This window comes from Nelumbo lutea, chromosome 2 (assembly GCF_056320005.1).
Source record: "Nelumbo lutea isolate HS-2025 chromosome 2, American lotus-T2T, whole genome shotgun sequence".
In the NCBI taxonomy this organism is placed as follows: Eukaryota; Viridiplantae; Streptophyta; class Magnoliopsida; order Proteales; family Nelumbonaceae; genus Nelumbo; species Nelumbo lutea.
In genome coordinates, this window is record NC_142685.1 from 34,821,490 (window position 1) to 34,873,580 (window position 52,091).

Genomic DNA, 52,091 nt, shown 5'->3' on the forward strand with positions numbered 1-52,091 from the left:
GTTTCCTCCATGTATTTTTTTTTTTTATGGGCAGTTTCTACAAACTTTTCTAATGAAGGCAATCCAACAACCATTCATCTAGAAAACCATATTGGAGAGCTTCAGAAACTGGTAGCTGATCTGGCACTGTAGAAAAAATCGGCGTTAGCAACGGACAAAACCGTTGCAAAATAGATACCAAAAACCGTTGCTAAAAGATATATCAACAGTTTAGCCACGATTTTTTGCCAGTGGCGGATATTGGCATGGCTAAAACCTATAGCCACAGATATTGTATATCGTGGCTACAAATATACATATAGCCATGGTTTTAACCGTTGTTCATAAAAAAAAAATTATTGCAACAGATTTATTTTGTACCATTGTTGCTACAAATTGTTATAGCAATGGTTTTGTTTGTGGCTATAGAATATGGGCTATTGATGAATATTGTTTAGTGTTAAGTCAAGAAATTCTTGAATATGGCTCCAAGGGATGACTTCAAGAAGGCACTAGGGCATCTTCGAGATGAAATGAACCGGTGGTGGGTTTAGGACTTTGTTCACTATTGTTTTGGTTTAGTATCGAGGAAGAAGACATGAACAATGGCTTCTTTTGAAAGATAATTTTGAGATTTTGAAAGCTTTAAATTACATGTTACATCACGAGCATTAAATAACTCACGGAATGCTAACGGCAGGTCCTAAAGTGATACTTTTCATCAATTTAGGTATTATAATGACAATTTAAATTTCGGATACTAAAGTGAGACTACTCCCAAAGTATAATCTACAATTTGCCTATGTGGTGCGGCTGATATTCTCTAACAGAGGATTGCTCACAAAGAATATCTAGTGGCAATAAGCTAGACCTCTAATTACATTAGTTATTACAGAGATGCATAGATTTTAGGTTTCGAAAGCACGATATATGCCAATTAATGGTGGCTCAAGTGATGTTAAGGGTAAGAAGGATAGTTTAAGCTTTTTACTTTAAATCTCAATATTTCCCTTATTATCTGATTATCTCATTAACAAAATGGTTTCTTCAAAATTTCTAATAGAACAATTTGCCTATGCATAAACGAGCTCGCTCATGTCATTCTCTCTCTCTCCCTCTTCCTGCATGTTTACAAAATGCTAATGGAGTAACAAAAGAGTGTTGAAATTTCTCTCGGAGGTGTCACAAACAAAAATGGTGGCTGGATTCGAGAGTAGCTGGCCTAACTGGAAGCAAAAAAACGTGACACTTCGTCAAAGCCAAACTTGCAGAAATAGTTAATAATATCAATTTTCTCTGGTTCCCAAACCATACAAACTCTCCCTTCCCAAGAAACCTAGTAGAAGATTCACTACCTCTCCTGAAAAGCCATCAAATAAATCCAAAAGTTTTCAGATGATGTAAACATTTCATAAATGCCCTAATTAAACAGAAAGCAAAAAAAAAAAAATAATAATAATAATAATAATAATAATAAGTGTAAGTACAACAACTTAAATTTAGAACTTCCAATAATCCACTTCCTTAAAACTCCAAAAGACGCATTTTTACAATTTGGAGAGTTTTATTGCTACACACAATCAAACCCAAGAATACTCGTTCTTAGATTCACCATCCTTTATTTTCACTAGAAAAAGAAAATGATTCAAAATAAGTGATCCCTAATTAGAAAGAAGTACAACTCAAGAGTCGAATGGTGCTAAATAGTGTATTTCCTCAGCTCCTAAGAGACTAAATGTATTCTAACATTTATTAGTGAATAAAATCAGTGTTATTATTTCATGTGTGCTTTGGTATGTTTTTGTGTGCTATCCCTTAAATTAGACATTTATGAGATTTATATTAGATTAGAATGCCCTCAATCATTAGATATATTTGAAGAGTTTATTCTATCAAGGTAGACACTATTGTACTATCAAATTAGTGAAACAATCTACCTCAAATGCTAGGATTAAACCCAAGGTATAGTTAGTGGGTGTTTGCTAAAAATAGTAAATAGAGACGATTTCCAATTATGATCTGGACCTTTGGGAAAAGATGGACAAAACTAAAAACAAAAAATTGCATTTAACCTAGACTTGCAAATGATACTATACTAATTATTGGACTAGGTTTCTTTTGATGTACCAACCAATGAATTCAGGGTCAAATACATGGGTATGTTGGAGTAGTCTGGAGAAAGATGGGCAAAACTAAAAACAAAAAATTGTATTTAACCCTAGACTTGCGAATGGTACTATACTAATTGTTGGACTAGGTTTCTTTTGATGTACCAACCAATGAGATCAGGGTCAAATACATGGGTATGTTGGAGTAATTTGAAATATCACTTGAGTGGACAATCATTGTGATAGGATTAACTATTTTGTTAGACAAAGAAAATATCCTAATTAGCACTTTCCCTAATAGAAACTTAAACTGCTACTAATGAATTTCAACATGTTTAGGAATTAACCTGTGCCTAGTGTACAAATATTATGGGTTAAGAGGTTATGAGTAAAAACCTCTTTAGGTAAAACCTGATGGGCTTATTTCTCACAATATACCATTGTTCTAGGTTTTATAAGGTGGTTGAAACCCAAAGCCCATGTATGTTTAAGTGTTGGGTCGATTCCAAGCCCAATTGGATTGGGTAGTAGGCCTACTAAGCAAGCCTAGTGAATTTTGTCTATGTGGTTCTCTACCTAGGTTGGACCCATATAACTTAATGTGAGGACTTAGTGGGTCCCATCCATACAATATTCAGGTCTAATAAAATTATGAATTAAATAACTTGAGTATAATGGTCCAATTCCAACTAAACACTAGTTTGACTAGTCACATGATTAGTTTGACTAGATAATTGGATAAGTTGGGTTGATATTGGAATGAGATAGGATATTTTCTTAATCCTAATATGATTAGTATGGTTTCCTAATTTTTAATTAAGTTATAAATTTAATTTGGAAACTCCTAGCGGGATTGCAACATTCCAGCTCTATATATGATAGAGAATGAGAGAGTCTTGCTAGAGGTTAGCATCTATTCTCCTACTTCCAAACCCTAGTTCGACCCAGGCTGAAAGGAGAGTTTTTTTTTCTCTTTTCTCTTTAAGTTTTACTAACAAAAACACAATTTACTTAAGTCATTAACAACCGTATTCAAAGAAGGTCATTGGAATGCACATTGGTTCACAAAAGCATACTAGACCAAGTTCTTGTTTTTGGGTTGTGCCATCTTCAGCTTTAGGACTTGATTTGGACCTGAAGTTTGGGTGTGAATCACTACTTTGGGAGTTGTAATTGTGGCATCCGCATCAAGTACGATTCCAACGTTCATCTGAACATCATATTTGATTGTTTGATCCTAGGAGAAAATAATTTCTCCATGGAAACTAGTAAGCATAAAATGACAACAACTCGAGAAAAGCTAGTAAGCACACAATGACAACTACTCTGAATGCGACAATAGTTGAGGAGCAATGCCATAGTGCATTAGTGTGTAGGTTTGAGTGCATTTCTGTGCTGTGTGTGAGATAGAATTTTAGTGCCAGACTCAAGAAGATTACCATTGTTGAGAATTTAAGAAGCATTGACATTTCTCACTATACTTTTACTTCTCCCTTATTTACAATTGAAATTTGTGATTCTATGTGTTATATTCATTTTGTTTCTCTCTCCCTTCCTTATTCTCCCTTTTTCATTTTCTTCTTCTTCTCTCCCCTGATTTTGCAACACAAGCATAGAACCAAGCTATGAAGCATTGTTGCAAAACCAAACATAAAAATCCAAAGAAAGAATCTAAGGTTAATCCAAGATGCATTTGTATGACATTACCAGAACCTTGTTAGTAGCAACTAGTTGCAGTGGTGATGTGAAAGACGGTCAAGTCTTCCCTATTCTAGGGTTAAAGATGATGGGTATTTTTCTAAAGTAACTAGTCGGGACCTCTGCAATGCATAAGCTTTGTTAAAAGAATTTGTGGCATAAGAAGAAAGTTGCACTATCTTTTATTAATTAATTTTAAAATTTTATTAATGTAATTTAAATGAACAATGAAATGATTAAAATTAATAATTTTTTATTTTATTAATTTTTCTTAATTTATATTATTTTTAAATGAAACTTACATGGTATTGTAATTTTATTAATTTTAGTAAATATAGATTTATTAATGTTACTAATTAATTAATTATTATTTATGTCATTTAAATTTATATTAATCTTTATTATACTTAAATTGATTTTATTTTTTTACTAATTATCAATTTATAATTTTATTTCTATTGGATCGGATTCAGATATACCGCCAATTTCAAATCTAATATGATCCATTTGCATATCCTCGGATATGATGCATAAACTCCTGTCCTCACACCTCACTATTAATGATTTATTACAAAAATTATATAGCACCCACATTTCGATACAACAATTAAAAACAAAATGACTATTCACCATTCAGTCCCTCCTCTTCCCATGTGCTCCATCTGTAACCAAACAAAAACAATGCTCATAAAAAAGGGGAAAAAAGAAACAGAAAAATAACCTACAAACCACTGCCAAACATATCAAATAACACATACCGTTGTGCTGATCCATATATTTAGCAAAGCTTACCAAGTGACTTCAAATCCCCATCTTTACATGTCAGAACTTGACTGAATGGATTTAAACCCAATAAAAAAAAGAGTTAGTGAAAAAGAAAATCATAAAACCTTAGACTAATACTTGTAGAAGCAAAGTAATTGAAGGTGTCAAGATATCATCTTCAAGTTGTTTTGGATAACAAAGGACATGATTTCAAGAGATGAAATCCCAACAAAGTTTTTGCAATTGTTTCAAACCTAGTTCAAACTTTGGGACTCCAAAGAGTGGGATATTCAACTCTTTATTGTTAATTTATTCAGTTTCAACAGTCCAAGGCTTTAACTTTGGAAAATAACCCTTGTTAATGGGGAAGAGTTATTGCCTTGGAAAACAAACCCTCGTTTAATATATTGAAGCAAATAGATTAGAAGGTATTAACCTACAAAGGCGGGTTGACAAAGTCATTTTTAGTCATCTTCTTTGCCAGATCTCTAACATTTTTAAATGTATAGAAGCTGTTTTTTTACTTTTCAAGTTATTAACATTTTGGACCATTTCATTTTACTAAATAGAGAGATTTGAAGTTGTTTTTTTAAGGGAAAATTCCCGATTAGTACCTTGTACTTTGGGCTTAGTGTCATTTTGGTCTCCAAACTTTAAAACGCGACAATTTAGTACCCGAACTTTCAAATCCAGTATCTGTCATTAATTGGCCGTTAAGTGGCATTTGAAAAGACACAAATGCCATTCAAGTGTCATATAATTTTCTTGATCAATCATCCAAATGTTAACAAAAAATTAAGTCCCTAATGTATCGGTCATGTGAAGATTGATTGAAAGTTGAGAAGAATAGGTTGAATTGAGCTCACAAGGAAGGAAACGAGTTTTGCTTTCCTCCTATTGTTATATTTCCAAGGCAAAAAATCTAAAATTCAAAAAACAAAAAATTTCCATAATGCTGATTTGAGTTTTTCTTTTCTCATAAGTGCAAAATTCAATGGTGCTGCCCAGGTTCGAACTGGGGACCTTCAGTGTGTAAGACTGACGTGATAACCGACTACACCACAGCACCATCGACGTTTAATTACAGTACAGCAATATTTATATAGTAGTACATTATCGGCTTCCAACATTATGCGGCTATAGATGATGTTGGAAGCATCTTGCGAGTAGCAAATTTATTTTCACTTGATCATTGCTAAAATCAAAACTTCTCATCTACGAGGATATCGTTGTCTTAGAAAACATTATCAAATGCCGCCTAGGCATCCCTATTCTTATTAGTTTCTTACAGAATCGGGACATCTAACTTATGTAGTTAGTAACAGTCTAACCAGTTCGGATCTGCTCCTCCAAGGGCGCGCCTCACAACACGTATCAGCCATGCATCAGTAACATCTCCCCATGAATTAAAAATTTACAAATAAGAGATGTTTAAGGTGCACGGCTGATATATCCTGTGAGGAGCAGATCCTATCGTATTTACTAAGGCCAAGCCCGTTGGTCAATCAAATTTAAGGGGTTGCCATCTAAGTCCTAATCACGGGTATAGCGTAGGCCAGATTAGTCCAAACCTAACCCGGACCTGACATGTCTTCATATTTGCATACTGTTCAACTATGGATCTAATTAACTATGCATATTTATGAACAATTTTAAGTTTAATGGCAAAAAGTTGCACAAGTTTATGATTTTTTTGGTGTCTTTCATTGCAATGCAAATAAATTTGCATTGATGCAAAATCATGGCAGTCCAAATGATTTGAGTGTAAATTCCGATCTATTTTTGTTTTAAATTTTAGTTTATTTTGTTTGAATGTTGTATAAATGAAGCAAATTAAGACATGAAGAAGAATAAAGTAAAATCCAAAACAAAATTAAATAAGAAATTGCATTTTCTACATTTGCACTCCTATGCATTTGTACTAGTGCAAATAAATTTGTACTGCAACCAAATACAGCCTAAAGTACCACTTGTTCTTGTGCATATAGTGCCCTTCTGGAAGGGCTTTCATGCAATGGATTCTCATGTTGCAATGTAAATCTCCCATGGAAAGTCGTGAAACTATGTTTGGTGAAAAGCCTAGAAAACTGAAAATACATTCGGATGAACCAAAAAAAGGGACTTTTCTGTTAGAGATGTACTCGTATTGAATCAAATCAAACTTTGGCAGGCTTTGACTCAATTTGATTAAATATTTGATGAGTTCAAGTTCGACTCAATAGTTTAAAAAACCAAATCATCAATTTAACTCATTGACTTTGGGTTGGGTTGTCATCGAGTTGACCCGATTTCTTCACTTCCATGGTTTTTAAAGTCGGACTGGACCGGATGGTCAGACTGGAAAAACCAAGAACCAGTCAGGTGATCGGTTCCGTTTTTCACCAAAACTGGATTTTCTCCAAAAACCGTTGATTTTGATCAGCAAACCATTGACCCAGGCGATTAACCGTTCAAACGGTTTTGACCATTTTTTATTTTTTTTAATTTTTTTTCAGAACGAACTGACCATTCGATTTGAATGATTGGACTACTTGACTCGATAACCGGACCCCTGACCGGTTTACTCTCCAAGTCGGTTTTAAAAACAATGTTCACTTCTTTTTAACTAAATTATTCTTACTTCTTAACCCCATTGCAAGCTAGCATATTAAGCTAGGTCACCTAATATGCTACTTGTAAGTTGTAAGAACAAGCTAGCAAAAAGAAGTGAACAAATGGACTCAACCCCATTGTAACCTGAACTCAAAATTATTTGGTTAGGTTAAGGTTATGGTTGGAGTTCAACATTTGATTGGGCTAGAGTTGACTTGACTTGCACCCCTAGTACTAACTCAGAGTGAAAGGCATTTGAACAACAGAATATGTGGAAACCCATTACAGAATTACATTGTTCATTTAACTTGAGGTATAGTGATCATCAAATAGAGGTGTAAACAGAGCTCACCATATATAAAAGGGTAAATTGCTAAAACCTCCCCTAAAGTTTCTAGAGTTGCTGAAACCTTTTTTGAAATTTGGTAATGGCAATCACTTTCCCCTCTATTAAAATCCTCTAACAAAACTAAAATACCCATGTGGTTACTGACCAAAATATTTATTTCCAAATTTTCTCATCATATCAATTGCCACCCTAAACCCTTCCAATCTATTTTTTGAGACTGAGTTATTTTCCATCAATCGCTCAAAAATAAAGCTACAACTTTAAACTCTTTTTTTTTTTGTTCATAAAGTTTGTATTGTTTTTACTTTCAAAACCAGCCTCAATTGTAACTACGTTGGTATTTTGGACATTTTGTGCCTCTTTTTAAGGGTGTTGTATTTTTGGATTTTGAGAGGCGAGAAAGTTGGTCAATAGGATTTTGGTTCCCATTGACTAAGAAACCCATGCTCCTTTTCCAGATTTATGTGTGGACCAAGGAAACTTTAAGAAACCTAGGTAAGTGATACACATCTCCTAAGTGGGTAAATAACTTTCCCACCTGAGAGAAAGTTGCCAACACTTGAATGGGACAAAAATGCCCCTTTTAATAATGGATTTTTGTGGCTAAAATGGTCATTGCCTCATTTCTAGGGATATAAAAGAACATGCGAAAATGCATTTACCTGAGTAAGTAACTTACTGAAAAGCAAATGGGGCCTTAGAGGATTTTAACAAAGGGTGTCTACTTGCAACTATGTTTTCGATTCGGTCTTTTCGGTTTTTGGTTAAATCAGTTCAGTTAATTTGGTTTTTGACTAACTTGGTTTTTGGTTTCATTTTTAGAATTAGAAATTCGGTTAACCGAATTAACCAAACTTTCTATTATTATATGTAATATATAAGATATAATATGTAGCATATAGTATACAATATGTAACATATAATATATTATTTTTATATTTATATAATATAATAAAATTTGATTTCATAATATATTCTATGATATATAATATATATTATATGCTATAATATATAATAAAGTATATATTATTAAAATTCAGTTTTAACCAAAAATCGAACCAAAAATTCGGTTTCGGTTTTTAAAATTTTGATTTATTCGGTTCAGTTTTTAACCAAATGCTCACCCATACATGTGAGTGGCACAACAAAAGTGGGCCATGATGGCCAAGGATTAAAATATTGTATCAGGTTGATACACACCAACATTATATCGCATCTAGTTTCTTTCTATTAGAGAATTTTCCCAGAATTTTCAAACTCCACTACCTTTACACAAATCTTAAATGTGCTTTTAAACCACTATGACACCTTACTATTTTGTGATAATAAATGAAATATAGTAACGTTTAGTAACTTTTGTATTTACATGCAATTCAAACAAATATTATTTGTTTATATTAAAAAACTCCAATTAAAAATAAAAATAATAATATTAAAAATTGGTGTTTTATAAACTAATGGAATAAATGATCTATGAAATCCAAATTTATATCAAAAAATGATTTTTAATCTCAAGAAATTTATGGACAAAATATTAATAATAGAATAATTATTTTAGTACTTAAAATTTATAAATTTTCAATTAATAAGTATCTTAAAATTTTTATATATCTTTATAAATTATTAAATATTATTTTAATTTAAATTAAACAGCAATATATTTATTATTTGTAAAAATAAAAATATTGTTTACAAAATATTCAAAAATATAATATTAAATTAAACCTATCAAATCCACCACTCTACACTTATAACAAAAGATGATTTTTATTTCAAAAAAATATAAAAATAAAGTATTAATAATAGAATAATTATTTTAGTAATTACAAATTATGAATTTGCATATGCTATATATTTTAGAAATTTTAACTAATTTGATAACACATTTAGTGTTTATAAAAATAAAAATATTATTTACTAAACATTTTAAAATTTAATAGTTAGTTGAATTTTTTTGTTAATGTTAAAAAGTAAAATAGCAAAAATATAATTGATATAATAATTAAAATATAATGGTTGCAAATGCTTTGTGCCTTGGGCTTAAATAGAAAAAAAAATGTCTTGGACTTTTGACTAATGCATTATGATAAAATTGTATGATATTTATGCATCTCACTATATTTATTATAATATATTTCTTCATATATACCATTAAAATATATATTTTCTAAGCATTTATACACTAGGTGTGGCTCTTTTAACCTTAAATTTAGTGTTATTAATATATTTATCAGATTTGTATATATTTTCCTAGTGTATTCATATTTTTTATCCGTAACCATGTATTTACAAAGTGTATCCATATCCGAGTTGGCCAATAACTCACATTACACCTTTATCATGGAATTTAGAGAAAAAAAATAAGAGTTTCATTACAGGGGAGATTTACAAATTACAACTTCACAATCAAAATTATCATTCAGGGAAAAATGTTCTAATCAAACATCCAGATAAAATGAGAGATGGGAATACAGGATTCTTGCCATATTTATGTATAAATAAATGAGGACCATGGGGCACAAAGAGTTTGTAAACAACCCACAATATCCTCCTAATAAACATGAACACTTTGAGCTAGAGTACGCACTCTGTTAGAAGAATTTCAATTTTCCTTTGGCTACAGAAGATTTTGCCGCTTCCAACTGGCAGAGTGCTTTCTTTGTTCCAGACAACGCTGAACATGGTTCGGTGGCCGTGGCCCCTAGGGTGAGAGCAAAATAGAGATAAACTGTGCACAAGATAGCAAGGAGTGCAAGCACTGTAAGCAGGTAGCGATGGCGCTGGAGAAGAGTGCAGTTACCCGATTCTTCACGGGCCTGAAACTGCTTCTTTAATGGTGATGATGGTGAGAATGAGTTTTGGGATCTCCTATGTGGAGAAGATAAGCTGTCTAGAAGCATGGTTTAACCTGAGCCTTCTGCCTAGACACACCTCGAGTCCTGCACCAAGTCCCACATAAATAACAAAGTTTTAAGCTTGATATTATCAGATTTCAAAGGCAAAAGAACAACACTGGACCAGAAAACAAGGTGGGGTGAGCAGGGGCAGCAAAGTGCATATTGTTCTTCTTCCTTTTCTGTCCTGGACTTTAATAAAATTTCCATCACTCATCCTAAAAACAAGCTTTAATTTTTCAATTTCTTGAAATTTATCTTTAACACATTAAGGGGTTATGGAAGTGTCACCAGCAAGAGTAATTTAGAAACAAAGAATTGTCATCCCTGAACTTCCATTACTAAGGCTGTCAATGGACATGATATTGATCCAATCCGACCTGGTCCAATATGAGCCCATTACAGATTGACCAGGTCCAATCCAATCTGATAAGTACTTCGGACCATTAAGTTTGGACTGGTCCTGTTATGGGCCCGGGCGTAGGATATTGTTACGGGTCGGTCCACGGAGAGAACCTCTTGCTTTCCCTTGCGCCTTCCCTTGCGTGCAAACCATATTGTGGAAAATCGAATGGGTGATTTGTCCAAGAAACCACCCAAACTCTCCACACTCTTCTCTTTACTAGAAAACTGAATGCTTTATTCCCAAATCACGGCTCCTTAAATAGGAGATTACAAGAGGAGACTCCTTATTCCATTCGACTAAGCTAGGACAATCCAACTTTAAATCAAACTCCTACTTCTAACAAACTTCTAACAGAACTCAGTTCTTATTTCTAATAGATAAGTAAGAACAGAATTCCTACTTCTAACAGACTTCTGATAGAACTCATTTCCTATCTCTAATAGATAAGTAAGAACAAAACTAAATAAGTAAGAACAGAACTGGAATAAATAAACCATTGGCGAGCTGGCAAGAAGAGATGACGTGGCAAGATAAGCTGTTGTGTAGGCCCCCCTCACTGCTGCTGCCGGCGGTGGTAATTCTTCCCACGAATGCATCCACAACAGGTCCAAAGTCAAATTCAATATATCTTATTGAAGCATCCACACCTGTCAAATTCATTTCAGATTGGGTCCAACCAACCCAAACCTGGTCCATTGACATCCCTAACCCAGTCTAATACAAATCCATTACAGATGAACCAGGTCGAATCTAATCTAATAAATACTTTGGACTATTAAGTCTTGACTGGTCCAATTCAACATGCTTATTGAACTGTCTAACCCATTCAAAGTGATTTTGATTGGACGGGTCCAACCCAAACCTGATCCATTAACACGTCTACCTAATAAGAAGGGTAGCATTTTATCTTACACTCTATCTCCCAAAAATAGTTTCATGTCTTTATAAAATACAGTCGAGGAATGAATATATACAGCAATAAGTATTATCCTAGAGTCTCACAAAGATAAGAAACTGATCTTCAACTGACAAGGTAAAGGATTTCGCAGCGAGCACAGACAATTCTTCTATGAGCAGACCAAGGTTGTCTTTATTTAACTGTAAGAAATGGCGAATAATTCCCTCCTTCTCTGCACAAACCTCCCTTTCATCATTTGTGTCCTGAGTATCCTAATTGCAAACAACTCCTAAGATGAAAATAAAATGAAGCTGTGTTTGTTTTGTTGGGGCATGGGGCATACTCCCTACTCAAGATAAAAAAAAAAAAAAGCAGATCAGGGAAATTGTGTTTGTTGAACTAGAGGGGAGGAGATAAGGAAAAAGGATAAACTAGGAAAATTTAAGCGACTCTGGATGGGCACAGTGCACGGTGCACATGAGGTCTAGTGGCCATACCGCAGGGAGAGCAGAGACTTGCATTACTGCAAGATTGATCCTGCACCTCTGCTTTGGGAGTGATGCCAAGTGTCTACCACATAGGAGAGACTTGAGTGCTTTTCACACCAATCCCACAGTACATTGCAGCTGCACATTGGAAGCATTTCCAATGTTGTCATTCATGGGAGAAGTTCATAATGCATGGCTGCAATGATCTGTGGGGTTGGTGCAGGGAGAGATCTCTATGGGGCCAATCTGAACTCTAGAGGAGATAAGATTGGCTGCATGCAATAGCTGTTCAACATGCTTTGAAACCAATAATGATGCTACACAACAGTCATAAAATACACAGGGCCTACAACCATCCAACTTCTCTCACTGTGGGCCCCATGTGTTTTATCATTGACTTGAGGCATTATCATTGATTCCACAACCCGCTACACAATGTAATGTGTTCAGCTAATGAAAGTCTACGGTTAGTATTGAGAAAATACAAAGATGAGCAGCCGGTGATTAACCTGTCCATAAATTAAACCCTATTTGTTCGACCAACTTAAAAGAGACCCATCTGCCCTAGGCCCATCCCTGTGCATCCAAATTTTACAGGGTTCATGCAAGGAAGCAGATCGATCCAAAACTGATAGGATTTCAAAATAGTGAACTAAGGCCAGATAAAAAAAAAAAAGGAGTGTGCATTGAATACACAAGACCAAGAAGACAACTCATAGATGAAGTGAAAAGCTCAATGGAGAAACTATTTTAACTGTTCAAAGACGTATAAGCTGTGAATCTCATCAAAAGCCACCCGATGAAAAGAAATCACATCTTAATATTTACTCTAAATTGAAGATTATTCTGCAGGAATCCCACCAATATGTTATTCCAATACACTAAAGTGCCCTCAAATTTCAAGAAAAAGCCCTGCCACAGTGACTAAGAAGTTGAAGGCTTATGCCAGTGCTTAATATAAAGAATTTTATTTCTCTTTGCATAATTGATGACCAATAGTGTCATTAAAAGTTAAAATTCCAACACAGAAATTATGTTAGAATTGAAAAGATACTAATAAATAATTTCAACAGCTGAAATTGTACATGGAAGATGTATCAGGCTAAGGGTCTAACCCTTCACTTGAGAAAAATTACACATTATCAATTAGAGACTGGTTTGCTGCAATTATGGCACTCAATTAACATGAATTTTCAGATAAGGAAACTTAAGCTCTCTTCATGCACTAGTCCTGAGCATTTAATTGAAGAAAAGAATAGGCAGCGTTGTATACATGACTTCTGTTGTCTATGCATCAGCACGTTGGAACAGCACTCTTGTAACCTAGCACATCAATGTGTATTTTCATACACATCCTTCTACCACCTCATTGTTATAGAAACAGATATATTCTCTTGGCATCTACTTTCAAGTTTATCTCTTCTTTTGTGTGAACATTATCCTCAAAACCATTTAAATTGCAAACAAGAATGCCATATAGATTGTTCCAAGGACAAAGTAAGATAAAGAAGGTAGTTTTCTGTTTTTCCATGTGGCTACACAATAGGGAGTAGCCCATCCCCCTCCCCTTAACTAGGGGTGGCCACAAGCTGAGCTTCTCATTAGCTATTCGAGTTCGGCTTGATTCAATTTAAACCGAGCTTAAGCCCAACATATTGACTCTTTTCGCTAATTGAGCCAAGCTCGAGCCCAGTGAAGCTCGACTCATGAGCCTAATCGAGCCTAGTATAATAAATAATATTTTTTTATATAAAATAATATATTTCATATATAATATTTTTATTTTTTTATGTATAATAGTAAATAATTTTTATAATTCTTGTTTTTTTGTATGTAAAATAAAAAAAATATTTTTATATGTAGAATTTTTATTTTGTAGAAAAAGCTTGGCTTGTAGTCAAGTTCAAGCCAAGCTGAGCTCAAACTTGCGAGATTTTGAACCAAGCTGATCTCAAGCTCAAGTCTCTAGCCTGAATTGAACTCGAGCCTAACACTATTGCTGTGAGCCGAGCTCGAATAGCCAAGTATTTGGCTTGGCTCGGCTTGAATCCATCCCTACCCTTAACCCCCATCCCTGGTGGTAGCAGGCTTTGATCCCAGCTCTTTGGCTACAAGTCAAAGATCCTACCAACTAAACCACCATCTATTGGTAACAAGGAGGTATTCATTGATGGTATCACCATCAAGTAGCATATTGGGTAAAAACAGTTGACGCAAGGAGTTCACAAAAGGCAACATTATCGGGAGATGGGGTGTAATAGTGACATCTTCAACACTAAGGTCTTCCATTCAATAGAATTGAGCCCCACCAACTCTTCAAGAATCAAGCTAAACTTTGATGGAAGCTATCAAGTGGTAATCCAAGACCTCCTGGAATTGCCATGTGTTTGTGGGGTGGGGTGTTAGAGATTGTGATGGAAGAGTTTTGGTTTTATACTAGTGGCCAATAAGTGAGAGTGAGTCTTTGAGGGCAGAAATTTTAGCCCTTCAACAAGGTTTAATGCTAGCAAAGCAACTGGGATTAGAAGAGAGATTGGAGCTAGTTTCAAATGGATTGGGAGAGAAGATTAGAAAATGGTTTGGTAGATACCAAGCACAACTTTGGATCATATATAGGGGTGGCCACGAGCCGAACTACTCATGAGTTGTTCGAGCTCGACTCATGAAAAGCTTGGCTCAGCTTGGTCTAAACCAAGCTTTGAGCCAAACTCGAGCCTAATATATAGGCTCGTTTGTTAATCGAGCCGAGTTTGGTCTTAATAAAGCTCGGCTCATGAGGCTTGCAAGCCTAATCGAGTGTGTACATAGGGTGTCACCTTGGCTCGGCACCGCAGCCACTGAGGGAGACCTCGGCTTAGCACCTCGACAACTGAGGGAGACCTCAGCTTGACACCTCGTCAACTAAGGGTGACCTTAGCTCGACACCTCACCTGCTAGGGAAGCCTTAACTCGGCACTTCAACAGTTGAGGGAGACCTTGGCTTGGCACCTTGGCAACTGAGGGAGACTTCAACTCGGCACCTCGATTGCTTGGGAGACGTCAGCTTGGCACTTCAGCAGTTGAGGGAGACCTACAATCAAAGGTAGCCGAGCACGAACTTTCGAGCTTTTATCTTAAATCGAACTCAAACTCGAGCTCGAGCCTGATATTTTATGAGCGAGTTGAGCTCGAATAGCCAGATATTTGGTTAGGCTCGGCTCGAAACCACCCCTAATCATGTATAGGTTATTTATTTATTTTTTCTCTTTACCTTTTTTGGGTGTTATGAGGAAAAATTAACATTAGCTTCCATACACACATCCAAAGCATTCATTATGTTTATCAACTTCTCCCTAATCCATACAATCATAATAGGATTATCATTTTCAAATTGATATAACGTCATATAGAATACGAAGTTGTTAGCTTCATATGGAATAGGATGTTGTCAAATTGTATTTATATACCTATCTATCTACCTATTAGTAGTCCCTCTTCACCTTCCTAGACCCCTCTAAGATTCAGGAATTCAATTGTCATTAATTGAAATTTTTATTAATTATCTCTTAATTTAGCTTAGTATTAATTCAATACTCTATTTACTACATGAGAAGTTTTATTTAATATAAAAACTAAACACAAATATTAATATTAACATTAGATGTAATATTAAAATAAATATGCCAATTAATTTGGCTAGCTCATCCCAAGTCCTAACCAAAATATTATATATTATTATTTAATCTATTCAACTTTAATTTTATATTAATCTAATTCTTTATGAAAGAATTCATCAATATGTCTATAAAAAGTATAAACTATTGAAGTAATCAATATTTTTTAAATTCTAATACAACATACACTAAAACAAGTAATTCAATAAAATGATTAACATAGCATTAATCTATATTGCATATAAAAAAGGATTGGGCCCTTGTCAGCAATTCAACCATCTTGGTGTGCCATTAGTTCAATTGTCTGATCCCATGGCATCATAAACCATAATAATAAAACTATAAGAACAGATAAACATGCAAAAAGTACAAAAGAAAAACCAAAATATTGGCAATGTCTTTAGGGTTGTAATCAAGTAAGAATCAGAGTCAGTTACAACCGCATTTGAATCCAATCTGATTATTAAAACGCCATATTCGAATCTGATCCAAAATCCAATATATCGGACTTGGATCAGATTCAAATTTAATCTAAATATTCTTTATTGTGCTTGAAATAAAGAAAATGTTAAAAGTTTTAAATTAAATATGCTTTATTTTATTATTAATGACGGAAATTAGTAAAAACAAAAACAAAAAAGGGCTTTAATGTCTAACCTATAACCCATTGACCAGGTGAAAATGTTCAATGGTTCAACCAAATGGATAACTAAGTTACTGACTGAGGGATTAATACCTCTATAAGTGCTTTCTCTGTCATCAATGGAAGGGGAAAATACATGATTATTCATGTCTTATGAAAATCTTTGAAACATAATAAGACACCATCAATTTCATTTTACAAAGCCCGTGCTCCTCATGGTCCCAACTAGTAATATCTTATTTCTTCTCCTGTAATTAACTTTTAACAATTACCTAGTCCATTATTGTGGGACAGATAATTAGTCATCTTATGATAATCCAATAGGCAATTACTAACGTACTGCAAAAGCTTCAACCAATCAGATACCCAAGTGAACTTGAATGCATACCAGTTGATTGGCTACCACCTACCAGTTTTTCAATTTACTAAGGTTGCATTTGGCATTCCTTATTTTAAGGACTAAAAATGGCCCTATGAATACTGAGATTTTAACTGCAAAAAGGAGAATGCCAAATGCAGCTTAAACCTTTTTGCTGCCATTGCGGGACTCTAATTCATTCATGCAAATCTTTGAACTTCATTACACAGTTGATGGAATACCGAATACCCAAACAAAACATCAAAATATGGCCTAGAAAGCTGCATTTTGATGATGTTTATGTATATGTCAGTATGCAGTGACAACATAGGTTACTTCTCAGATCAAACCTTCTATCCCAAAAGTTCAAACATTAAAAGTCAACTTCTTTCTTGATCACGAAAAGCAAGGTCATCTTCATAAGAAATAATTTTAACCTTTTTCTTAAATTCACCACAGTTTTTCAAAATGTCTAAAACTTACCATGTCACTATGTTTTTATTTTTCAAAATTCACCTTCCAATAGTGCACTGTTAATGCTTCTTAACAAAGGTATCCATGTCAGCATAAATAACAATTTTCATGACCAAATTACCCTTGAATGGCAAGTTAGAGGAAAATTGGTCTTTTTCAATTTTCAAATTTCTTGTTTTCTTTTTTTCATTTTTAGTGTTTCGTTATAATTTCCAATGTTTTTTTAATTTCTATTTTTTTACATTTTCTATTTTCTACAATCTATAAATTTTCCTGTATTTTTTGTCATTTATTTGTAATTTCTGTGTTTTTCTATATATTTTTTTTTGTGTTTTTTCTACAGTTTTTATTTTTTGATTTTGTTTTCAATTTCTATAGTTTCTATAATCTGAAAATAATTTTTTTATTTTGTTTACAATTAATATAATTTTTTTATATTTTTTTTGTAATTTCTATATTTTTATGTATTTTATATTTGAAAATATTTTTTGAACTTCTTTCTTTTTTTCATGTCTAAATATTAAAATGGTAATATATTAACACCTCTTAATTTATTTTGTATCTATTTTATATTTTTCTATGAATGTTAAAATGATAATATATTAACACACGTTAGTCTGTTTAACGTTAAATTAGTGACATGGTGAATTTTAGACATTTTGAAAAGTTGTGGTGAGTTTAAAAGAAATGCTGAAAATTCATGGTGAGTTTTAGACAATTTCCCCCAAAAAATTATCTAATTGATTACCTAAAAGTGGTAACAGATTAGGTCGGTATCATGTATTTCCAGCACCATAATTTTTTCATAAAATCATAAAATTGAAAAGGGTTCGACTATGATAACAGAACAAAAGAATTTATAACTCAAATGGGTCAACGAGTCTCCATCATTGCAAACATTCAAAGTTTGTATCCACAGTCATCGATTGAAGATAGCATCCATTTAGAAAAAGAAATTCAACATTAGACACCATATAACGAAATCTCATCAGACCAAAAGGAAAAGAAAGGGATACACTTGATAGGTCAGACCTGCAGTAAAACATCAATGAAACAGCAAAAAAGAAACAAAATTGAAAAAAAAAAAAAAAAAAACTTACAGAGGAAGAAAATGAGGAGACGAAGGTGAATGAAGAGGTCGTCGCACTCGCACCGAAGACAGGGGAAGAAAGAGAGACTAGTTGGTTTCTGCGTCTCTTCTCTTCTTCCACTCTGACCGTCTCCGTGTGTCTCGGCCTGATGGATGGTCCGGATGGAGATCCGGGCTCGGACCGCTCGGCTCGTCCACAAACCACGTCTGAATGCGTGCTTAGCATGAGAAAATCCGAAAAAAAAGGGGGAGAGAGAGATTATAGGTTGTGTGTAGGATCACAACCGATTTCTCCTGTTCCCAATACACGGTTAGGATGTGGGGATGTGCTGTGGGGCGCGCCTTATGAGACGCCGATCGGCCGATGTGAACTCTTTCCTGCGCTTGATTTTGGTTCGTTTAAAGGTCAATGCCACGTTTTCATTGTACACGTAGGACAATGTATCAGTATGATGTGGCCTTTTATGAATGTGTCTTTATCCTTATTCACCTCTATACGTCTCCTTCGATTGGAGGAGAGGCACTTGTCTCGCTACACGAATCGTCGAGCACGTCACAAACAAAATAATTGGGGTAAATTAGAGACTGCGCCCTAGGACTTTCTTTTGTTACAAAGGCCGATCCTTAACTTTGAGATTTCAACATTTTGCCCCTCTCTGGGCTGTCAACGGGTCGGGTTACTCGGGTATGGGTCAAAATAGAGTGGTAGATTGTCAGTATTATTAATCGGGACGAAATCACATACCCAAAATCGTTTCAGTTAATGGTTGGAACCCGATTATACTAAAAATTATGTTTATTTATTTAAATAATAATTTAAATTTTAAAATTTGATAATATAATCCTAATAAAAATGATAGCAAAATACTAAAATATTTATATATTTATAAATTAAACATTTTCAACTAATATTATCTGTACTATATAAATCAGATTTATCATTTCAAACATAAAATATGATAAAATTTATAAGAAATTTGGGAAAACCTTATAAGCTTAATGAAATAATCGGTTTACAACTTTTAGTATTTTCTATATTTTTTATTTTTTTCTTGCATCTTTTTTCTTTGTTTTGCAATTTTCTGTCTTTTCTGTATTATGTATTTTTGTTTTTCCTCTTCTTTTTTGTTTTGTTGTATTTCTTGTATATGTATGCAAAATTTGTCTCATAAAATGATGACATAAGGCAACTTGGGGTTTTAGAAGTATTTACACACACGCATGACAATCACGTGAGACTCTTTTTGTTAATTGGGGGGAGGGGAGTATTGGAATATGAAAGTTTAGAGTGGCATACAAAGGTGGCAGTCTGTAATTTATCCAAATAATATTAATAAAAATATATAATCTCCTTAAAATTTTAATTTAAAGAAATAACAATACATCACTCCTAATCAAACAAAAAAGAAAAAGAAAAACTCAATCTGAATTTGTCATGGGAATTGTGGATCCAAACAAAACAAATAGGTTAATATATACTATATATACTACTATTAAAAGTGTGAATGAGAGTGTGAAATATTTCTTTGACTAAAATATCTCAATTTTTTATTTGGTTGCTCTCTAATTGTAAGGACAAAAATTTAATTTGAACAACCACCTTTCTCCTCATTCAAATCCCTCATTTAGTCTTATATTTAAGGAATTAACTCTTGTTGGCATTCAATGAGTTTTATTCTTAACTAGAATGCCCCTATTTGTGAATTTGGTCCATCTTTAATTGTGAGGGCACAAAATGTAATTTGAACATTTCTTCTCATTTAATTTCCTCTCATTAAGTCTTATATTTAGAATATTAACTCTCATTCTTTCATTGAATCCTATATTAATTAACCATATTAAAGAAAAAAAAGTGTGACAAAGAATAATTATTTTTATTAATGATAAAAATAAAATACAATTTTAAAACTAACAGAAAAAATGAAGTTGTTTTCATATTTGGTGGCGATTGGAAAATCAACAATTCAATTTTTTTTCGGGTCAGATGTGTAAATCCTTGATGTTATAATTAAATAATTATAAAATTAAAAAAAGATGAAAACACATAGAAGTGTAAAACATACAACAAAAAAATTGTAGAAAATCTTTGGGCACCTCTTTAATATCGTATATTCATCATGCTAAACAAAAATAAGTATCATAAATAAAAATAATTTTTTTGGGCACACAAATATAAAAAATATTGTAGAAAATTTATGAAGCATATTTACTAACACAATCATCACCATCATCATCATCAAGTACCACATGTAAAGCATGTGCACACTTATTAATAAGAAAAAAAAAAACAATCAAAACACATAGGTGCAGTTGCCCTCAATGCTTAGTATAGGGTGATCATTAATTAATAAATACAATTAAATTGGCATTAGGTGTCTTACTATTCTATTTACCTTGGAAAATGAAGTAAAATTAGGTATGGCAAGTTCCCTTATAAAATTGGGGCCTGTATCATCCTAAATAGAACAGGTTTTCCCCAATATTAAATAGGGGTAGGGCGAAGATGGGAAACCTACTTTTGCTCTGAATCGGGAATAGGGAAGGGATAGGATTTTCATATAATTCCCTAAGCCCACCTTGAACCTGGTGGTAAATTATGAAACTTAATATTGATTTCTAAAATACTCTTGAATTTCCCCCAATTTCCTAAAATCCTAGGATCCCATAATCCCATTTTCAAAATATCTCCAAATTCCCAGTCCTATTTTTAAAATAGCTTTGAAATTTGTTGTATTTTAAAGTGGTTGCTCAGGGTGGGGAGAATTTAAGGACCCTGTCCCTAGTGGGGGAGGGACTGCTCGGCCCCAACCCTGCCATAAAAACTAATACATTGCCATTTGTATGTACGATATTTCCATTAGGTTCAGTTTGGAAGGAATACGAATACAAATATGTATAGTGCAAATACATATAAAATAGTACAAACTACAAGGTTTTGCATTCTACAAATACTCCTTCCAAAGTCTTATGTTTTTTTTTTTTTTGGTTTTGATAGAAAGAAAAGTAGGATATGTTCAAAATTTTGTTTTGAACTCCTCAATCTCACCCTCTCCTTAAATCTCTCATTCTTCTGTTTGAGAAACTATTCCATTCACTCTAACATTTCGAACATTTTTAATTGGGGCATTGAACTCAAGATCCAACCCTATTATGGTATGTATCCATATTTGATTGGCTTGGGTTGATAAGATACTCAAAAGAAAATAGGTTGGATTTGGTTTATATGGATTTTATATATACCTAGGATGGATATGAGTTTGGTTGTATAGATTGTTCGGGTCCTAGTACCTCTATAAATATAAAAACTTATAATATATTTATATTTTGTATATCAAATTTACCCACATATTTAGTTACATTTAAAAGTCAATTTCAGTGAAAAGTGGGATTTGTTGATATTTGAATTCCATCTAGTTAGATGCATTTGCTTGTTAAAAGGGTGGATTTAGGTTAGTATTGTTGGAGTCATCATTTTTCAAACATTATTTTGTTTTGTATTAGGGTGCAACTTGGGTTGGACCGAGTTTAGGGATGAACATGGGCTGGGCTTAGCATCTATGATAACGCCTAAAATATAAGCCCAGGCTGTGGTCACTCAGGCCAGACGGAGCCTAATTCCAGGCCTAAACATCTTATTATAAAAAATTGATTATTTAAAAAACTTAGATATATTACAAGCCCAAGTTACGCTGGGTTTTGCTAGGCTCTGGGCTTATGGCACAAAAAAATAAGGCATGACCCTCATTTAATTCTTAAACTTGCTTTGACTTGTCCATCATGGTAAAACCTGCATTTCCTTTCTAAAGTAATGGAGGCTTTGCCTATGAATCAATGAGGACAACTCTCTTTGTCTCGTGTATTGACTTGTGTGTTGATATATGTTGGCACAAGTATATATAATATTAAGTATATTTAATTTATTATATAATGCATAATATAATATATTATCATAACAAATATTATTATATAATGCATAATATAATATCATGGATATTAAATATTACGGGCGATGCTTGAAATGTTGGGCCCAAGCCCAAACTGGAATTTTGTAGGCTTGATATAGGCATGGGTGAGGCAGGGCCTGCACACAAAATCCTAGGTCTAGACCTGAAAATCGGGATAAAAAGATTGCAATCCACCTCAGAAATCTTTCAAACCAAACATAGTCTTAAAGCAAAACAAGAATACAAAGATGACTTAGTGGATTCTATGACTGGATGCAGTTCTGATTCCGACCGATCTTATGGCAGTTTGGAGTGAGAAGACAAAAATTTGTCAGACTTACTGATTGGTGTGGTAATAAAGTCTCAAGGTCGAGATAAAGGCTCAGTTTACAAATACAAATATGTATAGTAAAAAGCTTGTATTTTATATTATTTTCTTGTACTCTTTTCAAACTGAGCCAAAGATTCAAACAATGTTCGTGGAAGGGGTATAAATGTTTTGGTTTAGACTCTGTTTAGGGTTGGTTTCCTTGTTTGGGTGTGGGCTCAGGTGAAGGTTTGTTTGGATCCAAGATTTTGTAAGTGTTATTGCTGGTCTTTCCGCCTCAGGTAGAGTGGATCTTTTCCCTTTTGTGGGTGTTCTTTGGTCCCGGCCGGCCTGTGGGAGGGTTCCTTTTGCTCTCCCCGTTTTGATTTGTTGGTAGAAAGTCCATTGAGATGAGTGGGGAAACCTAAAAAGGATTGGGCTAGAAGTGAAGTTATTGTTGGAAGGAACCTAGGGTATCTCCAGAAGGTGATAAAATCAAAGTAGATTAGGATGATTTGGTCATGTGGTGCATATAGAATAACATTGACAGCACCTATAAGAAAGTTGAGAACTCAAATCAGCCCCCCACCAGATTGCTCCCACAATGTCCCACAGCACATCCCTGTTGTGTATTGTAAACATCTCCCGGTGATAACATAAAATACATGGGGCCCATAATGAGAGGTTGAACGGCTGTGTGCCCCATTTATTTTATGACTAGTGTAGGGCTTTATCATTGGTTCCACAGACTGCTGATGAACAGCTATCGTATTCAATTAATCCTAACTCAAAAAAAGACATGGGTTTGAAGAAGATCATAATTTAATAATGGATATGACATTATAAATATAATTGAATGGAGAATGTAACTGACCCCATATTGTTGGTATTTAAGGCCTTGGATGATGACAATGATGAACTAAAGATGTGTTTGGTATTCTATATCATGATTTAAATGAACTGAAAATGACGTCAAGAGTAGATTGAATTGAGATGATTTTACAACATAAATTTTAGCCCCAATAAATAAGAAAATGAGGGAAAGTAGATTAAATTGAGATGATTTGATCACATGCATATGCATATAAGATTATTTATAGCATCTCTTAGAAAAAGTTATTTGTTACAAGTTATAAGGACTAAAAGATCTAGGAATAGACTTAAAAAGATTTGGATGAAAGTAATAACAATTATTTAAGTGCCCATAATTTAATAATGAATACGATACTCAAGGAATAATGAAATAGGATTCATTTACTCGACCCAATATGGTTGATAAAGGGCTTAGATGATGATGATATAACGGATTTGAGGAAAACTACTTAAAACTCCATTGGCTTTCCTGGTATTTTAACCTATTTTGTATTTGATGTCTATAAAAACCTTCGGCCCTCACATGAAGTTTATATACAGAGGAAAAACATTGACATGATGCTTTAAATTCATGAAAACCCCATTCTTGCCCATGAAAACTTTTCCTAGGACAAAGATTTATCAAATTATCCAAAATTTGGTTCATACTACTAGAGAATAAAATCCTATTTAGGAGTCTCACTTAACACCTTGAACTTTTAGGTTGAATGGTTTGTATAGCATTCAATCCTCACTGCCATAATCTATTATCCCAGCATTGCAATTATAGAGAGGATGCATTATTCGAGTTCCGATCACCTGCCAACAAAACACATTCCTACCCTCTACCAACATAGTCTAACACCTCACATCTCATGCATGGTAGATCCCACTTTTATGATGGGCCCCAGTTTCATGATAAGACGTGTGATGAGGGGTGGAAAATTTTCACTCAACCTCTCCAATCCACTCATTTACTTGGCAGGTTGTGTGATCAATCTATCACCCAATACGCACATTTAAATGGGTTGGGTTGGGTTAGGTTGTGGATAACCATTGGGTTAACCATTATAAGTACAAGTATTAATTCCTTACCTTTTTTTTTAATTTTCTTCATTTGAATTAAATAACTTATAATTAATGCATTAATTTTCTATTAATTATTGATAAATTTAGTTTTGTCTTGAATCAACACACTTCACCCAACATAAATCCAAATCAATTTGACTTGAGTCCGAACCAGTTCAACGTGGTTTGACTCGATCTAGCATATACCAATCCGGGTCGACCCAAATCTGAAATAAACCTCAAGTAGGATGGTTCGATACTACTTGCTCTGCTTGATTTGGGTCGTCTAGTCCAACCAGTATTCACACAGCCGAACCTGACCTGATGCAAGCCGATACGAGTTGACCCAAATTCGAAACGGTTTCGGGCGAGATGCTTTGGTGTCCGCATGCTTTGCTTGATTTGGACTGTCCGCCTAACCAATATCCACACAACCCGACCCAAATTTGGGCCGACTTTATTTATTTACGTTGACCCACTTTGAGTCAACCGGTTTGGTCCCAAACCTGTGTACAAACCTAATATGGTCCAGTCTAAGTCAATCCACCATTGATTGAACCGATCTAGTTCGGTCTGGCTGGACTGATCTAGATCTAAACGGTTCAACCACCCTTGATGTGATTAGCTCGAAGATAATCCGATTAGATAGTTCAAGTTAGTCTAACCGGTTTGAACCTAAGTGGTTCGGTCAAACCCAAAATCCGAATATAGTCAAATGGCTTCGCCGCTTGTGTAAAAATAACATGCATTTAATATGACTTAAACCTTCACCACTTGTGTAAATAGTAACTACAATTACCACTAAGCTATGACCAACTTATTTGTTAAGAGAGAGTTAGTTTATTTTTTAAGTCCATAAATATAAGATTAATGGGTTTGGACGGGTTGGATTGAGTTAAAGCAGGTTTGAATTGAGTTAAAGTTAAGTAATTAATAAATAATTTATTTGATTAGCTAATTAAAGTATTACCTAATTAATTGAGTAACATAACTATCCTAATTAGTTCATTCAATTAAGTTAAATGAACTTAAATTAAGTAATGTAATTAATCAATGTTAAATTAAGTTACCCTACTTAACCTAATTAATGAAGTTAACCTTAACCCATTGGAACCATTTATGCCTTTGGGTTCTAGGTTAGTGGTTCAACCATTGGTTTGAAATTGATTCACTTTATGACATTCATCAATGTTTTAAAAATTGACCTAGAACCAGAACCGCTTTGGCCATCAGTTTCTAGGTTAGCAGTTTAACTGTTTGGTTCGAATGAATGGCCCATTCCAATTAAAAAAATCAAAAACAAAAAATAATTAAAATTAAAAAATGGCAATAAACCGTTATAAAGGTCGAACATGTCAATGGTTTGACCATCTAAGTCAATGGTTTTTGGCCAAGATATGGGTTAAGGGTGAAATGGAACCAATTGCCTTGATGGTTTTTGGGCCGAGCGGTCCGACCATCCAGGTCAATAATGGTTTGAAACCATGATATTCATCATAATAAATATAACAAAATATTTACATTATAAAAAATAGTTATCAGTGTGTGAATGGTTATCGACTTCAAACAATTCAATGATTATACGGTTTGCATCAAAAGTCTATTAACCAAAAGCAACTATATTTTACAAAATAATTGGCTCAAAACAATGTGATCAATTTTCGATTGAAAGAGGCAAGCTCAATAATCTTTGATAGGGGAGGAGCCAATTTTTTTTTATGGGGGCCAAAACCTAATTAAATGAATGGGGATGGCAGAATAAACATGGATGGGGCTTTTAGGTAGAGGTGGCAACGAATCAAGCTTTTCACGAACTATTCAAGCTCGACTCGTGTAAAGCTCGAGCTCAAGCCCAATTCTCTAACTCGATTATTAAACTAGCCGAGCTTAAGCATACCAGAGCTTGCGAACCGGCTCGAATATATATATATAATAAAAATATTATAATTCTTAATTTTTTAAATATCAAATAAAAAAATATTTATATATATAATTTTTTTATAAAATATTTTTTCTCAAAATCGAGCTCGAGCTTATGAATTTTTTACTCGAACCAAGCTCGAGCTCAAGGTTCTAGCTTGAACCGAGCTAGAGCACGGGCTCAATCCTTATAAAATAGTCTTGGGCCGAACTTGAGCATGGTATTATTCAACTCGGCTCGAATCCACCCCTATTTTTGGAGGGCTAATCATTGGGTGGGGGTGGGGGGAAAGGGCTAAAATTGTCATTTGTGTCATTTGTATCAATATAAACACTTATAGGGAAAATAGCTTATCAAACATCCTCATCCCAATAAATGTTTACAAACATAATAAGTGATTTGACAAGTGAATCATCAAACAAGTTAAGTGGTTGTTAAAATAAGTAATTCTAAAAAATACTCATACACTTTTAACAACCACTTAATCATGAAAGAGGGCTTAATTGAATTTCAGCACAAACCGTGATTGAGTTTATTCTTGCCCATGCTTACCGATAGGCTTTTACGTGACAACGGTGTTCAGCAGGGACCTCACCCTGTGTTTTAATACATGCATGTAGATGAATTGAATCATGTTGTGAAGGACAAAGTTGAAAATTTGAAACGCACACTTTACTAATCCAAGGAAAGAGTCATAATTTTCCTGGAAAATTAATGAGGGGGTGCGCTATATGTTTGTTTACTTATTTGTTAATTTTGCAGAGGATGAGGTACAGGGTCGGATCCAATTCTAGGCCGATCGAATTCGCATTACCTTTAGCAGACCAAATTTAAATTCAGAGAAACGGAGGTCTCTCTTGTTATTCGTCACCTCTTGTTATTCCTTCTCTGGTAACAGAGGTGTCTGTTTGATTCTTTCTCGAATTTTTTTTTCTTCGAAATGGATTCTGGAGACGATTTCTTCCCTTTATGATTCAAGCAAAATTCTCTCTTTCTCTCTCAATTCATTTTCTATCAAATTTTGTGATCAAGTTTGTTTATTCCTTGTTTGGATCATTGGATGTTACACAGTGAGGGGTGACGTAGAGGACGATGTCTGGAGCTTCTTGTGTCAGGCTCTCCGCTCGGATTGCGTACTGTGGACTCTTTGCTCTGTCTCTGATTGTGTCATGGATTCTTGGAGAGGTGGCTGCTCCTCCCTTGGAGAACCACCCATGTAAGCCTCTGAATTTTCGTCTACTCATTTTACCTTGTATGTTTTTTGAGATTGTACACAGTTTGTTCTGAGAAGAAATCTTCAGATTTTCGTCTACTCGGCTTTTAGAGGGTTTGGCCTTTTGGTTAACAAATTTTATTTTATTTAATTTTTTTTTTGAAACGCCCATATGCAAATAGGAATCAGGAAGCCAGGAGGTAGAGACCAAGTTACACGGGAAGAACAGGAAAGAGCATGTTTGGCAAGACACTGTTTAAAGGTCTACAAAATTTTGCTTCTATGCATAGGATGAAGTATAATTTTAGGTGTCGTTTGGAGAAATTAATTATGGAGGGTAAGTAAATAAGACAATAACTATTTTAATCATAAAAAGCCATTTATTATTATTAAAATGGACAATTTTGTCCCATTCAGAAGTGGAAAAGTTATTTATTCAATTGAAAAGTTAACATGGATATATTAGGCAATAGGAACCAAAATCCCATTGACCAATTTTTCCTTTCTCAAAATCAAAAAAAAAAAAAAAAGGCCAAAAAATGAACCTCTTGCGCATACAGACGTTATGCCATCTGACAAACTTTTTAGATGGCCAAAAGATGTAGTTTTTGGGATTTTGTCAAGGCTAAGACTGATAAATATCCCTAGTCTACCATGGCCTATCACCAGGCTGTTAACAAAATTACAAAAAGATTAATTTTAGGCACAGAAAGAATGAATGATTTCATTTGAAGCTTCCTGATTTTTGACCATTATGGGGGGATTTTGCAGCATTTTTGTGACATGGGACTTTGGGGCTTCTTGCCTTTGTTGTCAAATGAAAAAGAGCAGTTTTTTATCAAGTCGTCCTTGAATGATTTCCAAAGTGACTTGCCAAACAGGAACATTATGAGTTTGTTAGAAAAACTTTAAAATCTGTTGATGTTTAAAAATGTTATACGTACGTTTTACCTTTTTTTTTTTTTTTTTTTCTTTCCCAATTGCCTGTGCAGGGATCGATCATAATTTCCAACAAACTCCAAACAAGGAATGGTTTGAAACAGATGCAGTGCTACGGGTGAGCTTAGGGAACTTCCTGTTCTTCACCATCCTAGCTGTTCTGATGATAGGAATCAAGGATGAGGACTCTCGTGATCGCTTGCACCATGGTGGATGGATGACAAAAATTGTTAGCTGGTGTCTTGTAGTAATTTTTATGTTTTTCCTACCGATTGGAATTGTCAACTTTTATGGCAAGTAGTTTATAGTAGTATACAATTGCTTATATATCGGGTCAAAGCTATTTATTTAAAAAAATTGATAAAAGAATTTAAAATTTTAATTTTATATGAGTTTTGTGTATACAATTACTTATATATACAATAACTAAATAAATTAGTATAATAAAATAAAAAAAAACTATTTATTTTATTAATATATTATATATTATATATTATTATATAATTATAATTTATATAATATTATATAAATATAATATATATATATATATATATATATATATATATATATATGGGCCATACCACAGGGCCATGCTACGTTGGGCTGCAAGCGGCACGACTCACTTGGTCATGCCGTGTTGTGCCGGCCCGTGGACCTAAAACCCCAGGCCTAGCACGACCCGCATGATCGTGTCGGGCTAGTCCAAGTTAGTGTCGAGCTGTGCCGGGCCATAGGCGGCACAACCCGATTTACACCTCTAGCCTAACCCCCCTATAAACCGCATCTTGCCCATGAATTTGACATCAACCCATAGGTAGGATTCAGTCCACTCCTAGAAATCTTAGCTCCACCCTAGGGTTGAACTAAACCATAAAAACCCCTTTTAAATTTTGGATTTCATTTTACACATTAATAAACATGATTGTTATTTATAACACTTATGCTTGTTTAATATGTTTAATGTATAATATTAGAGATGTAATCAAAATTACTTTATAAGTTTTTGTACCTTTTGTATCTATGACATTCCCATTTGACCCAAAAGGTTGAAACCTGCCACCTACATTGCAAAATGCTAATTTACAACCAATTTTAAATATTTATACTCTAATTCCATCATTAATAAATGTACTTCTTGTTTATCATACTTGTTTTTATTTAAAGCACCCAAAATTTTCATAAAATTTCTGTCTTATGTATTTTTTCTATTTTTATCTATTTTTAAGTTTTTATTATTTGATTATGGCATATGTTGACTCATTTGACCCAAATGGTTGGATTAGGTTAATATTTTTATTAGTTAATTTTAATTTATTATTTTATTAATCTTATTTAATAATTAATAATTCACTAATGAGTCATGGTTTAATATTAACTCTTAAAAATACTAAAAGGGAAGTGTTTTTTTTTCTTTTAAACAAGTTTCCCCCTCCTTTTCCACTTGTTTTCCACTAATATGGTGGGATTTCACATCCAAAACATTTGAGATGTGTAATCCCAATTTTTCCCATCCCATCTTATGACATCTCACAAACCAAACATGTGAAAGAGAAGAATATTCGAGAATATTCTATTTTTTCCTTCGGAGCCTTAATCTCTAACTTGGCTAACTTGGAACTTGGAAGCATTAAACTGGAACTAAGGTTTAACATTTAAAAGTTTTATGCCGTCTACCTAAAATGTTATGTCCCTTAAAAACAAATGTCACTTTGTATGAGCAACACACAAAAGGGCCACCATAGTTTACTACATTCTACGTCTAAAACACTGTGCCAATCTATGTCTATAATAATAATAATAATAATAATAATAATATATCTATATCTATATCTATATATATATATATATAACAATATTATAAACGTGTGAATAGATCCCTGTGGCTTTTGAACTTTTTCTTGGCTAAAATAGCCCTCTTGAATTGGTCACACTCTATTGTAAGGGTAAAAATTGCAACTTCAATACCACTCTTCATTTCATTATATTCCCTTTCATTAACTCCCATATATAAGATATTAACTCTCATTCACTCTTATTGAATCGTATCTTGTTTTTTATTATTAGTTCCACAAATTAAATTATGAACAGAAATTTTAATAATATAGAAGCCTTTTTAAAATCAATCTAAAAACCAAATTGTTTCTTTAGGTGATGAGTCAGACCATCTTGGTTAAACATGTCTAAGTCATGATGCCATAGTTACATATTAAACTTAAAAATAGACAATAATATAGAAAATAAAGATTTTTTTTTTTGAAATCTTTGTTTAGCTCTTAGAGAGTTAAGCTTTTTGTGTCCCATTCATAGGATTTCTTTGGATATTAATAACATTGCATGGTGACTGCCCTTCATTGAGAGATTATTTGGGATAATTAAAAAATATTAAAATAAATATAAAAAATAAAAATTATTTTTTAATGATGAAAATAAAATACAAAAGTAAGGAAAAAATACAATTAATATCAAACCCATGACCTCGTAATCAGGTCAAATGGTTAAATGTTTTGATTAGCTAAGTCACCATATTGACAAAGTCAATAATTTTTTATAGCCATGCAATTTGGTGGTAAATGGGCCCAAAATCCTGGTCGAGAGATGATTCAACCATTCTCATCAGTTACTTTGACCTCAAGATGTATAAAAAACATAAAATGACACTACTTTAAAAATTGATTGAAACCACATTTACCTCTTAGCCAAACAAGTTAACTTATGATGTCATAAATTAAAGAATAAAAATAAAAAATATATATTATAAAATTTATAAAAAAATTGAGCATGTCTTTAATATTATATTTGTCATATTAAACAGAAAATTGCTTGGCAAAAGAGAATTATTATTATTAATGATAGAAATGGCCAAAATACAAATAAAAAAGAAAATAAATATCTTATTTATAGCATGCTAGTCTAATTAAATAGGCCATAGGTTCAACTTGTAAGGTCATGTGGTTGATGGCCAAGTCAATATGTTTCACAACAAAGTGGATTAAGCCAAAATATATTCAAAATTTTGATCGAGTGACCAATTAATCAATCCAAATGTCGAATTCATCCTCAAATTGAAAACATTGATATAAACTACAGTTAAGAAGTTTTTTTTTTTTTTTTTTTTAATGAGACTACTTACACAAGCGGGATTCAATCACAAGTCTTCTTTACAAGCAGCTGAAAATCTTATTACCAACAAAGCAGTTGGCATAGGTAGGTATATTTAAATCGAATGGAAACTTATCTATTTATGTTTATCAAGAAAAACGTTTACACTTCTTGAATAATTTTGAATATCAAATAGAAGTTTCTATTCAGAATAATTGGGATAATGCTTAGTTGAGTTGAGTTGAGTAATTATATTCCACCCTGAAATTCCTTTGGAGTAACGTGAAAGTTCATCTTTTTTTCTTTTTTTGTGTCTTCTTATCAGTTGATGTAGTTTCTTTGAATTCTTTTTCTCGTAGGAGTAAGCTGAGAATTTAATTTTGTAAATGCAGAGACTGTATCAAAATTTGGATCCGGATTGTTTCTTCTGGTTCAAGTGGTTATGTTGTTGGATTTTGTTCATGGATGGAATGACAGATGGGTCAGAAAGGATGAACAATTTTGGTTGTTCTTGCAACTTCTCAGCTTCATCACATGTTAATGGTGGTCTCTAGGTTTTCATCCTTTGCGTATTTCTAGGGGACTCTTTGATGTGTCTGAGAAATTTGGTGTTTATGTGGGTGCAGGTATATAGCTTTGTTTGTTGTTTCACTTGCTTGCTACGTGGCAACATTTTCCTTCTCGGGTCTGCTTTTTCATTGGTTCACTCCATCCGGACATGACTGTGGGCTCAACACTTTCTTTATTGTTATTACCCTGATTTTTGTGTTTGTCTTTGCAATTGTTGCACTCCATCCTGCGGTAATGATTCCCCTTTTTCTTTTTCATTGCTTTTTAAGAATAAAAATTGTCATTGAAATACAAATTCATATTAAGACATTTTGACTCACTTTGAAAGAGTACAAATATAAATATAGAGTGTAAATGCATATAAAAGCGTTTTACGTGTTTGTATTTGCACTCCTTCCAAATGGAGCCTTTAATATTGCCTGGGCTACTGGTTCAAAGCTAGTCCTATGAAAAACAAATATAAAATGATATAATTCCACATGACTCCACTATAGATAGAGTCATGTGTAATTATAGATGGATCAGGTGTCCCATAGTTGGGGCTATCATTGGATCATATATTGGTCCACCCAATCTGATCCAACATGAATCCATTATATATGGATCAGGTTTGACCCAATCAGATATATATATTAAACTGGAGTACAGGTCCAACAAAATGTTTTTTTTTTTTTGACTGTCGGACATGATCAAATTGATTTTAATTTAGATTTCGTCTTTATGTTTTGTTAATGGGTTGGATATATAATGGTTCAACCTGACCTATCCAATATAAACTAATCTATTACAGATGCACAAGGTCTAATCTAATACAATAAATACTTTGGACCAGACCAATCCAAAGCAATATGTCTAATTTGGTTGGTTTTGATTTGGATGATGTCCAAATACCTTACCTATATCAAATATAAAAAACACCTTAGAGTAAAAAAAGGGAGAATGTCTATATCAAAATTCACGGGCAGAATGTGGTTTATAGGAGAATAGAGGGCTAATAGTAAGGGGGTTGGAATTCAGAATTCTGCATGGGATGTATCCATATTTCTCCGTAAAAAAAAGGCTATTACCTAATATTGATGCAAACCATTTGATGGTCTTGTGAGAGAGAGGACTAGATAAATGACTGCTTTTACACTTTGAACTCATTTTCTCATGCTTGTCGGTCCAAGATTTTTTATAAACACAGCAAGCAATGATCCCTGCTTAACACCTGGATTGCATGCAAGCCTACTCTGTGTAATAGTTTTAATTGTCTAATTGTGATTTCATCACCATATGCAACTAAGCTAAATCCAGCACAACTTGGGATGGGTTCAGCCTTGGAAGTATTCTCACTCATGTTTATTACTTATGTTTTGTTTTAACTTTATAGTAAAATTATTAAAAACTGTAATTGTATCAAGGAGAACCCCGATTTCCTACTCACTTTCTCTACCCATGTGTGGCTGCAATACAAGGCAGGTAGAGAGTTGTGGGTAAGAAATCTAGATTGCAACACTCGAACTATTTTTAATTAATTGGTACGCTCATAAAATCTTTTTCCAGTCTCTTACCAGGTTTCTACGTTAACTCCATGTACATCAAGGTGCCTTACATCTTTCTTTGGTAATGATATTTGTTGAACATTTTTTGTGGGTCTCCAAGAGCCCCTGAATTGGAAGATACAAGTAGTTAAATTAGTAAAATCTCCTACTAACAAATCATCATTGAAGGAATGTTTGATAAAGTAAGGCCATGTGAAATTGTTCTCTTCTCTACTTTTGTTGTAATACCAGAAAACATGTCTAGGGTCACCATAGCTTCATTAGACACACCCCACAATCAAGATAGCTAGATTTGTCCATTCAACATCCAACAATCCTTGTTCATTGTCTCAAATATTTCACTCCAATTTTGTAGAATATACACCCTCTAATGGAATATTATGTTCTTTCAAAATACGGCTTCTATATTAATAGTAGTGGAATGAGTTTTAGGGTCTGTTTGGTTTGTAGTTGGAATCAAAATCCTTTGGAATCGGAAATAAAATGGTCTATTCCCATAATCTGTTTGGTTCAAATAGGAATGAGAATGGGATTGGAATCATCATGAATGAGTTTTCATTCCCAAGGGAGAGTCAGGGAATGACCATTCCCTCAAATGGGGGAATGTCATCTCAGCAAGAATGGGAATGGGCTACCAATTCTGCCCAACCAAACAGTTGGAATTGGAATAGTCCATTCTGATTCCGATTCCAGACCCCTATTCCCATAAACCAAACAAAGCCTTAGTTTTTCTTCACTTGTACAGTTAGAAGAAGTGATCTATTACTACTTGGGTAGAAGTAGTAATAAATAATTTAAGCATTTATAACTTAACAATAGATATGACATTAAATAGAACTAGGGGTGTCAATGGACCAGGATTAGGTTGGACCATATCCGAATCAAAACCAATTTGAATGGGTTGGACAGTCCAATAATATTGAACTGGATCAGTGGAGTCCAAAAAATTTATGAGGTTGAATCAGACCTAATCCATCTGTAATGAATTCATTTGGATCAGATCTATTTGGATCAATATCTGATATATTGATATACTAACTAGAATAAATTGACCAAATAAGATTCATATAGCCGACCCCATATACTTAGGATAAGGCATGTATGATGATAAGTGAGTTGTTATGATGCAGAAAGCACCTGAGTACTATCTGCATGCACATGGCTGATTCAACAAGTATAGTTTTATACTGTATTTTCTCATGGTTTCATTGATTAAAAAATAGGTTGGCGGCAGCATTTTTCCAGCTTCAGCTATATCATTGTACTGCGCATACCTCTGCTACAGTGGGCTTGCCAGTGAACCAAGAGATTATGAGTGCAATGGCTTGCACCAACACTCCAAAACCGTTCCTACTGGAACAATTATTTTGGGGCTGCTTACTACTGTTGTCTCTGTTGTTTACTCTGCTGTACGTGTTGGCTCATCTACATCACTGTTCTCGGAATCAACTTTATCTCGTGTAGGTCAGTATTATAGAGTGAGAAAGGTTTTTGGTTCTGTTTCTTTTTCGGTAAGTTATTTATCCAAGTAAATGCATTTATCTGGATAAGTGTTTCTTAGAAAAGATTTATTCAAGTAAGTATATTTACCTATGTTCTTTTATTTCCCAGGTAAATAAAGTAATGACCATTTTAACTATAAAAAAATCATTATTAAAAGGGGTATTTTTGTTCCATTCAAGTATTAGTGACTTTCCCCATGTGGGAAAGTTATTTACCTGCTCAGGTAAATGATACCCAAGAAAATAAACTTTCCCTAATACCCACATACATCTAAAAATGAACAGGGGTTCTCTTGGTCAATGGGAAACAAAATTCCATTGACCAACTTTGTCTCCTCTCAAAATCCAAAAGAATAACACCCCCTTTATGTTAAATAATGAAAACCCAATCAGGGACCTTTGCTGTTAAGTTGAATGGTTTATTGAGATTGTTTCAGAGTCCTTTTGACCAAGTGGTCTAGTGTTCAGTCTTTACCATCTGGCCCTATTTGTTTGTCTGTATTTAGTTGTGTGTGTGTTGGGGGGGGGGGGGGGGTAAGTTGGTCAACTGGTAAATTGATCACAATTCTCATTTTCATTTGTCACTATATTGGGTCCAAAGGTAACCAAAGATTCCAGAGAGTATCAGTTACTTGGGTAACTAATACCCTCCTACGAGGTGGATAAACAATTTACCCATAAACCGTTAGCACTCTCTCCCACCCACCTCTCTCTTTATCTGGATAACTTTTACCACACTAGAATGCAAGAACCTCACTTATTCAGACAAGTTTTACCTAGGAAAAAGGGATGGCAATGGGGTGGATTTGGAGAGGGTTTTGTAAATTCTAGACCCTACCCGCCCTCCCTATACCCCTTAACCCATATCTGCCTCAAAACCTATATCGGGTTGGATTTTGAGAATCCAAACCCTCCCTGTATATGAAAATAAAAAACACTCCCCAACCCTACCCTCCCCGCATTTAAGGGTAGAGGCAGGTTGGGTTAGAACCCACATCATTTTCTATTATTTCTTGTCATGTATAAGCAATAAATAAGTAAAATAACACAAATAAGCAAAAAATTTCTAATTATTTAATTAAGACATATAAAAAATAAATAAACTATCAATTATCCTTCAAATAAAATTAAAAATATTATTATATTCAACACTTAGTACATAAAATTGATATGCTTTCTAACAATATGTGTGGGTCGGGGAGGTCAAGTTTAGCCTAATACAGTACCCTACCGCTACCCATATAGGTTGTAGAATCCCAAAACCTGTCTTTCAAGCCATAAAACCTACTCCATTGGAGAGGGTAGGGGTGGGTTCGCACTGAATAGGGTAGAGTTGTAGAAATTTTCATCTCTACTGGGAAACACTTGCCCACGTAAACTTATCTACCCAAATAAGTAAAAATGAACAAGACCTCCATTATAATTAACTAATTTCAGTACAAGGTATAGATGGACCTATATTTATTTACACTTAAAGTCCATGGGCTTTTGTATGGGGAACATGTTAGACAATACAAGGCTATTCATCAGGGATTTCACACACAACTATCTTTTCTTTTCTTTTTTTCCTAACATAATTTTCACATTGTTGTTTACCTGGTAAAGGTGAAGAGAAGCATTTGCTTCCCTTGAACAAGACTGATGAGGAGAAAGAAGAGGAAGATGAAAGTAGACCAGCCACATACTCGTATGCCTTCTTCCATGTCATCTTCTCGCTTGCTAGTATGTATTCTGCAATGCTTCTAACAGGCTGGTCAACCTCAGTAGGAGAGATTGGTAAACTGGTAGATGTGGGGTGGCCATCTGTGTGGGTCCGGATTGTGACAGGTTGGGCCACTGCAGCTGTTTACATCTGGTCTCTGGTTGCTCCCCTTTTGTTCCCAGATAGGGAGTTCTAGTTCTGAGTGTATCCCCATCGATTCATTGGTACTCTGCTGCTGCTCGTGAACATGTTTTGAAACCAATCTTCGGCATCTTAAAAGGGGCTTTCGTGGATATGTACCATTTTGTGTTTTAAAATAAAAATAATTGCTCTCAGTAAAATTATATTGTTTTTTTGAAATTATCGAAAAAAAATTAAAGAATTGATAGGTGTTGGTTCACTGCCGAGCACTTTTAACCATCCAAAATCATATACATTAGTTTTGCTTGATATTATGGGTGAGCAAATGGATACGTCATACCGAGAGCAGAATGAAACCGACTTTGAATTGGCCTTAAATCGACCGATCATACCTGGTGGTATGATTTGGTTTCAAATTTAAATTATAATGATAAGTTTTGAATTATATATTATCATTATTATAATTTAAAAAAAAAATCAAATTTAAAAAACACGACCCGTTTTTCTTTAGGTGGTGAGTAAAGAAAGTTCAATTTGAAAAGAGTATATATACAAATATATACAGTGCAAAACCTTATATTTTGTATATATTTATACTGTACATATTTGCATTTATTTGCATTTATACTCTTCCTAAACTGAACCGAAGAACAGATTCATGGATAGACCCTAAAACCACCAAGACCAAAACCTGAAACCGGTCCCTAGCTTCCTGGAACCGTATAGAACTGACCTATTTTCACCCATACATAACACCCATTAGGCTACCATTAGTGATTTAGTGCTTTCTCTGAAAATTAGGCTACCATTAATACTTATTGTTATTATTTAAAATTGTTAGTTGTCACTAATTCCTTATATTCAGCGTCAACCTCAAAAGCCGACTTAAGATAACCATTGAACTATAGCAGACCTACGGAGAAATTTGAATCATTTAGGTGTTTAGTACCATGATGGTATTTTAAGCCTCAAGGGCTATTTGATAACAACAAAGGCTATTTGATACCATGATGACTTATTGTTTTGTCTTTATAATAAAATATTTAATTAAGGATATTGTATTCTTCCAACTTCACCCTCAGCTATTAGAAATCTTACTGTCTCCTTAAAACTTATTCACTAAAAGGCAAAATATTAAGTTTTTCGATTCAACCATTTCAGGTGTTATTAAATTGCCCCTTAGGATGTGTTTGGTTGCAATGCAAATAAATTTGCATTGATGCAAAACTATGGCAGTGCAAATGATTTGAGTGTAAATTCTGACTTATTTTTGTTTCAAATGTTAGCTTATTTTGTTTGATTGCAATATAAATGAAGTAAATTAAGACATGAAGCAGAGTGAAGTAAAATCCAAAACAAAATTAAATAAGAATTTTCCTTTTTTACATTTGCACTTCCATGCATTTGTACTAGTGCTAATAAATTTACACTACAATCAAAAACAGCCTTAATATTTGTATCTCAACTATTCATTGGAAATTAAGAAAGTAAAGTATTTTGACACACAGCACAATGTCAAGTTATTTATTATATTTTAGGTAAATTGGTGAAAGCTCCCCTGAAGTTTTTGACACAGTTGCAAGTGACCCCTTTTGTTAGAATCCGCTAACAAGAATGAGCCATGAAAGAATACACCATCATGACCCTGATACAGCAAGACTGTAACATGAACATATCTGTAATTTTATCTACACTAAACAAGGATTGGAAAGAAATTAAAACAGTAATTATACAACAAGTGTACAGTAGTAACTCCTTCCTCAGAATCTCCTGTGGTGTCTAATGAAGTTTGTTGTGTTCATTGCAATTGCAGAAGAGCATAATTTTGCTCCAGTCAAGAAAAGAGCTGTCAAAACCAAAAGGAGAGTTTTCCATTGTCTTCCAGACACTAGAATGGCCAATGCTGTTGAAGCCATAGCCATGATAATGAGGGCAGTTTTCCAAGCCTGGAAAGCTCGGATGACACTTCTGCATCCCTTGCAATGCACCACATGACGGAAATATCGATTTGCCAGGTTGGGAGAATGAACTGTTCCGAGACCCCCCTTGGCCGGTAAGGATGCTGATAATCCAGCAACCAGCCCGGCCGGCGCATGTTCCACCACTGCAGGCTCTTTAGGTAGTGAGATTGTGCTATGACCAAAATGATAAGGCATCCCATGCCCAACTTTATCCATCCATTTCCTATACTCCGAAACCCAAGTATCAGAGGACTTCAAGTTAAGATACAGCTCCTTTGTTGGAACCTTTTCCCTCATTAGGACCTCATTCTGTGATGAGAGGAACCCCATGTCTTGCTCGAAAACCTTACCTGCATTCTGGTGGAAATACCACTTTGGAAACAATTTTGCTAGGAAGGATCTTCTAGTGGCCCCAAACCTTACAATGAGCATAGACTTCCCTTGTCCTGTTGGTCGACAAAGGAAGAGAGCAGAGAAATAGTCTTTCTCACCATTCTTGCCAACAATCTCACGGTTGTTTTGAAGAACACATGGTGCACTGAATTGTAGAAAGTTTGGGGTCCCCTGATCCCTTTCTTTACCCCATTGGCCTGCAAATCCCCTATCACTCCGTTCAGTAACCTTGAAAAGTAATGGCTGGGCATCTTCTCTCTTTGCAGTCCAATCGGTTCGATCATGTGAGATTGGGATATGGGCAGGGTCCATGAGGTTCTCAAGGAGTATTGAGTGATCATAAGGAAGCTCATGTGTGGTGGAGACATCTTGGAATCCTGGCCTAGCATAGTGCTCAAACCATGGCAGTTTGGCAGGGTCAGGTGGGTTCTTGTCTGACATCCATGCCCACACAACTCCTTGAGAGTCTCTCACCTCATAAGTCTTGAGACAAGCAGATTGAGGAATTCTTGCACCTGCTGGAAGCTGGAGAAGAAATAGTTGTGTTCCCAAAAAGTGGGTTTAAAGTTTAATTGCTCTCCTTTCCAAAAATTAATGAAATGAGAGAATAGCATACAAGAAGAAATAAAGACAGACCTGAGGTATCTTTACACATTTACCATCACCTTCAAATTGCCAACCATGGTAGAGGCATTCCAATTTCCCATCAATCAGTTGACCTTCAGAAAGTTTTGCCAATCTGAATATTCAATATTTAAAGACATTCAGTACCCAAAACTCATAAGATCATGGCGTTAGAATTTGGAGCTTCTGAAGTGATACATTAAGAGTGCAAATACAAAGGTTTAGAAATACGATATACATGGGTTTTTGCATTGAACATATTTGTATTTGCACTCTTCCCAAACAGAGCATCAGATACTAAACGAGCCAAACCAACTGGGAAGAACTCCCAAATGTTGATTATACACTCTCAATTTCTAACTAGACTACCTCAGAATCACTCAAATAGAAGCAACCCAGTTCATCATTTGTTGCCCAAATGACAAATTTAACAAAAAACTATCGAACTCCGACTGATGAGAAGGAAAAATAAAACAGAGAATCAAAAGTCTGGGTTGATTACCTATGAGGGCATCGGTCTTCGTAGCATCGAAGAATGCCATTCCCGTCCTTATACAATACGACCTGCTTGTCAAAGACAGTGAGACCAAGAGGAGCATCATCTGGGACATTCTGTGTGAGATAGAGCGGATACCACTCTTCTCTCCAGTCATAATCAACAGAAACCCCTTGTACCTTATCTTCCTCCCCAAATCTAGGCCCCAGAAGAACCTCGTCATCTTCTGTTCCACCACTCTCTTTTTCACCAACAGACACCGCCCCTCCAACCTCTGACACTGCGGAAGACTTGATCAAACCTCTCCTTCCTTGCTTCAATCTTTTTGGGTTTGTATGAGAAGATAAGAACAGGCGTTCAACGGCAGTAACCGTTTTTGCTGTTGCCCTCTTCGTTGCAGTGGTGAGATTCTGAGGGAGAGGCGACAGGGGAGGAGCTCTAGACAGGAAACTGTCAGATACAAAGGGTTGCAGGAGGGCCATCTTGTGTTGAAGAAGAAGTGAAAAGAAGTTATAAAGTAGTAGTAATGGAGGGAGAGGTGGAATGTTGAAGCGGAGAAGAGTTCTCACGTTGCATCACTTCCGACCACACAATTTATACTCAGAAGCCAGAGCTGGTTCCGAATCTGCTGTACACGTACAGCTATTGACTTTGCTGATAGACCCAACGAATGACCGCCACTTCTCATGTGTGGAATACCCTGCCGACGTTAGTAATGGGTAGACCTGTTAATCGGCCGGGCCGGTCCGGGTTTGGTATATGTATCAACAAAATACACTCAGGCCCTAGCCCGAGCCCGGCCCAACCATCGGGCCTAGGTCTGGAGCTTGAGCCCGGCCTTCATATAAAATTGAAGTTCGGGCCTAAAACCGAATTTAGCCAAATTTTTTTATTCAATAAAAAGTGCTATATTTATATTAAAAACTTTCAAAACTCAAAAATAATAAACATTTTAATATTACTTGGAGAAAAAGAGAAGAACAAAGCAAAAATATTGTGCATGGTTTTTAAAAACAAATCGGTGACCGAACTGGTCAGGGGTCCGGTTACCGGTTTGAACGGTTTGATCGTTCGACTTGAACAGTCAACCCGTTCTAATGAAAAAATAAAAATAAATAAAATTTAAAAAATGGTCAAAACCGTTTGAATGGTTCGAACGGTTAACCGGCCGGTTCAGCTGTTTGTTGACCAAAATCAATGGTTTTAGAGGAAAAAGTGGTTTTGGAGGAAAACAGAACCGGTCAAGTCACTGGTTCCCAATTTTTCTGGTTCGACCGTCCAATCAAATTGGATTTTGAAAATAGTATATATATATATATATATATATATATTTATTTATTAAATAAAATATTTTTTTATTATTTAATATATAGTATCAAATCGGACTTGGGCTTGAGCTCAAGCCGAGCTTTTTTATAAAGCCTAAGCTCGGTCCAGTGCTTTAGGCCCATGACTTAGCCCGCAGGCTTAAAATTATAACCAAATCTGACTTATAATGGGCCAGGCCGGGCTAGCCCGTTGGTTACCCTACCCATAAACAAGTCTAATAACGGGTATTATTTACTTTTCTTTTTTTTTTTTTCTCTTCCTAATCATGCATCTTTCTTCCCCAAACTCTAACCCACTTGTTTTCTTGCCATATCCGAAGCCATGACCTCATGTTTAACTTACTTCTCTACTTAATCTGTTTATTTGGCCTGTCATTCAGGCAAAAGCTTTTCTTCTGCTTGTTTACACATGGAACGTAAATAAAAAAGAAAAGTTGATATATATATTAATCATGCCCAGTGACCAATTGTTCAAGTAAAAGTCTCCTGGGGATGAATGGAGTGCTAATGGGAAAAAGGATTCAATTCAAGAACAATGATTTCTAGTACCGTGAGACAAAAACCCCTTCCGTTAGTTTTCCGTTAAAATTCTCCGTTATAATATTTTTTAATTCTCATATTACCCTTATAATAAAAAAAATACTATTGAGGTGGAAGAGAAAGGGAGATCGGGGATTACTGTCGCTGTTGTTCTCTATCTCTATAATATTTTTCCCTCACTTTGTTTACAGCGTCTCTTTTTCCTCAACATCAGATCCGGTTTTGTCCTTCACATGTTTCCAGTAGCAAATCACTTCGTCCCGCGCAGAATTGTTTAACTTTCCAGAATTGCTGGCTTGATCGTGTCATTCTGTTTCAATCAACAACATTAATTTGGGAGTTTTAACACCGTCTCCGATTGCGTGGTGTTGAAGCAGTATGCAATACTTGCATCCGACGAGACAGAATAGTGGTGTTGACGCAATGTGCAACACTTGCAACACTTGCTTCAACACCACGCAACCAGTGAATAAATCCCACCTTCAACATTAATCGGCTGCCCACCTTCAACTTCAAGCAAGTGTTACACTCAGTGTCTTTGTTCACCGCTGCCTCCGACGACACAGGCTGTCCTTTTTAACATGGTCTCCAGTTGCGTGGCCATGTTTCTACGATAATATAAATTTGTTTTTTCTGTAAACTCGTAGACAGTGGTAGAAAGAAGAAGGTGAGAACGTGATATGCCAAACCCACCCGTAAATCAAAAATCGAATTATTTTTGGTAGTCAAATAGAAAACCGGAAAGCTCCCTATCTTTCCCTTTCCATAAGTCATTATCGCAGCGATGTTTCATGCCCACTCATTCTAACAGGTTACTCCAGGAAGTGTAGGGGAAAAACTTGAAAGAACAAATCTCAGCGAAGAACAATATTATTATTACTGTGTTAGTTGGCTGGTTGAGAGAATCGTAGTTCATCACGTGTCGCACCTTCTTCAGTTCGGGCTGCGTAGCACCCCTGCTAGATATCGGTGTCATGGAGATTGAACGCCTGGGCGCAGACATGGCTTATTCTGAGAGGTAGACAACTTGCTGATCTCCCTTTCTCTCCTCCCCTATAGCCTCCGAAAGAGCAACCCCTCCTCCTCCACTTCCACCGCCGCCTCGGCCTTCAAACCCATCACCGACTTCCACCACTGCAACTGACTGCAGTGGCGGATTCGAACTCAGTGGCGACGAATCCACCACCGGCCCCTCTCCCTCTCTCTCCATCTTTAATTATTGTTTTTTTTTTCTCTGTCTGTTCCTCCCCACAATTGATGCGCTCTATTGTCATGGGGCTAGTCAATTGGGTCGAGAAAGCCTACAAATGCAAGCAACAACACACAAAAGGAAACAATAGTGCACACAAATTAGACAAAATGCCACTTGTATTGCATTAATCAGTGGTAAGCACAAGCACACAATATAGTGTCGAGGGGATCTCGTGCTTAATCTTTACACGCTTATGAGCTCACTCGACTACCTACCTCCCCTCAAAGAGTACGTTAAGCTTTTGGGGGAGTGACAATAATATATCAAAATACTGTACATGCATACTACTATTTACATAATAGCCATTGGCATACCCCCCTTACAAAAAGAGTACAAGGACTCAACCCAAAACACTTAGATGGTGTGCTGATGGCGCTGATGGTGGCTGAACTGTCACAGTCTCCCCCACTCACTTCAATCTTCGTCCTCGAAGATTCTTCCTTAGGTACTCGTCCAGCTTCTCTACGAACGGAATGACGTCTTCTGCTAGTTCCCATGTGTCTTCTTCTGCAGGTTCCTTCCACTTCACCAGGTACTCCCATTCTGATGTTTGGGAGGATTGGGACAACCTATGGTTGAGGATGGAGTCAAGGGATCAGTTTTTGGGTGGTTGGTAGGATGGGTGTAGGCATTGACTTTGGTTTCGGGAGGTATCTTGGCAGTCGGCATGGTAGGGTTTAAGTTGACTTACATGAAAGACAGGTGGTAATTTGAGTCTATAGGCTGAAGCTCCTACTTTGGCTATTATTTTGCAAGGTCCCTCATATTTTCTCACAAGCCCGGGGTGTACTCTTTGAAAGAACCTAAGACAATGGGTATGGAGTTTTACTAAGTCCAGGTCACCTATTTGGAAGTTCTCGAGTCGTCTACCCAAATCGGCCCATTTCTTCATTCTTTTGGAGGCTTTCTCTAGGGAGGCTCGAGTGATGTCAAGGCATTCTTTCCATTCCCTGGTGAAAGTGAAGGCTCAAGGGCTTCTTCCTTGATGGTCGTTGACGATGCTGTGCGGACATCTTGGTAGTTGGTCGGCGATGACTTCAAAAGGACTTTGATTGGTGGAGGAGCTCTTTTGTGAGTTGACGGAGAATTGTGCAATGTCTAGCAATCGAACCCAATTCTTCTGTGTAGCTGATACAAAATGGCGGAGGTACTCTTCAAGGAGGGAATTCATTCTCTCTATCTGCCCATCTGACTCTGGATGGCTGCTGCTGGAGAAGTTCAAGTTCGAGCCAAGAAGCTTGAATAGTTCTGTCCAGAAAGCACTAGTGAATCGGGGATCTTGGTGCTGTGGAACTCCCCAATATTTCACCACGTGCTTGAAGAAAAGGTATGCCGTGTCTTCAGCTGAAAGGTGCCTTGGTGTTGGCGTGAAAGTGGCATACTTGGAAAATCTATCAACGACAACAATGATGGATGCATAGTCTCCCACTTTAGGAAGACCGTTGATGAAGTCCATGGAAACACTCTCCCAAGGTTGTGAGGGAGTTAGGAGAGGTTGTAGGAGTCAAAGAGGCTTGGCACGCTCAGGCTTGTCTTGCTGGCAAATCAAACATGTCCTTGTGTATTCTCGAACATCTTGCTCCATATGAGGCCAATAGTAGGCATGTTGTAGAAGTGCCAAGGTACGCTGCCACCCGGGGCGTCTTGCCCATAAGCTGTCATGACATTCACGTAGGAGAATCTTCCTCAAGTCTTCAACTCTCGGTACAAATACCCGCCTTCCCTTTGTCAAAAGAAGGCCTTCTTCAACCCAAAACCGCCTAGTCTTCCCTTCACGAGCCGTTGTCAATAGGCTCTGAGCGATGGGGTCCTTCTGGAGTCCTTCCTTGATGCTCTTAATGATGTCCAGTCTGATTTGGCTTTGAGAGGGACTTTCACCTGTGGATAGTGTTGCAAGCTCGGCCTTCTTGCTAAGTGCATCAGCAACCTTGTTCATCGGCCCTGGCTTGTACTCTAGAGTCATGTCAAACTCCGCTAAGAAATCTTGCCATCGAGCTTGCTTAGGGCTCAGTTTCTTCTGTGACTGAAAATAACTAGTAGCTATGTTGTCAGTCTTGACCACGAACTTGGAGCCAAGCAGGTAGTGTCGCCATGTGCGGAGGCAGTGGACGATGGTTGTCATCTCCTTCTCTTGCACAGTGTACCTCCTCTCTGTATCATTCAACTTGTGGCTTTCAAAGGCGATGGGATGTCCTTGCATCAAGACCCCACCAATGGCAAAATCAGAAGCATCTGTGTGTAGCTCATACGGCTTGCTTGGATCAGGCAAGTCGAGGACAGGTTCTGCTGAGACAGCTCTCTTCAAGTCATCAAAAGCTGTTTGGCAACATTCACTCCAGGTCCACGTACTAGTCTTCTTCAATAAGTTGGTGAGGGCAGTGGCTCGTGCTAAGAAACCAGAGATGAATCTTCGATAGTAGTTCATGAGGCCAAGGAAGGAGCGAAGTTCGGTGACCCTGGTGGGCGGTGCCCAATCTTGAATGGCCTTGACTTTAGTTGGATCCATGCTGATTGTGCCTGCTCGGATTATATGTCCGAGGAAGGCCACCTCTTCTATGGCGAAAGAACATTTCTCCTTCTTAACAAACAGATTGTTGTCCCGCAAGACCTGAAAAACAGTACGGAGGTGGTCAACATGTTCCTCCAAGGTTCTACTATAAATTACAATGTCATCAATATACACAACCACAAATTGGTCTAGGTAGGGATGAAATATTCTGTTCATCAATGTACAAAAGGTGGCTAGAGCATTGGTGAGCCCAAAGAGCATGACCCAAAATTCGAAGGACCCATATCGTGTAACACAAGCTATTTTGTGTTCATCTCCTTCAGCTATGCGCACTTGATAGTACCCCGACCTCAGGTCTAGCTTGGTGAAGTATTTGGCCCTGCTGAGCTGGTCAAAGAGGTCGGCCACCAAAGGTATGGGATATTTGTTCTTGATGGTGAGCTTGTTGAGAGCTCGATAGTCAATACAGAGCCGAAGAGATCCATCATGCTTCTTTTGAAACAGGACTGGTGCTCCAAAAGGGGCCTTAGAAGGCCGAATCAATCCAGCATCCAACAACTCATTCAACTGCTTTTGTAGTTTGGCCAGCTCAGGAAGAGACATTTTGTATGGCGGGCGTGCCAGTGGTTTGGTTCCAAGCTCCAACTCAATCTTGTGATCAAATTCTCTCCTTGGGGGAAGTTTCTTCGGCAATGTGGAAGGCATGACATCCTGAAATTCTTCTAGTGCCATAGCAATCGCTGGCGGTATATGCCCGGTTGGTGGTTCAGGCATGTCGGAGTCCACCAATGTGGCTAGGTAAGTGGCATGTCCTTTCCGCACTCCATCCTTGAGTTGCAATGCTGAGAGCATCTTGGGGGTGGACGTGGTCTCTGGCACAACTGGAACCATGCAAGGGGTCTGATCTTCAAATATGCACACTTTGTTGAGGAAAGGCATGGGCACCAACTTTACTTGAGTTAAGAAGTCAATGCCGAGAACAACCTAAAAATCATCCATGGGCACGACAGAGAGGTCGATGGTCCCTTCCCAGTCACCAAGTTGCAAGACCACCCCATGAGCTACACCTTGTATGGGTTTGGCATTAGAGTTCACAGCCTTCAACCATCTGACTTCCTTGGTAGGTGCAAGTTCTACTCGGGATGCCTCCTCCATAGAGATAAAGTTGTGGGTAGCACCTGTATTCACCCTGGCTCTTGTTGGCTTACCATTCAAGCAAATGTCTACATACATCAGTCCCCTCGGCTTGAACTTCGATGCTCCTTGCGGGCTCGTCTTCTTCTTCATTGCATTGAGTCTTTGTAGAGCCCCCATTATTGTCTCCCCTGGTTCCTTCTCCTCCTCGCTATGCTCATCATCAGTAAGCTTTGCGAGCAAGGCATTGAGCTTCCCCCGACTAGGACAATCCTTAGTCCAATGTTTTCCCTCACAGATGAAGCATGGTGTCGGAGGTGTTCTCTTCACAAACTGGCCACCCCTGTAACCAGAGTCTCCTTTGGGTCTCCTGTAGAACTTCATAGTGTTGGGTTTACTTGGCCCAGAGTCTCCCTTGGGCACGTAGTAAGGTTTCCTATCACCTCCAACCTTCCCTACGCCTTGATATGAGTTGGGTTTGGGGCCATCTTTGCTTGGTCGTCTGTTGTCTACCAGTTGTTCAGCAATGGCCATGGCTGTGGTGAGGTCCTTCACACCTCGTCTATGGAGTTCAAGCTCGGCCCATTGTTGTAGGCCGTCCATGAAGTTGAAGAGCAGGTCCTTATCTGACATGTCCGTGATCTCGAGAGATGGTGCGGAGAACTTCTTCACATACTCATGCAATGAGCCCGTGTGTTTTAGGTTTTTGAGCTTCCGACGGGCTTGGTACTCCACGTTCTCTAGATAGAACTGGCGCTTTATCTCGCTCTTGAACACGGACCAGGTATTAATGGAGCATAATCCTCGCTCCGCATCGGCACATCTCTTGCGCCACCATAACATAGCAACATCAATAAAATACATAACAACTGTACGCACCTTGGCCGCCTCCTCAACAAGTTCGGCGGCGGTGGAATATTGTTCCATTTTCCACAGGAAGTTGTCAAGCTCCCGGGCATCGCGGGTCCCTGCATATGAGGTAGGCTCGCGGACTTTGATCTTTGGAGGGGCTGGAGTAGCAGGTGTGCTGGCTGTATTGGCCATCAGCCTCTTTAGAAGGGTCACTTCGCCCTTCAAATCTTCGAGCTGGATCTGTAGGCACTTCACCAGGTCTTCTAGTGGGTTGTCTAGCTTGTTGGAGCTATCACTAGACTGGTCCTCCAATCTTGCCACGACCGAAGCTACAGTCTCAAGGTTGAGTTGATGCTCGTCCACGCGGTCACGAGTTTTTCCAACCGCTGCTTCACAGCGTATGATACGCTTGTCCATGGTCGCAAGCTTGTCAACTGACTTGTCACGCTTGCTATGCTTTGAGCTGATGCCTTTGTCTTTGGGAGAGCTATCTCTAGGCTCGTCCTCATAATAAACCCGTGAGATCCCTTCTTGGATCTCCTCTTGCGTGTCACGATTTTTCATCGGGCTGGTGTTGTTGCGGGGCACGACAGGGACTCGTTGGGCTTGACAACCGCTAGTGTCAACGTGGCTCTGATACCAACTATCACGGGGCTAGTCGACGGCGCCCCGTGCGGCGCTCGATTGGGGTCGAGAAAGCCTACAAATGCAAGCAACAACACACAAAAGGAAACAATAGTGCACACAAATTAGACAAAATGCCACTTGTATTGCATTAATCAGTGGTAAGCACAAGCACACAGTACAGTGTCGAGGGGATCTCGTGCTTAACCTTTACACACTTATGAGCTCACTGTACATGCATACTACTATTTACATAATTGTCATTAGCATACCCCCTTACAAAAAGAGTACGATGACCTAACCCAAAACACTTAGAGGCCGTACTGATAGCACGGTGGCTGAACCGTCACACTCTGCTCCGCTCTATAGAGGGTCTTTGTCGCAAAACAAAGTATACTTATTACGGAATGCCTGCTCTCTCCTTGCGCTAAATGGAATGTATTCGTGCGAATAGATTAGCGCTCTCACGTGCAAACGTCTCGTGCGTGTGTCTATTGCATGAGAGGCACGTATCCTTCATTCTCTCGGATCACTTTTCCGGTTTCCTCTTCGACATCTTCTTCTCACTTCTCCGATTTCCTGTGCGGAATCTTCTCCACTGATGTCAATTGATCCCTGCTGCTTCAAACTCTCGCATCATCTGTTTCATCCTGGGGACCGAAGGAGCTTTCAGTCGCAGTTTCTGCCTCATCGACGGTATCAACTCCCTCCGCAAGAAACTTCAGCTCTCCTTCTCCAGATGGATCAAAGCCTAGATTTTCTGCGCCAAACCGTCTCCACTGGTGTTAATTGATCCCTTCTTCTTCAAACCCTCGCATCATCTGTTTCATCTTCCAACCGGAGATGCCGTTGAGCACCAGCTTTTAGTAAATCACAACGTGATATTTCGTCCCAACGTGCGACTCTCCAGTCCTTCATTCTCTCTCAATTTTTCTTCCTGTTCTACCGATTACTTCTCCCCGGCCGCTGTCTCTCCCTTCCAGAAAACCCTCTCCATCCTCAAGTAAATCACAACGTGTGACTCTCCTACCCTTCTTTCTCTTTGGATTTGTCTTCCCAATCTACCTCTTCCCACTCCTTGTCTCTGTCTTCCAAAAAAAACTTCTGCATCCTCAAGTCATAAATCACCTAAAATGAATACTGGAACAGTCAAGGAACGAAATTTAAAGGGTGAAGATAGAGATCAAGGGATTCGAACTTGGAACTTCTGGACAGGTAATGGTAGGCGAACTTCCCTTCAAGGCGATATTCATGCATGACCCAGTTGCCTTCTCTCCGTTTTGCTTGGCGTTTCTAACTACAAGGGTTTGCTTTTGCATTCGTTGGTGTCTTTTGCTTTGAGTTTTCCCCACCGGCTCTCTCTCTCTCTCTCTTCAGTCTTATTTCCATTTTAGCCCCTTTCCCCCCTCTCTCATCCATGTTCTATCTCTGCTAACCGGCTATGTTAGTGCTTGCTTGGCCGACAAGGTGCAGCATATTGGGCTCCCTAACTAGCTGATGGTTTAAGTATTGTCTACGGTATTGCCTGCAATTGGTGGTTGGAGATTATTGACTCCAGTTTGGTAGTTTGATCAATAGGGATGGTTTAGTTTCATCAAAACATAGTTTGGGTAGCTAAATCGAATACATCAGATGAGGATGTAAAGCAACTTCCATGTAGGCATTTTCTTATTTCGGGTGAAGATGATGACATAACGGGTTGCAAATGATCCATTTGTTATTATTTGTTTGATTGAATTCAAAAAAGATAATTTACATTTCTTTAATATTTTTATTTGAAAAGCAATGAGTATGGCTGGACACCATTCCCATCCCACATCTCTCTTTCGCATCACTCTCTCCACCCCTTCTCTCAATCTCTATCACTCGCCTATAGGTATCCTTTATTAATGTCCCTCTTTTCTTATTACTCTTTGACGTATTATATATTCAATTTTTTTTTCTTTTCTCCTTGTAATATGGACTATAGACGAGGCTGGTTTTTATTTACGAAAAAGTACGAACAGGCGTAATGCAAATTTTTTATTCCCACTGCAAATGAAAAGGTCCCAAAACGGAGCCCATTCAAAAGGTCCAAAAACGGAGATCTGAAGTAAACGGATTGAATTCAAATTGAATCAGATAATATTCGAATTCGAATTTGATTAAAGATTTTGATATTCAAATTCGATTGGATATTCGATGGATATCGAAAATTAATATTTGAATTTGAATTCGATTAAATATTCAAATATTTGATTCGAATTTGATTAATAAATTATTTTAAATAATTAATAAATATATAAAATAAATATTATAAGTAAAGTATATAAATTATTTATATAATTAATTATTATATATAAATTATATAAAATATTTAAAAAAATTATATATTATATATAAAAATTAAATAATCAGTTGAATTCGAATATTTATCAAATCGAATAAGGTTATATCCGAATTCGAATTGATTAGCTATTCGGTATGAATAGGATATCCGAATTCGACTGATTAACTATTTGAATTATCTGAATTGGATTCGATTATGTCAAATCTCGAATTCGAAATCGGGTTTCCAAATAACGTTGACACCCCTAGAGACAGGATACTCTTCCATTCAACTTTTAACACGCCTGCCACACATAATACACTCATCTCACATGTGCGAGATCATCAAATGATAGGTCATTCCTTCCGTTATGCCCTCTCTCATTTTTCAAATGTAAACAATAAAAAAGAAGAAGAAGAAGAAGAAGAAGAAGAAGAAAGAAAGAAAGAAAGAAAGAAAGAAAACAAGTTTGAATGCCCCAATACGAGAAGAATGGGAAAAGTAAAACCATTGAAGAAAAAAAGCTAACTCTTTCCTCAACGGACCTCATTTAGTCAATGGATATCTCATATCTATGGTTGGACCAAGATTTTTCTGATGATTGGTACTTCTAAGAAAAGTGAAAGAAAAATGGAGAGATTTCGGTTTTATCACTGATTGTAATATCACCAATCAGGAAAAGAATCACCTATAATGCCTATTTTGTCAAGAAGGTTACAAGGTTATAGATCTAGAGATTCATTAAATCACCTTTTAAAGCGGTTAGCTTGCTTCAACTTCTCGTCTTATGCTACAACTTGTATCCAGAATATTGTAAATTACCCAATCTCGCACCAAGGAGATCCCGACTCCCAAAAACAATACTCTATGCAT

The 52,091-nt window shown here is 36.3% G+C and overlaps 2 protein-coding genes, 1 long non-coding RNA gene and 1 other non-coding gene across 4 annotated transcripts; 1 reads left to right on the top strand and 3 right to left on the bottom strand.

The window, feature by feature from the left end:
- Positions 1–5,545: 5,545 nt before the first annotated feature.
- On the bottom strand, positions 5,546–5,619 carry TRNAV-UAC (transfer RNA valine (anticodon UAC)). Its single transcript has one exon. It is a non-coding gene; the product is annotated as a tRNA-Val (tRNA).
- Positions 5,620–9,837: 4,218 nt separating this feature from the next.
- On the bottom strand, positions 9,838–18,542 carry LOC148869794 (uncharacterized). The gene is made up of 2 exons (XR_016107559.1): positions 18,406–18,542; positions 9,838–10,430 (listed from the first exon to the last, which is right to left on the bottom strand). It is a non-coding gene; the product is annotated as an uncharacterized LOC148869794 (long non-coding RNA).
- Positions 18,543–27,023: 8,481 nt separating this feature from the next.
- LOC148869795 (uncharacterized) lies at positions 27,024–37,304 on the top strand. Its single transcript, XM_088973522.1, has 7 exons — positions 27,024–27,387; positions 27,559–27,703; positions 28,693–28,932; positions 32,131–32,242; positions 32,365–32,539; positions 35,076–35,316; positions 36,960–37,304. Exons 2-7 carry the CDS (start codon positions 27,580–27,582, stop codon positions 37,250–37,252), a joined length of 1,185 nt encoding a protein of 394 aa, XP_088829648.1. The 5' UTR covers positions 27,024–27,387; positions 27,559–27,579; the 3' UTR covers positions 37,253–37,304.
- A 1,388-nt stretch (positions 37,305–38,692) lies between these two features.
- Positions 38,693–41,343, bottom strand: LOC148869796 (protein TIC 55, chloroplastic-like). The gene is made up of 3 exons (XM_088973895.1): positions 40,678–41,343; positions 40,188–40,290; positions 38,693–40,076 (listed from the first exon to the last, which is right to left on the bottom strand). Exons 1-3 carry the CDS (start codon positions 41,151–41,153, stop codon positions 38,958–38,960), a joined length of 1,698 nt encoding a protein of 565 aa, XP_088830021.1. The 5' UTR covers positions 41,154–41,343; the 3' UTR covers positions 38,693–38,957.
- Positions 41,344–52,091: the final 10,748 nt, after the last annotated feature.

Excerpts from the sequence above, each read along its gene's own strand:
- LOC148869796 (XM_088973895.1), bottom strand. The coding sequence starts at position 41,153 with ATGGCCCTCCTGCAACCCTTTGTATCTGACAGTTTCCTGTCTAGAGCT. Across the intron at positions 40,291-40,677 it reads GAAGACCGATGCCCTCATAG|ATTGGCAAAACTTTCTGAAG; the intron begins GTAATCAACCCA and ends TTGAATATTCAG. Across the intron at positions 40,077-40,187 it reads AATGTGTAAAGATACCTCAG|CTTCCAGCAGGTGCAAGAAT; the intron begins GTCTGTCTTTAT and ends TTTCTTCTCCAG.
- LOC148869795 (XM_088973522.1), top strand. The coding sequence starts at position 27,580 with ATGTCTGGAGCTTCTTGTGTCAGGCTCTCCGCTCGGATTGCGTACTGT. Across the intron at positions 28,933-32,130 it reads TGGAATTGTCAACTTTTATG|AGACTGTATCAAAATTTGGA; the intron begins GCAAGTAGTTTA and ends TTGTAAATGCAG. Across the intron at positions 32,243-32,364 it reads AGAAAGGATGAACAATTTTG|GTATATAGCTTTGTTTGTTG; the intron begins GTTGTTCTTGCA and ends ATGTGGGTGCAG.